General features: G+C 37.9%; 1 long non-coding RNA gene across 1 annotated transcript; it reads right to left on the bottom strand.

Moving 5' to 3' along the window:
• Positions 1-41,178: 41,178 nt before the first annotated feature.
• LOC125094332 (uncharacterized) lies at positions 41,179-52,218 on the bottom strand. Its single transcript, XR_007125465.1, has 3 exons — positions 52,146-52,218; positions 43,484-44,597; positions 41,179-41,391 (listed from the first exon to the last, which is right to left on the bottom strand). It is a non-coding gene; the product is annotated as an uncharacterized LOC125094332 (long non-coding RNA).
• Positions 52,219-72,089: the final 19,871 nt, after the last annotated feature.

Below are 72,089 nucleotides of genomic sequence, written 5' to 3'. Positions count from 1 at the left end.
AAGGCAATGAGAAGATTTTAATCATAGGATCAAAAGATTAAGAAAAATTCTCTTTCCCTCAGAGATATCTTAAGCATATCTAGTCTTGGCACTTGGATCCAAAGGAAACCAAAGATTTCAGTTCTGTCTAGTAACTCTGCTTTGTCCACTAAGGACATTTGAGGGCAAAGCTTATTAGGCTCATTTTTTTCCTTTTCTTTCTTCCTTCCTCCCTCCCTCCCTCCCTCTCTCCCTTCCTCCTTCCCTTCCTTCCTTCCTTTCTTTCTTTCAAGATTTTATTTATTTGAGAGAGAGAGAGAGAGAACATCAGTGGTGGGGAGGGTAGAGAACAGAGGTAGAGGAAGAAGCAGAGTCCCCCTTAGCAGGGAGCCTGGCATGGAGCTCGATATCAGAACCTAGGGCTCATGACCTAAGTAAGCCAAAGGCAGATGCTCAAGCAACTGAGCCAGCCAGATGCCCCTCACATGAGCCAGGTTCATTCTCTACTTAGAGCTTTTATTATAAGCCCACACAGAATGCCTGAAATGCATTCCTTCCTTTCTATCCTGACCAATTCCTGCTCATTTATTAGGTCTCTCCTTGAATGTTATGTCTGAAGGGAAGCCCTTTGTGATCCTTAGACTAGCCTAATTTCTCTGTGTTCCTCATAACACAGTTGTGATTCTTATAGTGTGCAATTATCTGTTCAATGTCTACGTCTCCTGCTAAACTGTAAGCTCCCTATGACGGCTAAGTTTGCTAGATCAGCTTGGCTAGGCTATAGTTGTCAGTTATTGAATCAAATACTAATCTAGGTGTTGCCCTGAAGGTACTATGTGGATGTGGTTAACATCTACTGCCAACTGACTTTAAGTAAAGGAGATGACCCTCAGTATAAACAGTTGACAGGCTTTAACAGCAAAACTGAGATTTCCATGAAAAAGATGAAATTTTAACTCAAGACTAACATGAACTCCTACCCAGGAGTTTCTAAACTGCCAGCATGCCCTATGGATTTAGGTTCTGTCTGCCCCCTGAAATCATATGAGCTAACGAATCTCTAAGAGAAGGAGGGAGTGCTACATAGATTTAAGTCAGGGAAAGGAGATGCTCATGGGAACTCTGTATGATGCATACTCAAATTTTCCTATAGCAGTTTCAATCACACACAGAATCCTTGCCACTTGAAGGTCACTTGTGGATTGAATTCATGGAAAGTGGCTCCCTCTAGCAAGGCATGCTGATTCAAAGGAATGACAGGGCTGAGATGGAGGTCAGGTTGTGTCAAATTCTCTTTTAAAGTGTTTTTTCTATGTTCCTTTCTTTTCCCTTTTAGGTTCATTTAATTTTCTTGCTTCTGCTACAGAATTATGAAGCATTTTCATATTAGACAAGGAACATCTGCCTATAGTTACAGGCACTGTCAGAAAGGCCTTTGAGATTAACATATGCCCAAAGCAAATTTACTAGTTTTGCATAAGTCAAAAATCATCTATTAGAAAGAAAAATTAAGCTAAAAAGTGACATAGTATTGGGTCATATCAGTCATGAGAATTAATGCTATTATTCTCCAACTGCTACAGAAATGGAGGAAAAGTTATTTGAACACAAATGTCAAATTTGAATTATTTAACAGGTTTTCTTTTTGACTCTGAGAGGGCTACAGTTTTTTTGATAATGCCCCGGAAGGAAGAAGAGCTCCAACACTCTGATTCTGGGCCTTTTGTAATGATGAATACATGATTACTTGGGCTGTCACCATCTACCCATGCTGCTGAAATAAGCTATTTAGCCAAAATAAGAATTAGTATAATTTATGGCTTTGTTTTTACAACTGGGACAAGGAAAGAATTGATCAAGTAGCAATCTATCAGTCTTGCTCAAGGTCTGGCTGGTTTTTTTTCCCCTTAAATTAAAATGAAAACCATGAAGATTATTGATTGAAAATCTTCCAAATTCTATTTAATTCCCAACCTCATCTCAGAAGCTGTGATCACTTTTAAAGGTAAAATTGATGCTTATTAGCTGTTTTTATGGGGCTATTTCATTTTTTACTTCCCTTCATTATCTCTGCTTGAATATCCAGGTAGATTGTCTTTGTCCTACTGTTTGTACCAGTCCGGCTTGAACCATGTTAGAAATAAAAAAAGCACTTATTGAATACCCTTTGCATACCCACTACTGGAATACATCCTCTGTAGGGCACACAGAAGAGACAAACACAATCTCTGCCTTCATATACTTGTACTCTAGTGGTATAGACATTCCAAATTTAACAATTAAAATCATAAAAGGAAAAAATGACTGCAGAGTCTTAAGAATTGGGGACTAGCCTTGACCTTTTCTCTAAGCACCTGTGAAGCATTGATTAAGCACCTATCTAAACCTCTGTTAACTCAGATAATTTCTATGACTTCCAGGTGAGCACATGTTTTTAGGAGAAGTGTTGAAAGAGCCAGTATAGGAAGACTGCAATAGTAAACAAGATTGTCTTGCTTGGGAAAAGTTATCCAAACACAATTACCTAAATGTTTATTGAGCACCTACTGTGTGCAGATTGCTGTGTGTTTCACTGGAGCAATACCAAGAGATATGAAATACATACCATTCCTGTCCTCAAGGATAGTATAGAATAGTACTGCAGATGCATAATAGATTGGAATCAGGACTAAGGGTTTGACCACTGGAGTGTATTTGAATCCACTTTGCCATTAACTAGCTGTGAGTAGATAATGCAGTTGATTATCTTCTTAGAAGAGTGTAAGAAATTTCCTACCTCATAGGCTTATTGAAATAAATAATTTATTAATTTAATGAACTAATGTTTATTGAATGCCTACGCTACATCAAAAACTGTAATAGGTGTTTGGTATATGTTGGTGAACAAAATAGACAAAGATATCTGCCCTCAGATGGCTCAGTCCAATGCGAGGGAGGTGAGAACTATATGAGAGGAACAAGGAAATAGACTGTATAATATGTGATAAGTTGATAAGTGATATGGGGGAAAGAAAATCAGAATAGGGTAGAAGGATCTGGGAATAGGGACTGGGGAGGAGACTGCAGTTTTAAATACAGTAGGTTTCATAGACATTTAAGGAAATGAGGTGAGAAAGATGGCCAGCATGTAGCCTATAAACAATTCAGGGATAGAGCAGACCAGTACAGTACTCTTAGATAGGAGCAAGCCTGATGTAGAAGGAAGAGCAAGACTTTTCCATTGTAAGTGATGGAAATAGTTTTAGGAAATGAGATCAGATAGACAACAAGAGGGAAAGCTCAGGTTGCATAAGACCTTTTAGCCATTGTAGGAATTTTTGCTTTTTTATGAGGGTAAGTGGGTGGGGCATTATAGAACTGCACTAATGAGTGGCATAATCCGACTTAAGTTTAAAGTACAATTGTAGGGGCACCTGGGTGACTCAGTTAGTTAAGCATCTGCCTTTTTCAGGTCAGGCATGATTCCACAGTCCTGAGATGGATACTTGCTTCTGGCCTCCTGCTCAGTGGAGAGCCTGCTCCTCCCTCTGCTCCTCTCTCTGCTCATTATCTCTCTCTCAAATAAATAAAGAAAAAAAAAAATTTTTTTTAAAGTACGATTGTAAAAGTAGGGAAAAGCAGGAGTTTGGGCAATGGTGAGAAAGGGAGACAGAGTGGGAGGCGATTGTCATTCAGTCAAGGGAAGATGGTGCCTTTGAGCTGGGATTTTCTGATGACTTGTAGGTGGAGTATGAGAGAAGATGCAAGCCACAGATAACCCCATAGCTATATCCTAAGTAAATGAAATTTATAAAGCAGAGAAAACACATGAAAGCATTGAAAGTACTTGGTACAATGGGTTTGGTGTATAGTAGGTACTCAATTGAGAAATTAAGGTAATGATTTTTGGAAATAACTTGACAGTCTGCCTAACTCTTTTTGTCTTTGAGGTTTACCTTAGATACCACTTGCACTGTATACCTTCCCCAACTTCCTCTGGGTGATGTGCCCCTTCTGTCTTATTTCAGAAGTCTATCCAAGTCCTCCTCCACATTGACTCATTTTACATTACAATTTATGAAAATACCTTCAGTAAGAAAACAAATGGTAGGAATATTGAAAGAAGAGTCTTCCCATCTGCTCTGAGATCAGAAAATGTTCCTGTGAAGGAAGCAACATTTGAGATGGGATTTGAAAGAATGGTTTGGATATGAGGCCAAGGTCAAGGAAATAAAATAATAGGGTCAATTTTCATGCTCCCTGGATGGAGACATCAATTTAGGTGTCTACTTCACATTTTAGGTCACCATTCATGGCAAGCAAGGAGAAAAAAACAACTAGCTCCTAATTTGAAATTTCTGTTCTATATCCTTCTGTCTGGCTAAAGAAGGTCACCAGACAGTGATGAAAGAGCACTGACATGTTTCTATCCAATAAAAGCACACTCTGTGCCTGTTGCCTATGATAAGAACAAAGTAATGGCCCTATTTATAGGTATTTTTTCTGTGTGTGTGAGTGTGATGATGATGGTACTAAAATATGGAATATGTTGTGTTTTTCCATTATTTCCTCACTGAGTTTTCCAAATCTTTCATACTGCTTTTGATCAAATTATGGGAATAGAAGAAACTGGGATTAGTATGCACACATCACAAGAAGACAGTCAACCCCTAAGATAAGAATGTTGCATAGAGTAAGCTAATATTTATGTAGGTATATATGGTTTATCTTCTCCATGGACATTATATATTAGTGAGATATATATGTAGCTATATTCCACACAAAACTCTATTAATGGGCAGACCTTGTAAGGGCATGAATCTTCATTGATTTATGATGCAATATTATAAATGTTGTACCATTAAAGTAAGAAAATAAAATGTAAATATATGCATTTACTCACAAAATAGGTACAACCAAAGAAAATATAACCTCTTTTGAATCTGTTCCTATTAAAGGATTTTTTTTTTCTTATATGGAGTAGATAGTTTAGGTTTTTATAAAATGTGAATTCAAAAATGTCAACAAAAGAGGCTTTCTTTTTCTGGTAGCTCACCTGCATCAAGCAAAGATATTCTACATTGTAACGACAAAGAATTTCAAACTGTGTTCAGATTAAGGTTATTCTGTCTTACAAATTTTTTATTCTATGTTCAATATGCATGAATGTCTCTGAAGTGATTGAGGTTGTAAAAATGAATTTTGGATATTGCTTTGAAGATTTTTATGATACAAGAGTACTTTTTTTTTTTAGTGTGAATGTAATCAAGGTACATCAAGGTGGCCTGCTGGGAGTCTTCTTATAAGTAAATGGAGCACAGTGACATTCATTTCAAGGGAGGTGACCTTAAGTGCTGAGAAGCAACTGGCATCAGAAGGTTTTGTTCACAGGTTTCAGGTTGTTTCTAGACACAAGAAGTAATTCAAAGACAAGTCTTCATCTCCCAGGAGGAAAATTTAATAGTAAGTCAGGAGTCTCATTTTATAGGAAACTGGGATCCCAAGCAATTTATTACAGCAGGGTCTAAGAGTGAATATGGAGTCAGAGCTCAGATATATGTAGAGCATATGATGGAGTTGGCCTTGCAGGAAAGGTTATGTATCTAGGAGTTCTGGAATAATGCTCTGAAGGAGTCCTGGCAGTCTCTACCTAAGGTCTGGAAATTGGGAAAGATGGATCTGTAGGTTGCCTCCACAATGATAGAGAAGGAAGGATTAAGAGGAACAATTATGCTATAAGCTCCAGGAATATAAAGCCTATTACTTTCACAGGCTGCTGCTAGGAATTCAAATTGATATAATCATTCTAGGGAGAGTTTCACCCTTTAGTATATATTAACAGGTAAATATGTGTACCTACATATCACCTCAAATGTTTAATTCTAGGAGTTTTGTTGTGAATAAATCATACAATACACCCAGATGAAATGTTTAAAGATACTTATTGGCATTTATAATAGGAAATAACTAGTTAAAAGAAAAGCAAGGAGGAGGGGATAAAGGAACCAATCTAAATGCATGATAAGATTTTGGTTAGGTAAATATTTTTCCTTCACTTGAAAAGAATTCAACTGACTTCTCTGCTCCTCTCACTCATCAAACTGCCTCTTTTTTTTTTCATCTTTCAGATAGTTGAAATATTATTTATACTGATAACCTTTCTTGACTCTTTCAAGCGTGGGTGAAGTGCCTCTTCCATACATTCACAGATTTTTCTAACTCTGCCTCCATGTTGATTTTTATCTTACTATATATACTAAATTCCGGGTATATTTCCCTAAGACTATTCAGAAACTAGGGTGATGTTAGAACGTTTTCAAATGAACACAAGTGGAACAATTTTATCAACAAAGACTAGCACATAATGAATATCAAAGAAAGTTTTTTGCACTAAAGAGAAATGAGACCAGATAGAAACAAAAATAAACATATGAAACATACCAACAGCAATAACAAATATGTGAATAAATATATGAAACTTTTTTCTTCTCTTAATTTATTTAAGAGCCATCTTATTATTTAAAGCAAATTAATAATGTTGGGCTGTGGATATTATAGCATATGCAGAAGTAAAACTTATTGCAGTGGACCAAGGAAAGGAGATGAATAAAAGGTAATACACTTTGTAAGAATCATGTATTACACATAAAGTAACACAATAGTACTTTCAAGACATTACTTTATGACAGAGCTGATAAATCAAGGATATGTATTATAATCCCTAAAACAATAATAACCACTACCACTAAAAAAAATAAGAGACAAAAGTGAAAAACTAATAGTGGAAGTAAAAAAAGGAAACTTAAGGAAAAAGGACTGATTTACCCAAATGAAGACAGGAAAGGAAAATAAAATGAACAAAGAACAGATGGGAAAAATAAGAAACTAATAGTAAGATGGCAGGTTAAAATTCAAGCATATCAATAATTACATTAAGTGTAAATGGAGAAAAACTCCAATTAAATGACAGAGATTGATAATAGAGAATTAATAATAAAATCTAGGGAGTCTAGGTGTCTCAGTTTGCTAATCCTCCAACTCTTGATTTTGGCTGGGGCCATGATCACATGGTCCTGTGATCAAGGACTCTGAGCTGGGTGTGGAGCCTGCTTAAGATTCTCTCTCTCTCACTTTCCCTCAGCCCCTATTCCCCAACCCTGCATGTACTCTCTAAATAAATAAAAGCAAAATCTAGTTACATGCTATTACAAGAGATTCATTTTATTTTATTTTTTTAAAGATTTTTAAAAATTTATTTATGTGAGAGACAAAGAGTGTGAGAGTATGAGAGATAGAGCACAAGCAAGAGGGAGGGGTAAAGGGAGAAGCAGACTCCCTGCTGAGCAGGGAACCCAATGCAGGATTCAATCCCAGGACCCTGGAATCATGACCTGAGCTGAAGGCAGAGGCTTAACCAACTGAGCAACCCAGGTCTCCAAGAGATGCATTTTAAACATGAAGAACATATTAGCTAAAAGTAAAAGAACAAGAAAAGGCAATGCCATGAAAATACTACACAAAAGATACTCAGAATGACTATATTAATATCAGACAAAATAGATTCCAGGATCAATAGATATAGAGAGATATTTAAAATGGTTAAAGAGTCAATTCATCACAAAGATATAACAATTCTAAAAGTTTGTGTGCACCTTTTAATTTAAATAATGATTTGATCATTTGTGTGGAATAAAGGTTCCTAATAAATGCTATAAAGATCCTATAAATAAACATTTGTAAAGCTGCTATTGCTGTTATACCAGTATTAAAATGTGTTACATCTTGTTTCTTTTACTAATTTTTATGACAGGTTTTATATTGTACCCATTTGAGAATCCTGTAAATGCTACGGCTTCATTAAGCTGTTGTTAATCATATACTTTCAGTGCTTATTTTCAGACTGAATAACAACCAGAGAATATAAACATCAAGGTACATCTATCTGATTATGTTTTAAAATAAAGAACAGTTTAAAAAAAGTGTGTATGCACCTAAAAAGAGCTTAAAATAGACATATCTACAATTATAGTTTGCAATTTTTTATTTTTATTTTAAAAAAATTTTTTAATATAGTTTGTGATTTTTAACATTCCTTTTAGTAACTGATAAAACAATTAGACAAAAAATTTAGTAAGAATATGAAAGAATTGATGAGTTCCATCAACTATTTTAACCTCATTTATATATGTGGTACACTGCTCCCCCAAATTGCAGAAAATAATTTCTTTTCTAGTGAACAGGGAACATTCATAAAGATAGATCATATGCTGGGCTATAAAAAAAACTAAAAAATTTCAAAGACTATATTATCTGACAAATATTAGAAATCAATAAAGTAGGGGCACCTGGGTGGCTTAGTCAGTTAAGTGTCAGAGTCTTGATTTTGGCTCAGGTCATGATCTCAGGGTTGTGAGATCAAGCCCCACACTGGGCTCTGCATTGGGCATGGAGCCTGCTTAAAATTCTCTCTCTCTTTGTCCCTCTGCCCCTCCTCTCACCTCTCCTCTCTAAGAAAAAAATCAATAAAGCAGACAGCTAGAAAATTCACAACTACTTGGAAATTAAGCAACATACCTCTAAGTAAAACATGTGTCAGAAGAAATTACAGTGATGTTTAAAAAATATTTCAAACTGAATGATAAAGAAAAGACTATATCAAAATTTGTGAATATAGCAACAACACAGCTAAAATTTTAAATTCTTATATAAGAAAAGAAAAAATGTTTTGAAATTAATCCACTTTGAGATATTAGAAAAAAATGAGTAAATGAAACTAAAAGTAAGTAGAAAAAAGGAAAAGAATTAAAATGAGTAGAAATCAATGAAATAAGTAAAAATGGAGATAATTAATAACATTCAAAAGTCATTTCTTAGGACACCTGGGTGGCTCAGTTAATTAAGTGTCTGCCTCCGGTTCAGGTCATGATCCCAGGACCCTGGGAACGAGCCCCACATTGGGCTTTCTGCTCGGTGGGAAGTCTGTTTCTCCTTCTCCCACTCCCCCTGCTTGTGTTTCTTCTCTTGCTATGTCTCTCTCTATCAAATAAATAAAATCTTCAAAAACAAAAACAAAAACAAAACACAAGTCATTTCTTTGAAAGTGTAATACAATTAAAAAATATTTAGGTGAACTGATGAAGGAAAAAAAAGAGAAATAGTTATCAAATATCAATAATGATTGGCATCACTATAAATCCTTATAGGAGTTTAAAGGATAATTGAGGAATAATATGAATAACATGAATAGCACTCTGAAGCTAAATTTGGTTACTTAAGTTAAATGAACTAATCCCTTGAGAGAACATATTTTTAAAATATTTTATCTATTTTATTTGAGAGAGAGCACACTGAAGTACAAGCAGGGGAGGAACAGAGGGAGATGGACAAGCAAACACCACACAGAGAGCAAAGCCCACTATGGGGCTCAATCTTATGACCCTGAGATCACGACCTGAGCCAAAATCAAGAGTCAGACACTCTAACAACTCAGCCAGCCAGCCAGGTACCTGAAAGGATATTTTTGAAACAGACACAAGGGGGGGAAATATAGAAAATATGAATAGTCATGCATCTGCTAAATAACTTGAATTCATAATTAAAAACCTTCTTGGAAAAAAAAAAAAACACCATTTCCATGTAGCTATATTGGTGAATGTAATCAAACATTCAAGGAGGAAAAAATACCAATCTTCCGTACTTTCAGACAATAAGGCAATACCAACCTGATCAGATCTTATAAGAACGGTTATGTTCATCAAATACCAATATTCCTCATGAACATATATATGGATAGAATATTAGCAAATGGTATCAGCAATATGTAAAAATCATAATACATCATAACCTTGTGGAATCTATTCCAAAAATGTAAGGTTGTTTGAACATCCCAAAATCAATTAAAGTAATTTATCAAACTAATAAAGGCTAAAAATCATATCATCATTTTCGTAGATGTAGGAAAACTTTTGGAAAAGCTCAACATAAGTTCATGATAGCAAACTTTCAGTGAACTAGAAATTAGGGAGAAATCCCTCAATCTGATAAAGGATGTCTTTAAAAAAAAATCTTAGCTGACATGATACTTAATGGTGAAAACTTAAATTGCTTGCTTTTATCCATATTGTGGAATGAGTCAAGGACATCTACTCTTACCAGTTCTATTGAATATTATACTTCAAGTCTTAGCCAGTGAAACGAAGAAAATGACCACAAAGGCATACAGATTAGAAAGGGGAAAATTGTCTTTCTTTTTTTTTTTAAGATTTTATTTATTTATTTGACAGAGATCACAAGCAGGCAGAGAGGCAGGCAGAGAGAGAGAGGGCGAAGCAGGCTCCCCACTGAATCAGGGAACCTGATGTGGGAGATCCCAGGACCCTGAGACCATGACCTGAGCTGAAGACAGAGGTTTAACCCACTGAGCCGAAGACAGAGGTTTAACCCACTGAGCCACCCAGGAGCCCCTGTCTTTATTTTCAACTGACATGATTTCCTAAGTAGAAAATCCAAGGCATCTACAGATAAATTATAAAAAAAAACAGTGAATTTAGTAATGTGACAGTATACAAAAATCAACTGTATTTCCATTTATGACCAATGAATAATTGGAAAATAAAATTTAAAATACAATTTTCAATAATATGAAAACATGAAATCCTTACAAATAAATGTAATGATATATGTGAAAGACTTGTAAACTGAAAACTACAAGTTAATTCTGAGCAAAGAAGACTAAATAAGGGGAGAGATACATCATACTGTTAGTTTGGAAGACTCGGTGTTGAGATATAATTATCCCTAAAATGTTCTATAAATTCAATGCAACCTCAATCAAAAGCTTAGAAAGCTTTTTGATAGAAATTGGCAGAGTCATTCTAAGAAATTATATGGAAGTGCAAAAGACCTAGAATAACCAAGACAATTTTGAAACAGAATGAAATTTGATGACTTATACTACCTAATCTCCAGAGTTACTAAAAAGCTACAGTAATCTACAAAGTGTAGTTCTGGCATAAGTGTAGACAAAGAGATCAATGGAAAATAATAGAAGCCAGAAATAGACTCGTGCATACCCAGTCGCTTGATTTACTACAAAGGTGCCAAAGGAGTTCAATGGGAAAAGAAAGTCTGCTCGCCAAACGGTGCTGAAACAACTGGATATCCACATGAACGAAAATGAATACGGGCTCTTAGCTAACATCCTACACAAAACTGAATTTAATTCAAATCATATACATAAACATAAAAGCTAGAACTACTATGGTTCTAGGAAAAAAACAGTAGAATATATTTGTGACCTAGGAGTAGCCAAGTAATTTTTAGGCAGGAGCACAGAAATTAGGAAGCTCCTGCTAAATGACAAATTGAACTTTATGAAAATTTAGAACTTCCATTTATCAAAATGTATTCTTAAGAAAATGAATATATAAGTCACTGAGAGGAAAATGTTTGCAATACATATTTCTGACAAAAGACTTACATCCAGACTATAAAGCATTCTTATGAACAACCCAATTATAAAATACAGAACATACTTGAACAGACCATTCATAGAGGAAGAAATCCAAATGGCCAATAAATATATAAAAATGTGGTTAACATGGTAATTATCAGGGAAATGCAAATTAAAACTACAATGACATACCACCATATTCTCTCTAAAATGGCCCAAATTTAAAACCACTGAGAATACCCAATGTTGGTGAGGATATGGAACAACCAGAACTTTCATATGTTGTTAGTGAAATTGTAAAGTAAGGCAACCGTCTTGGAATATGGTTTGTGAGTTTCTTCCAAGATTGACCACTTGTCTTCCCTGTTGTTCCAGCCATTTGGCTGGAGAAACCAAAGCTTATGTCAATGGAAGGACTTGTACAAAAATATTTATGACAGTTTTAGTCATAATAGGAAACGGAAACAGTGCAAATATCCATCAACCAGAGAATGGGTCAGCAAGTTGTGGCATATTCATACAATTCAGCAATAAAACTGAATCATCTACTGATACACACAATACCATGAGTGAATTTCAGAAACATTATGCTAAGTGATGTGCACTTACTGCATAACGCTATTTATGAAAAGTTTTAGAACAGGCACAGCTGGTGTATTGTAGTAAGAATCAGAATCAGGGTATCCTCTAAAGGAGAAGGATTTACTCTGAAGGGGGCATGAAGGAACCTGCTGAAATGAAGGAAGTAGTCTATATGTGAACAGCAATATGGGTTGCAGGCTTGTCAAAACTCATGCAACCATTCAGCCAATTGTGCATTTTACTAGATGAAAACTGCATTTAAACTTAAAAAAAAAAAAAGAACCTAATTATATAATTCTGTGAGTGACATAGTATTAAACAAAAGTTGTAAAATTTATGAATTTAAAATAATTCCTTTACGTAGACAGGTATTTTATTGGTCAGGATTCATGATTACAAACAAACAGACTCCAGGAATTTATTTAAAAATACTTAGTTCCAGGGGTGCAAGTGGCTCAGTGGTTTAAGTGCTGGACTCCTGAGTTCACCTCAGGTCATGTTCTTAGGGTGGCGAGATAGATCCCCACGTCGGGTTCCTGCTTGAGTTTCTCCCTCTCCCTCAAACAACACCACCAACAACAGAACAAAACAAAACAAAACAAAACAAAACAAAAAAACCCCAAAACAAAAAAATTAGTCCCATGCTGACTCTTCAGGAACGTCAGGGACTTAGGCTTGCATGCCACCCAGTCAAGAACAAAACAGAAAGAGAATCTCTTAGCCACACGTGGGACTGTTCTAGGTAAAATCCCACTGCTGCCGCCATCTGCTGCTTGGCACTTAGGATGCCAGGGTAGAACCAGCATGCAAGCTACACCCTAGATATCCAGATGTCTCCACCACTATAGATTCAAGGAGGTTTGGTTTCCCTATGTGAAGCTGCCATCTCACATTGCTCACTTCCCTCTTGCAAGACGTTTGCAGCGCAATCTGCTGAGTGAAACCCTTGTTGCAAAAGACCTGGGAAAGATCTTTGGTTTCTGAACAGGAAGATATGGTGCACTCCCAAAGGGAATGGGAGTGGCTGACGACCGAACCAATCTGATTCATCTACCACAGTTCAAATACTTCATACACATTCCTCTTTATGTGCAAAAATGTAAACAACAGGAATAGCACAATGTGTTCACATTGAACATATGTAAAAACATTTGTTTTTACAAAACCAAAATTGGATTCACTCTATGTTATCCAAAGGGGAGATACAACATCTTGTCAGTTATGACAACCAGAATTCTGGGAAGTTTTTTTTTTTTTTTTTTTTTTTGTACCTTAGCTGAATTGCAGTCCTGCCTCGGTATTTTATAACCTGTGGACTAAGTAATAAATCCAACCGTCACTAATATCACTCCCAAAATACACAGCCAACATGAAACACAGTTCTGCTGTTGGTCATGAGGCCACTGGTATTTATAATTATCTTCCTCTACTATGTATTTTGTGTTTCATCTTTCTTCAAAAACATCTTAGTTGGTTGTTGGTTTTTGTTTGTTTGTTTTTACCTGGTAAAATAAACAAGTTTGCTGTTCCGGGGTAGTCAGGTCTTTGATGTACTTTCCTATAGTGTTGTTTTAGTCTTACATTAACACTTTATAGTGGACTTGGAAACACTAGAAGGTACTCAGAATGATCCCCAGTTATCTAGAATGCTCCTCTTTGTCCTCATTATAGAGTAGCAATTTTCCATTGGTGATTATGGTTAATAACCCTGCCCATCCAGTAACCCAAGGATCCCCAAATGACCATATGGCAGTTTTAACTTTAAGTGCAGTGGAGGAATTACTCTCTGAGGCACTCAGACCTATAATTAGCAGAGCCTGGAGTTCTAGACCATAATTTTTTTTTTTTTTTTTTTTTTTTTTTTTTTTTTTTTTTTGTAAGTAGGTTGGTAAGTGAAAGAGTGCAAGTTGTTTTGCCTACTGTCAGCCCCTGGTTTTGACTATGAGAGAAACAGCATGATGTATTGATTCTTGTCCAAAGCACACTCATTTCCTCAACTTCTCAAGGTCACATTTCAAAGCTGGTACTTACCTAAGTCTTCTGTAGATTGTTCTTTATGATTTACTCTTTCTTAGTGAATCTAAAGGTATTGCTCACAGAAGGGTGACTAAGGAAAAACCAGTCTACATTCCCCATGCTCTCAGTCCACTATCAGATAGCCGGGTCATCACCCAAGTCTAGAAATTGATGTTGCTGTTGACAACAGTGGAACTTTGCTCTTTTAATGGCCAGGCCAGATGTGGTGAGGGAAGTTCATGCTTTACACATGAACAGTTTATGTTCTTGCTATCTTGGCCATTTTTTCTTCATAATATTAGAGCAACTTGCTAAACTTGCTCTGGCTTGGGAAACAGGTTAAATAACACCCATGGGAGAGACTTAAAAAAAAAAGATTTATTTAATTATTTGAGAAAAAGAGAGAGAGAGATATAGCAGGGGGAGGGGCAGAAGGAAGGAGAGAATCCTGACACAGACTCCCTGCTGAGCAAGGAGCCCAACTCAGGTCTCAATCCCAGGACCCTAAGATCGTGACCTGAGCTGAAATTGAGAGTTGGCAGCTTACCTGACCAAGCCGTCTAGGCAACCCAGAAGAGATAATTTTTTAAAAAATAAACATATAATGTATTTTTATCCCCAGGGGTACAGGTTTGTGAATCTCCAGGTTTACACATTTCACAGCACTCATCATAGCACATACCCTCCCCAATGTCCATATCCCCACCACCCTCTCCCATCCCCCTTCCCCCCAGCAACCCTCAGTCTGTTTTTTGAGATTGAGTCTTTTATAGTTTGTCTCCCTCCAGATCCCATCTTCTTTCATTTTTTCTTTTCCTACCCCCCAAACCCCCCCACATTGCATCTCCACTTCCTCATATCAGGAAGATCATATGATCTCTTTCTCTGATTGACTTATTTCGCTAAGCATTATAACCTCTAGTTCCATCCGTGTTGTCACAAATGGCAAGATTTCTTTTGATGGCTGCACAGTATTCCATTGTGTATATATACCACATCTTCTTGTTCCATTCATCTGTTGATGGACATCTAGCTTCTTTCCATAGTTTGGCTATTGTGGACATTGCTGCTATAAACATTCGGGTGCACGTGCCCCTTTGGAACACGTTTGTATCTTTAGGATATATACCCAGTAGTGTAGTCGCTGGGTCATAGGGTAGCTCTATTTTTAATTTTTTGAGGAACCTCCAGACTGTTTTCCAGAGTGGTTGCACCAGCTTGCATTCCCACCAACAGTGTAGGAGGGTTCCCCTTTCTCCGCATCCTCACCACCATCTGTCATTTCTTGACTTGTTAATTTTAGCCATTCTGACTGGTGTGAGGTGGTATCTCATTGTGGTTTTGATTTGTATTTCCCTGATGCCGAGTGATGTGGAGCATTTTTTCATGTGTCTTTTGGCCATCTGGGTGTCTTCTTTGCAGAAATGTCTGTTCATGTCCTCTGCCCATTTCTTGATTGGATCATTTGTTCTTTGGGTGTTGAGTTTGCTAAGTTCTTTATAGATTTTGGATACTAGCCCTTTATCTGATATGTCGTTTGCAAATATCTTCTCCCATTCTGTCAGTTGTCTTTTGGTTTTGTTAACTGTTTCCTTTGCTGTGCAAAAGCTTTTGATCTTGATGAAATTCCACTAGTTTATTTTTGCCCTTGCTTCTGTTGCCTTTGACGATGTTCCTAAGAAGAAGTTGCTGTGGTTGAGGTCAAAGAGGTTGCTGCCTGTGTTCTCCTCAAGGATTTTGATGGATTCCTTGCTCACATTGAGGTCCTTCATCCATTTTGAGTCTATTTTCATGTGTGGTGTAAGGAAATAGTCCAATTTCATTTTTCTGCATGTGGCTGTCCAGTTTTCCCAACACCATTTGTTGAAGAGGCTGTCTTTTTTCCATTGGACATTCCTTTCTGCTTTGTTGAAGATTAGTTGGCCATAGAGTTGAGGGTCTATTTCTGGGCTCTCTATTCTGTTCCATTGATCTATGTGTCTGTTTTTGTGCCAGTACCATACTATCTTGATGATGACAGCTTTGTAATAGAGCTTGAAGTCCGGAATTGTGATGCCACCAACTTTGGCTTTCTTTTTCAATATTCCTTTGGCTATTCGAGGTCTTGTCTGGTTCCATATAAATTTTAGGGTTATTTGTTCTATTTCTTTGAAAAAAAAAATGGACGGGATTTTGATAGGGATTGCATTAAATGTGTACATTGCTTTAGGTAGAATAGACGTTTTCACAATATTTGTTCTTCCAATCCGAGCATGGAACATTTTTCCATTTCTTTGTGTCTTCCTCAATTTCCTTCATGAGTACTTTATAGTTTTCTGAGTTCAGATTCTTTGCCTCTTCGGTTAGGTTTACTCCTAGGTATCTTATGGTTTTGGGTGCAATTATAAATGGGATTGACTCCGTAATTTCTCTTTCTTCTGTCTTGTTGTTAGTGTAAAGAAATGCAACTGATTTCTGTGCATTGATTTTATATCCTGACACTTTACTGAATTCCTGTACAAGTTCTAGCAGTTTTGGAGTGGGGCCTTTTGGGTCTTCCACATATAGTATCATATCATCTGCAAAGAGTGATAGTTTGACTTCTTCTTTGCCGATTTGGATGCCTTTAATTTCTTTTTGTTGTCTGATTGCTGAGGCTAGGACTTCTAGTACTATGTTGAATAGCAGTGGTGATAACAGACATCCCTGCCGTGTTCCTGACCTTAGTGGAAAAGCTTTCAGTTTTTCTCCATTGAGAATGATATTTGCAGTGGGTTTTTCATAAATGACTTTGATAATATTGAGGGATGTGCCCTCTATCCCTACACTTTGAAGAGTTTTAATCAGGAAGGGATGCTGCATTTTATCAAATGCTTTTTCAGCATCTATTGAGAGTATTATATGGTTCTTGTTCTTTCTTTTATTAATGTATTGTATCACATTGATTGATTTGTGGATGTTGAACCAACCTTGCTGCCCTGGAATAAATCCCACTTGGTCGTGGTGAATAATCCTTTTAATGTACTGTTGGATCCTATTGGCCAGTATTTTGGTGAGAATTTTCACATCTGTGTTCATCAAGGTAATTGGTCTGTAATTCTCTTTTTTGATGGGATCCTTGTCTGGTTTTGGGATCAAGATGATGCTGGCCTCATAAAATGAGTTTGGAAGTTTTTCTTCCATTTCTATTTTTTGGAACAGTTTCAGGAGAATAGGAATTAATTCTTCTTTAAATGTTTGGTAGAGTTTATTTTTGTGTACGGTGTAAGAGAATGGTCGAGTTTCATTCTTCTACATATAGCTGTCCAGTTTTCCCAGCACCATTTATTGAAGAGACTGTCTTTTTTCCACTGTATATTTTTTCCTGTTTTGTTGAAGATTATTTGACCATAGAGTTGAGGGTCCATATCTGGACTTTCTATTCTGTTCCACTGGTCTATGTGTCTGTTTTTATGCCCCTACCATGCTGTCTTGGTGATCACAGCTTTGTAGTAAAGCTTGAAATCAGGTAATGTGATGCCCCCAGTTTTATTTTTGTGTTTCAACATTTCCTTAGCGATTCGGGGTCTCCTCTGGTTCCATACAAATTTCTGAATTATTTGCTCCAGCTCTTTGAAAAATACCAGTGGAATTTTGATCAGAATGGCATTAAAAGTATAGATTGCTCTAGGCAGTTTAGACATTTTAACAATGTTTATTCTTCTGATCCAATAGCATGGAATGGTCTTCCATCTTTTTGTGTCTTCTTCAATTTCTTTCATGAGTATTCTGTAGTTCCTTGAGTACAGATCCTTTACCTCTTTGGTTAGGTTTATTCCCAGGTATCTTATGGTTCTTGGTGCTATAGTAAATGGAATAGATTCTCTAATTTCCCTTTCTGTATTTTCATTGTTAATGTATAAGAAAGCCACTGATTTCTGTACATTGACTTTGTATCCTGCCATGTTACTAAATTGCTGTATGAGTTCTAGTAGTTTGGGGTGGAGTCTTTTGGGTTTTCCATATAAAGAATCATGTCATCTGCGAAGAGAGAGAGTTTGACTTCTTCATTGCCAATTTGGATACCTTTTATTTCTCTTTGTTGTCTGATTGCTGTTGCTAGGACTTATAATACTATGTTGAACAAGAGTGGTGAGAGTGGGCATCCTTGTCGTGTTCCTGATCTCAGCGGGAAGGCTGCGAGCTTTTTCCCATTGAGGATGATATTTGCTGTGGGTCTTTCATAGATAGATTTTATGAGGTTCAGGAATGTTCCCTCTTTCCCTATACTTTGAAGTGTTTTAATCAGGAACAGATGCTGGATTTTGTCAAATGCTTTTTCCGCATCAATTGAGAGGACCATGTGGTTCTTCTCTCTTCTCTTATTAATTTGTTCTATCACATTGATTGATTTGCAAATGTTGAACCATCCTTGTAGCCCAGGAATGAATCCCACCTGGTCATGGTGGATAATCTTTTTAATGTGCTGTTGGATCCTGTTTGCGAGGATCTTGTTGAGAATCTTAGCATCCATATTCATCAGTGATATTGGTCTGAAATTATCCTTTTTGGTAGGGTCTTTGCCTGGTTTGGGGATCAGGGTAATGCTGGCTTCATAGAAAGAGTCTGGAAGTTTTCCTTCTGCTTCGATTTTTTGAAACAGCTTCAGGAGAATAGGTGTTATTTTTTCTTTGAAAGTTTGGTAGAATTCCTCAGGGAATCCATCAGGTCCTGGGCTCTTGTTTTTTGGGAGGTTTTTGATCACAGCTTCAATCTTGTTACTAGATATCGGTCTATTCAGGTTGTCAATTTATTCCTGGTTCATAAACTCAAAATGAATAAAAGACCTCAACGTGAGACAAGAATCCATCAGAATCCTAGAGGAGAACATAGGCAGTAATCTCTTTGATATCAGCCACAGCAACTTCTTTCAAGATATGTCTCCAAAGGCAAAGGAAACAAAAGCCAAAATAAACTTTTGGGACTTCATCAAAATCAAAAGCTTCTGCACAGCAAAGGAAACAGTCAACAAAACGAAGAGGCAACCCACGGAATGGGAGAAGATATTTGCAAATGACAGTTCAGACAAAAGGTTGATATCCAGAATCTATAAAGAACTCCTCAAACTCAACACACACAAAACAGACAATCATATCAAAAAATGAGCAGAAGATATGAACAGACACTTCTCCAATGAAGACATACAAATGGCTATCAGACACATGAAAAAATGTTCATCATCATTAGCCATCAGGGAGATTCAAATTAAAACCACATTGAGATACCACTTTACACCAGTTAGTATGGCCAAAATGAGCAAGACAGGAAACAACATGTGTTGGAGGGGATGTGGAGAAAGGGGAACCCTCTTACACTGTTGGTGGGAATGCAAGTTGGTGTAGCCACTTTGGGGAACAGTGTGGAGATTCCTCAAGAAATTAAAAATAGAGCTTCGCTATGACCCTGCAATTGCACTACTGGGTATTTACCCCAAAGATACAGATGTAGTGGAAAGAAGGGCCATCTGTACCCCAATGTTTATAGCAGCAATGGCCATGGTCGCCAAACTGTGGAAAGAACCAAGATGCCCTTCAACGGACGAATGGATAAGGAAGATGTGGTCCATATACACTATGGAGTATTATGCCTCCATCAGAAAGGATGAATACCCAACTTTTGTAGCAACATGGACGGGACTGGAAGAGATTATGCTGAGTGAAATAAGTCAAGCAGAGAGAGTCAATTATCAAATGGTTTCACTTATTTGTGGTGCATAACAAATAGCATGGAGGACAAAGGGAGTTAGAGAGGAGAAGGGAGTTGGGGGAAATTGGAAGGGGCGGTGAACCATGAGAGACTATGGACTCTGAAAAACAATCTGAGGGGTTTGAAGCGGTGGGGGGTTGGGAGGTTGTGGGATCCAGGTGGTGGGTATTGGAGAGGGCACGGATTGCATGGAGCACTGGATGTGGTGCAAAAACAAGGAATACTGTTATGCTGAAAAAAAAAATTAAATTAAAAAAAAATGTTTGGTAGAATTCCCCTGGGAAGCCGTCTAGCCCTGGACTTTTGTTTGTTTGGAGATTTTTGATGACTGTTTCAATCTCCTTACTGGTTATGGGTCTGTTCAGGTTTTCTATTTCTTCCTGGTTCAGTTGTGGTAGTTTTTATGTCTCTAGAAATGTATCCATTTCTTCCAGATTGTCGAATTTGTTGGCGTAGAGTTGCTCATAGTATGTTATTATAATTGTTTGTATTTCTTTGGTGTTGGTTGTGATCTCTCCTCTTTCATTCATGATTTTATGTATTTGGGTCCTTTCTCTTTTCTTTTTGATAAGTCTGGCCAGTGGTTTGTCAATCTTATTAATTCTTTCAGAGAACCAGCTCCTAGTTTCGTTGATTTGTTCTATTGTTTTTTTAGTTTCTATTTCATTGATTTCTGCTCTGATCTTTATGATTTCTCTTCTCCTGCTGGGTTTAGGTTTTCTTTGTTGTTCTTTCTCCAGCTCCTTTAGGTGTAGGGTTAGGTTGTGTATTTGAGACCTTTCTCGTTTCTTGAGAAAGGCTTGTACTGCTATATATTTTCCTCTCAGGACAGCCTTTGTTGTGTCCCACAGATTTTGAACCATTGTGTTTTCATTATCATTTGTTTCCATGAATTTTTTCAATTCTTTAATTTCCTGGTTGACCCATTCATTTTTTAGAAGGATGCTGTTTAGTTTCTATGTATTTGGGTTCTTTCCAAATTTCCTCTTGTAATTGAGTTCTAGCTTCAGACCATTGTGGTCTGAAAATATGCAGGGAATGATCCCAATCTTTTGATACCAGTTGAGACCTGATTTATGACTCAGGATGTGGTCTATTGTGGAGAATGTTCCATGTGTACTAGAAAAGAATGTGTATTCTGTTGCTTTGGGATGGAATGTTCTGAATATATCTGTGATGTCCCTCTGGTCCAGTGTGTCATTTAAGGCCTTTATTTCCTTGTTGATCTTTTGCTTAGATGATCTGTCCATTTCAGTGAAGGGAGTGTTAAAGTCCCCTACGATTATTGTATTGTCAATGTATTTCTTTGATTTTGTTATTAATTGGTTTATATAGTTGGCTGCTCCCATGTTAGGGGCATAGATATTTAAAATTGTTAGGTCTTCTTGTCGGACAGACCCTTTAAGTATGATATAGTATCCTTCTTCATCTCTTATTATAGTCTTTGGCTTAAAATCTAATTGATCTATTATAAGGATTGCCATCCCAGCTTTCTTCTGATGTCCATTAGCATGGTACATTGTTTTCCACCCCCTCACTTTCAATCTGGAGGTGTCTTCAGGTCTAAAATGAGTTTCTTGTAGGCAGCATATTGATGGGTTTTGTTTTTTTATCCATTCTGATACCCGTGTCTTTTGATTGGGGCATTTAGCCCATTAACCTTCAGGGTAACTCCTGAGAGATATGAATTTAGTGCCATTGTATTGTCTGTAAGGTGACTGTTACTGTATATTGTCTCTGTTTCTTTCTGATCTACTACTTTTAGGCTCTCTCTTTGCTTAAAGGACCCCTTTCAATATTTCCTGTAGAGCTGGTTTTGTGTTTGCAAAATCTTTCAGTTTTTGTTTGTCCTGGAAGCTTTTTATCTCTCCTTTTATTTTCAATGATAGCCTAGCTGGATATAGTATTCTTGGCTGCATGTTTTTCTTTTTTAGTGCTCTGAATATATCATGCCAGTTCTTTCTGGTCTGCCTGGTCTCTGTGGATAAGCCCACTGCCAATCTCATGTTTTTACCCTTGTATGTTACAGACTTCTTTTCCTGGGCTGCTTTCAGGATTTTCTCTTTGTTGCTAAGACTTATAAATTTTACTATCAGGTGACGGGGTGTGGACCTATTTTTATTGATTTTGAGGGGCGTTCTTTGCATCTCCTGGATTTTGATGTTTGTTCCCTATGCCATATTAGGGAAATTATCTACAATAATTCTTCCCAATATACCTTCTGCTTCCCTCTCTCTTTCTTCTTCTTCTGGAATCCCAATTATTCTAATGTTGTGTCACCTTATGGTGTCACTTATCTCTCGAATTCTCTCCTCATGGTCCAGTATTTCTTTGTCTCTCTTTTGCTCTGCTTCTTTATTCTCTGTCATTTGGTCTTCTATGTCACTAATTCTTTCTTCTGCCTCATTTATCCTAGCAGTAAGAGCTTCCATTTTTGATTGCACCTTATTAATAGCTTTTTTTGATTTCAACTTGGTTAGAGTTTAGTTATTTCTCCAGAAAGGGCTTTTATCTCTCTGGAGAGGGTTTCTCTAATATCTTCTATGCCTTTTTTGAGCCCTGCTAGAACCTTGAGAATCGTCATTCTGAACTCTAGGTCTGTCATATTACCAATGTCCATATTGATTAGGTCCCCAGCCTTCGGTACTGCCTCTTGTTCTTTTTTTTGTGGTGAGTTTTTCTGCCTTTTCATTTTGTCCAGATAAGATTTGCTTTCTCCTCCTCTGGAATTCAGCTGTTCTCCTTGGTGAGTGAAGTTGATCTTGGCTGGGTTTCTTGTTGATCTTCTGGGGAGGGGCCTCTTGTAGTGATTCTCAAGTGTCTTTGCCCCAGGCAGAATTGCCCCACCCTTATCAGGGGCCAGGCTAAGTAATCCGCTCAGGTTTGTTTTCAGGAGCTTTTGTACCCTGAATGCTTTCCGTAGAGTTCCGGAGGATAGGAAAGGTAATGGCGGTCTCCCAATCTCTGGCCCAGAGGAGCCGAGAGCTCAGGGCTCCACTCCTCAGTGCACCTTCAGAGAAAAGCACCCAATTGCTCCAGTATCCCGGCCTCTGGTCGCGCTTGGAAAAAAACGCTCAACCAATCACGCTTGGAGAAAAGTGCTCGGTTGCTTCCATCTCCCTGGCCTCCAGCCATGCGCTTGAAGAAAAGTGCTCAGTCACTCCATCTCCCTGGCCTCTGGCTGTGTTCCGAGCTCACCCAACCTGTGCCTGGTTCAAGGTAACCCCGAGCTGAGAGCTCACTCCTCGGCTTTGTCGCTGTAGCCTGCTTCCCTGTTTTAATACCTGTGAGCTCTGCAACACTCAGACACCCCCAGTCCTTCTGTGACCCTGCGGGACCTGGGGTTATGCTGACCCCGCGTGGGCTTCCCCCTGGTTTAGCCTCTGGAGCGATGTCCCTCAGTGGAGCAGACTTTTAAAAGTCCTGATTTTGTGCTCCATTGCTCTGGCCGCTTGCTGGAGCCAGCCCCTCCCCTCACGGTCTATCTTCCCGTCACTTTGGATTCACTTCTCCGCAGGTCCTACCTTTCAGAAAGTGATCGATTTTCTGTTTCTAGACTTGTTGCTCTTCTTCTCTTCGATTTCCCATTGGATTTGTAGGTGTTTGCAATGGTTAGATAAGCTATCTAGCTGATCTCCTGCTACCTGATGTCGTCTCAGCCTGCTATTTCTCTACCATCTTGACTCCTCACCCCAAGAGATCATTTTTTTAACCTTATCAGTAAGTCTCCTCTGTTCTCTTTCTCTTCTCCCACCATGGGGGCTCTGTGGTAAACATTTATATGGCCATGTATACTCTTACACTCTGAACTCATTAAGAGTGGTTTATCCATATATTTCTTTCAAAAGTCTTATTACCAAATGTAAAATCTTGTTGTTGTTTTTTTTTTTTTGTACTCTGCTGTTAGCCAATTCATTTAGCCATTATCCATGAACTGATGGAGCAACTCATCTCAAGTCTTAATACCTTCCATGCACAAGGGACCATGCAACTAGAAGCATTTCTTATATAACTGTCCTTTAGGGCCTCAATCAAAATAGGCTACAGTGTCATAGTATTCTGCTCCCACCTCAGCATATTATGCAGAATCCCCTGCAAATCATTTTTTCCCCTTAGTCAGTCAGTCATTGAGAATTTATGAGTACAAAGATGTAGATGACCAATACATGATAGTGTGTTAGGGGGAAGCACATTGGTAGTGAGAGCCAATTCTACAAAGTACTTGTGCCTCCAAAGATCTGCTTGCATTTGATCTTGTATGTATAGCCTCACTAGATCATGGACACTGCTGGGAACATCTGACAGTAGTTTCTTTCATGATACACAGGTAAGTACTCTTCCATGGTTACATGTTTGGTCTCTACAGAGGTCCAGTAAAAAGCCAAGAACTACTTTTCAAAAGAATAGTTACCTGCTTAAATGGGGGATGGATCAGCTCCCAAACCTGCTGTGATTCTCTTTCTGAGGCTGGTTTTAGGCTCTGTAGAGCATCCTCATCAGCCACAGACATTTTGGGTAACATTGGGTCTACTTTGTAATAGGCATGAGAGGGCAGAACAGCTTGAATTGGAGTTCTCAAATCCCTCTTGAACCTGGTGGCTATATTGGTAATTCAGTAAGTGGGAGCAGTAGATCCAGCTGATATGTGTGATGTTTCCAAAATTGAAAGACTACTAGATATTGGATTTTTTTTAGTGGTTAGTAAGTGTGAAATATAGCAGTTTTTCTTTCAATTTTGGAGAGGAAATGCTGTCATAATTTGGACCACTGTATAAGAACTAAGGTATGGGAATTAGATGAGAAGCCTTAATTATCTGTTTAGCATACTAGAGTTTTGGGTATTTTTTATTTGTTTGTGTTTGTTTCTTTGGGTCATATAAGTGAACTAGAATTACTGTGTTACTGCTAATGATGAGACCATCTGTGCACAACTCAAGGGGATACTCTTCCCCTGATAAAACATACTGTATCAGTCAAAGATCTCTTTGGGCCAAGCTATCATCTTCTTCATCCTAGTCCTCTACAAATTATTGCACACTGTGCCATCTTGTCTCTGGTGGCTAGGTGCCACCATGAGATCTCATCAATTTCACCAGAATAAGGCTTTCCATTCATTGACAGTGCCTCTTACATTTATCTTCCTGGATATGCTGGAAGCTGCCTCTAGTTTTAGTCTAAGAGGCAATGAGAGTTGGTAGACTTGGGACAAGAATTAATTACAAGAATCAGCTCCATTAGGGGATGCTTCTGCTAGCTAAGGAGGTTCAGATGTTCCTCTTCCTTTTTAGAGTCTCATTCTCTCCCAGTCAGTACCCGGGTTCTCATGTAACAGACCTAGACAAGGTTAAGAGGTTAACTTACGTTGCATTTTAGTAATCTGCTTGATCAAATTTTTGGTCTGATTATAGGCTCTATCAGCTAGCAGTGGTAAGAAGTGATGTAGATTAGCATAGTTATAAAAACTCCTTGGTTCCCTGCCTGTGTCTTAAGAGTGAAAGACTATGAGTTTGTGATTTAGTTGTTAAAGTTATCCCATGCAGTTAGAAGTAACTAGCCTATTCCTTAGACTTCATGATGATGTTTCTTGGTATCCCTTCTGCCAAAACCTTATCCCCAGTAGACACTGCTGTCCAGGAAACCACAGATAATTCCAAGTCACTGTTTTGTCACTGTGTGCAGCAAGTGACTAGTGTTGCATTCTCTAAAGACAGTGGTTGGTCACTGCCAACAACCTCAGGTCAGTACCAACTGAGATCTCTATTTCATTGAGTGTCTTGCCTGCAAACACCTCTGTCCATAGTTTTCTTACTTGTCAGGATATTTACTTAAAAATCTTATATTTCACTCTCAGTAGTTGAAACAAATAGGATTTTTTAAAACAAGTTATTCTATTACAAATATGTAGCTTCAGAATTATTTTTTCTGTGTAGGTGACACTGGAGAATGTAGGGAACAAAATACAGAGAGATGACTCATTACCAGAAAAAAATACATTGTGGAAACCTCCATAATCCAGCAGATTGTTCTAGTGGGAATCTCAGTACTGCCTCTGACTTGAGTCTATACCTGTATTGTCATGGGCTAGACACAAGAACCTCTGCCATTATCTGGCAGAGATATCTGCCAGATATCTGGAAAAATTCCAGATTATTTGGAAGAGATTATGCTGAGTGAAATAAGTCAAGCAGAGAAAGTCAATTATCATGTGGTTTCACTTACTTGTGGAGCATAAGGAAGAACACAGAGGACACTGGTAGATGGAGAGAAGTGAGTTGTGGGAAATTGGAGGAGTAGACAAACCATGAGAGGCTGTGGACTCTGAGAAACAAACTGAGGGCTTTGGAGGGGAGGGGGGTGGAGTGTTGGGTGAGCCTGGTGGTGGGTATTAAGGAGGGCAAGTATTGCATAGAGCACTGGGTGTGGTGCATAAACAATGAATTTTGGAACACTGAAAAAATAAAATAAAATTTATTTATTTTTATTTTTTTAAAGATTTTATTTATTTTCTGACAGAGATCACAAGTCGGCAAAGAAACTGGCAGAGAGAGGTGGGGGGAAGCAGGTTCCCCAATGAGCAGAAAGCCCGATGTGGGGCTCGATCCCAGCACCCTGGGATCACTACCCAAGCCAAAGGCAGAGGCTTTAACCCACTGAGCCACCCAGGTGCCCCAATAAAATTAAATTAAAAAAAAAAAGAACTTCTGCCATTATTGACCAAAAAATCAAGCACTTCTTGCCATTATATTTGAAGGAAAACTTAGTCTGTCCAGGTGCCACTAGTACATCACTTTATTTTCTTTCACCTTCCAAATCTCATATCAAACCCAACTCACATGCAAAATCCAGGTTTCTAGATTTGGGGAAATTACACCTATTGAATAAGGCAGAAATATGTTTGCACAAAAAAGCTCTATAAGGCACACACAAAAATGTTCCTGACAATTCTCTCTGGCTGGAATGGAACCTAACATATCATCTTTCTTGCCTATTTATATCTCTAAATTCTCAATAATAAACATACTTTCTTTATGAAGTAAGAAAAAGTTGATTTTAAAAATTCAATAAAAAACCAAGAAGTGTGATCTTTTGCTTTTCACACACCACGATTGTCAGATTAGCAGGTATTTGCAACACACTGAATTCAGTCCTTCAGAGCCAGAGGAACCGCATGTCATTATTGTAGTTTGTTCTCTCTCAGAAGTTTATTGATAGATTGATTCACTGAAGAGTAAGAAGTTGCTAATGTATGGTTGTTATTGTTCTAGGTTCTGGAGATGTATAGAAGAATGAGACATGTAACTCCTCTGCGAATATGCTGTCTGGACCGTGGGGTAGATAAGAACATGAGGAAGTGTAATAAAGCAAAATAAGTCAATCAGAGAAAGGCAATTATCGTATGATCTAACTCATGTGTGGGATTTAAGAAATAAAACAGGATCATGGGGAAGGAAGGGAGGAAAAAATAAAATAAGACATAATCAGAGAAGGAGACAAATGATAAAAGACTCTTAACAATAGGAAACAAACTGAGGGTTGCTGGAGGGGAGGTTGGTGGGGGGAATGGGGTAACTGGGTGATGGGCATTGAGGAGTGTGCACGATGTAATGAGAACTGGGTGTTGTATGCAACTGATGAGTCACTGAACTCTACCTCTGAAACTAATAATACACTACATGTTAGTTGAATTTAAATTAAAAAAAAAAGAAGTGTAAGAGTTATTGGTGCCAAAATTGGCCTGTATAGATGGTGTTCATAATAAAAGCACACATGGATTTACAATAGAAATTGGACCATTTCTACTAAAAGGAAAAAAAGAGGGTTTAAGACAAACATCAGAGAGGTTGTTGATTATTTTGAACTTAATCTTAAAAGTTAAATACATATTTAACATGTGGACAGGAGGGTGAGGGAAGAGCAGGAGTGATACGTGTGAAACACCATGTTGCCCTCCCTTGGCGGCACTCACTTCAGTATCACACGTTACTTTGATTCTGCTCCTTGGCTTCTTGCAGAAAGTAACAGATTTATAATTATCATAATTGATTCTCAATCAGAGAATTACACTGAGTCATCTTGAGGCAGAATATGGGTTATGGAATATCCCCCATGATCATGCTGCAAATAATTAAAAAGATTGCAAAAAGTAAATCTAAGAGCTTCTAGTCTGAAGCAAAGCACAACTGCTTTAGGTTCTGGTCCCACCAGGTATCTCATCTTGGGAAAGTAATTTAATTCCTCTGAGCCTGGGTTTCCCACACCTATCAAGCAAATATCTAAATAGTAGCTGCTTCTTAGAGTTGAGGAGATAAATTTAACAATTTAACAGGTGCTTACCTGTTCAGTTCCTGACCAGAATAAATACTTAATAAACATTAACTAATATTATTAGTTTTATTTGACTTGGCTTTCATTGTGTGACTCCATATATCTAATCAATCATATACTATCTATTCTTCTATGAAAATTTAATTAATACCAGATAGCACTTAAGATTTATTAAGAAAAGACATTACTTGAGAAACACTAAACCCTCCAGGTAGACATGCATGTTTTTTTTCCTACTGCTATTGCTTGAACTGACAGATTTGTTGTAATGTCACTTTCAGTGACATACATGGAGTAGGTTATTTAGGGATGGAGTAACCACAAACTCCGGTTGACTGACTCAAAGAGACTATTGTCTACAGGCAACAGCTGTGTTCATGGCCTCAAGTAAAGCTGAGATAAGTCAGCACCAACACAGTCATTTGAAAAATTATGTTGAACAATTACTCACCTCAGGAAAAAAAAAATGAAACTGATAATTCGTAATCAGGCAAAGGTACTCAAACTGTTGAGTTCTCCTTCCGTATTTTTAAAATTGACATATAATGTATTATTTGCCCCATGGGTACAGGTCTGATTCATCAGTCTTACACAGTTCACAGCACTCTTCATAGCACATACCTTTCCCAATGTCCATCACCCAGCCCCTTTCCATGTTTTTAACCAAATGTGTTGGAATCCCATGCAAACTGCTCTTGGTCAACGCTATGCTGTAGAAGAGGCTGTTGACTGAACGAATGTTCTTATACAAGAATAGAATCTAAAAATAAACCATAGGAAAATGAGGAAGTATGTTTCAAGTGGGAGAAAATGGATTGTGACTTGCTTTAGTATGTGTTACCAAAGTGACGGTGTAACATGGTGGTGAAAGGTGATGGCATTGGGGCCAGAATGCCTGGTTTGTACTTCCTTCTCATCCATTTACTCTCTATGGGAACTCAAGCAAGCTTAATTTCTCTTTGCCTTAATTTTCTTTATCTTAAACTAGGAATGACAGTACCTTATAGGACTAAAAGAATTAGTACATGTAAAGTGTTTAGAAGAGTGTCTGGACCTAGTAAGCTTTTAATCAATACTAGTTATTTTTATTAACTTTGTGATCTTAGCTTAATTATTTCTAAATCTTTATTTCCCCCCATGTAAGATGGGGATAAAAGTAAAACTTACCTTAGGTTCTCCCTGAAAATAAGATGAAAAAGGTATATATAAGAAAACACACACACACACACACACAGACACAAACAGGGGCATGCATGTGTACACATGCACACATACATAGACATATTCATTCTTAACAAAAGTAGCTATTTGTCTATTCTGCTCTCTGCTGAAATGCTGCAAATAGCTCAGATGTCCTCTCCAAGGAGGATGAGGGACACAGGTGGATTGGCTTCCTAAAGAAAGAGCAAGAGCTGGTGGCGGAGGCATTCCCCAATTTCATTTTAAATATGGTGAGTTTAAGGATTAACCATTATTCTGAAACAACATGATTCTTAATTCCCTACGACTCCATCCAAAACAGCTACCCTAAAACTTCATTATCTAAATGTTAGGATGACATTATCATTCGGAAAACCTTGCTTTATTTCATTAGTTTATGCTTATCCTTTGAGAATTTTTTAATTCTTTTCATCTCATTTTATTTTTGGTTATCATCTCTTGCAAGACGTTTCATAGAAGATTGTAAATTAATGTTACAGATGAAATGTATTAGATAATTTTTAAATAAACAGAATTTAAATCTTTCTAATGTAACCCAAGTTCTTTTAGATGTGGGATTGACATGACAGATCAGGCAAACTGGAGAAAAGTGTGAATTTCAGTTTCTGGGGGCACCTGGGTGGCTCAGTTGGTTAAGCATCTGCTTTCAGCTCAGGTCATGAACCCAGGTTCCTGAGATAGAGTCCCACATCAAATTCCCTGCTCTGTGGGGAGTCTGCTTCTCCCTCTACCCCTTCTCCCAATCATTCTCTCAAATAAACAAATGAAATCTTTTTAAAAAAGAATTTTATTTGTGTCTCCCATTCCAAAAATATTTGAGACGTCCCAGTTGCCCATGATAGAGCACGGGTTCCTCTACTACCTTGTTATATTCAGCCTAAACAAATCCATGTTTCTGTTTCTTTTTATTATCTCCTCAAAATTCACCTGTCCAAAGGTCTTAGCTCAATTCCCAGACTTTTCAAGCAGTTGAAAGTCTATTGATGGAATTAACATATAAGAAGTTGATAATGTCTAAGCATAGTGTAAGAATAATATGATAATGTAATCTCTCTAGACAATGATTATTTTTTTGTAATGGGAGAGAGCCAGTACCTTCAAACAAACTCATTATTAATAAGAGTTTGTTTTAGATTTAGATTTAAGGAAATGGTTTTGGAGGAAAAGTTTATAGATTTCTTCAAATCATGTAAACTCCTAAGAAACCTTTGCCCAGGGAAGTGTGATTAACCAGGAATGGAAGAAGGAGTCCAAGATCCCAGTGGCAGGCATGCTATGTAACAGATAATGGTTATGAAGTCCTCCTTAAGTGCCCTGCACTTAACGTGCATGTTAGCTAATTTAATTCTCATGACAGCTCCATAGAGTAGGTAGTGTAAAGAGTCTTATTTATGAACGAGAAAACAAAGGAACACAGGAAGTGAGGTTACACTGCTAGTTGTTCTACAAACAAAATTCAAACCCAGGCTCTCTAGCTCTGAAACCTTGCCACTTACCTCCTCTGCTACTCTGCCTCCCAGGAAGTAACTCATTCGATCCCCAAGGAAGCCGTGAACTATGTCAGTGCTATTAGTTCCACTTAATGGAAAGAGTATTTGCTCAGGGTCTCTCAGCAAAGAAACAAAATGGGATTTAAATTCAGCCTTGCCTGTTTCCAAAGGCTGTTATTTCCACGTTACAAACTGCTCCTACCTAGGTCTCTGTGTCCCTTTCGCATTGGCAGTTTCTCTTGCGATGATTTCCTTGTGGTGAGGTTGATACAGACCATGTACTTCGGGCAAAGGGGCACTTGTCTTTAGTCATTCATTTGTCTGATGACATCTGGCTGTGGGTGGGGTCTCACACCTCAGGAATATCTTTCAGAATGCTTCTGACACAGCAAATAATTGTGGCCTCTTCTAGCATTTATGCTGCTTAATGGCCAACTTCACAAACTAAAGGTGACTTTACTTAGATAAAGTAATTCCGCTGGCACTGCTCTAAAGTGATTTAATGTCTTGTAATTCCATGTGCCATTAAGGGACAATTAAAAACAAGCACGGTAGGTTTCAATTCTCTAAATGCTGCAGCGCCAAGTCACAGATCTTGATTCCCATTTCATTTGTTTTTAGTGGCAAGGCAATCAGGACACGGATCTTTCTTATTTCTTTTTCTGTTCTTCATTATGCTTCATATCCCCCTTGCCATTTAAGGGACATACACTCCTGTGACAGTTCTGTAGGGAAAAAAAAAGGATTAGGATGATACAAAGGTATGAGGGTTGGAGGTGGTACAGAAAATAATGAGTTCAGAATAATCCAGACAGGCTCTGATTTCCAGAATGGTGTTCTCTTCCTAAACCCCTCTTTTTGGCTCTGCAACCACAATTGACTGAATTAGTCTCTTATTACACTAAGGGAAAAGGCTTCAACAGAAAAATGGCCCCAGGAGAGGAAAACTCATGCTGGGAACGTAAATGATGCCTGTACCAGATTTTTTCCCCCTTTGAGAGCAGGTATGATTAGAGGGAAAGAAAAGGAAGGTAGTTTGGAGATTTGGACGCCTCTCTGCCCCTGCCAGCATTAGGATAAGCTACTGGATAGTTCACCTTCCAGAGACTCCTGCGAACTATTTACCATCTGGATTTTACAGTTGATGAAATCACAAAGAGGTTCAATTACTTGCCTGCGGGTGTACAGAGAGGTTCAGGAGGCAAGTCTGACTCTAAAAACTGGTCTCTCTCTTTGGATGTCATCACCCTTTAAATTGATCAACATGTACTTGTTAATTAGGGCACTGCTTTTCATACTGGATATGAAATAGTTGAGACGTGAATGCTGCCCTCTGTTGGAAAAGGGTAGAACTTTCTCCATGAGTCATGTTCCCATTTGAAGGGACCCCTAATTTTTTTTTTTTTTAAGATTTTTATTTATTTATTTGACAGACAGAGAACACAAGTAGGCAGAGAGGCACGCAGAGAGAGAAGGGGAAGCAGGCTCCCTGCTGAGCAGAGAGCCCGATGCGGGACTCGATCCCAGGACCCTGGGATCATGACCTGAGCCGAAGGCAGAGGCTTTAATCCACTGAGCCACCCAGGCGCCCCTAATTAAAGTAACACTCCTGACAACCTGCCCTGATTCTTAGACCCTCACTGGCCTTCTCCAAGTCAGAGGAAGGGCCCCTATGACTGGTAAGTTAGAGAGGAAAATATTGAGCACAAGTTAGCCCTCTTCTGTTTTGGGAACTGCCTGTTGGCAGAAGGGATGTAGCCTTCCTCATCTAATCTTACCCATCTGGCAATTTTAGGTTTAGAAACCTGCCCTTGTGAGTGGGGTTGAGTTTTCAGTTCTGCTCTTGAAGGGCAAGTTTGTGAGTACGTTTACATCTAGGGTGTATTCCTTTTAGCAAGCCAATAAAACCTCTCTATGCCCTGTTAGTTTTCAATAGCAACTTCAGCTCTGATAAAGGTAATAATTCCTACTTCCAATCTCTGTCTGCCTGACTGTTGCTTTGTCTATCTCTCAATTAGTTGCAAAACAAGTTGCAACCCCAAAAACCCTCAATAGATTCTATCTTACAGGAAGAGCCAAAGTAGCCCATGATAAGATAACATTGCATCTGTCATTACTATGTGCTTATTTCTGTAGAAAGAACCACACACGCATGGGGCTGACTTTCTGGACTTTGATAAAAGAGTCTTAGTTGAATAGCTGTGGTTTTCAAAATTCAAAAAGGTTAACACCTTAGTCCTTACCAACACAAAGAATTTCAATGAAGGAAAACATCAAGTCAGTCAACCTTACTTCTCAGGGTCTAGGGAAACATCCTCCTTTCAACTAAAAGCTTCAACATCCAGAAGACATTGTCCTCTTTGGTATCTCACCCTATAATGACCCTTGTCTACAAGATGCCAAGTAACAGCAACAGAATCAGCCAGATTTATTGTAAATCAAGCATCCGATGATTAATTGACATTTTCTAATGATCATCCTGATGTTTTGGTGACTGGCTAATGAGGCCATCTTTCAAAGAAATACCTTCTTAAGTAGTCACTCTGAATATCAAATATACATAGAATGGCAAATGTTAGCCATTATCTAAACATTTCAGTAGATGGTGCAGGTGAGTGCAGACTTCTTTTTTTTTTTTTAAATTTAATTATCTAGGTCATTCAGAAAATCTTAAAATCCTTTCTTCGTCTAAAACAGTCAAATGACTGCAGTTGTATGGCTCTCACCTGAGTTCTTAGTTCTGTGAACTCATTTGGCCATTGTTGGAAGGTGATTCTACAAATAACCAAAGACTCAGAAGAAAGGTGACTGAAATTATAGGTAGATGTTTAGATATATCAGCATCAAGTTATCTGCTCTTTTTTATCTGTTTGTTAAATGGAAGCTTTGAAGCTGTGTCTATTGCTTCTTTTCAAAAAGCAGGCAGTAAAGGAAGTACTTTTAATCAGAACTCAATTCTCATGTATTTTACTTAATGGGTTACCTAGGTAACTCACCAGTTTTCAGTGATCCTTAATACTCCCATTTTTATCTTGGAAGAGAAATGTTTTATATACACTTAGAGGCTTTTTAAAGGATGCTTTAATATCTCTGGCTGAAGAAAGTCTGCAATAATCTTTTGGTTTAGACATTAATATACCTTTACATTGTGAATGAATTATTCATACATTTATTGAGTATCAACTATGGTCCAGGCATTATATTGGGCATTGAATAGGAAAATCTTTTACATATTTTATTGCTCATTTCCTTGTGACTTAGAATTATGTATATATTACATAAAATTTACAATATATGTGCATGTATATATATATTCAGTATGTGTATATATATATATATGCTGAACCACATATTGCCTATAATTTTTGTTCAATATGTTGTTTAATCTTCTATGTTCTATTTCCTGTTCTCAATTCACAGACACCAGGTTCATCTTCCTAAACACGAATTTTGCCAAGTCATTTCCATGATTAAAAATCAACACTGGCTCTTTATTACCTGAAGGATAAAGTTAAAATTATTCATTCTGTCATTTAAAGCTCTTCTGGTTCTAACCTCTATTTTATGGCACATTTTTTTAATGCTGGATTTTCCATAAGAACTCTAACAAAACCTTCCACTGTACTCAAACCATTTAATTTGAATTTTTCCTAAGATGTTTCTTGGTCCTTCACACCAAACCTTTTGCCAAAAACATTTCTATTTTCTAGGAATGTCCTCCCATTGTCTTCTGCTTCTTTTAACTATATCTTTCCTGCAAGGAAGAGAAAACATCATTCCCTGATACAATGCATCTCTGATTTTTCCTACCTGAAGTGATTTTTCCGTAACATGGATGTGAACACTCTGTCACTTACCATGTATGATACTGGCTTATACAGTTGTCTGACTTTTTCTGTCTAAAGATCATGGGCCATAATGTTTTGGGACTGACTCCACTAACTCTATTTTAAAGCAACTCTTGCTATTTCTTAGTTCAATGAAGTCTTACCTTTTCATCTAGACTGCATTCATCTTGTAGGAAAGGAATATGGTCTTATACATTCTTGCCTCTATATATCACCAAGCACAGTACCTGGCTAGAAATAGGCTATCAGTGAGTAATTTTCTTTTCTTTTCTTTTTTTTTTTTAGATTTTATTTATGAGAGAGAGCATGAGTGGGGAGGGGAAGTGTAGAGGGAGAGGGACCAGCAGACTCTCACTTGATCAGGGATCCTGACATGGGGCTTGATCTCAGAACACTGGGATCATGACCTAAGCCAAAGATAGATGCTTAACCAACTGAGCCACCCAGAAACCCCTGTTATTTTCTTTACTGTGGCAGCAGGGACAGTAGACATGGTACTGGATTGAAAACCAAGAGGCTTGGGTTCTAGTTTTGACTCTGTTAGTTGTGTCTTCTTGGAAAAGTCTCATATTTTTCTGGACCTGTTTCATCAGCTGTATAATGAAATACTTGACCTGATTTTTAAGTCCTGTTTCAGCAATAATAATACATGATTGGTTTGGTAATAAAATCCTTATTTCTCCCTCAACAAATGCTGGAGTTAGTAGAATTTTATATAACTGCATGAAACTTGTAAAGGATTGATTTTTCTCATGCAGCAAGCAAAATAGGTAAGGTGTTGCTAGGGCTTGTTCAGATACCTTTTCTCTTTTTGGTCTCTCATGTTTAGCATTTGATTTTCTCCCTCTCAGTCACAAGATGGCTGCTGTACTACCAAGTCACTCTTTTCATGCTCTTTAATCAAAAAGAAAGGGGAAAGGGTGAAGAGCAAAATTTGTGTCACCTGAACATATCCCCTTTTACCAGCAAAAAATAGTTTTCCTAGAAGCCTCAACCATAAGATTTCCACTCTCATCTTCCAACCAATTTTATGGCATGTGGTTAACCCTGAAGAAGATCAAGGAAATGAAGTTTTTAGCTAGGAATGGCCATCTCAGTAAAATTAATCTCAACCTCACCATCTCTCTCTTGTTTCGTCTTGCTTTCTCTCTGTCTTTCCCTCTTCCTCTCTCTCTCTCTTGCTATGGGAGAAATAGAGGATAAATTAATAAGGTCTTCATATTGTCACATAAATATCTGTATCTTTGCATCTTTACATTTTGTTGATTAATTACTGTAATGAGACAGTCTACAAGCAAGTAAGAGCCAACAAAACATTTTGAGGAGAGGAGTTGAAGGACTTCAGACAATTTGGTTTTGGGCATGTGCTACAGTGAGTGTCTCTTAATCTTTGGGTTTTCTTGTCCAGAAGGTTCTATTGTATTTTTAAGTATAACTTCATTGATGCATGATTTCTGTACAATAACCCATATTTGTTTAAAATTTTTAGGTTGAGTTTTGACAGGTGTATTATACTCACAAAAGTACTCAAAAACAAATACTGCCATCATCCCTCCTATAATTGCTCTTGCCTGTTTGTAAGCCATCCCATTCCTGACTCTTGCCTCAGATAGCCACTAATCTGCTTTCTTTCACCATAGATTCATTTGCATATCTAGATTTTTGTATAAATGGAATCATTCAGGATCTACTCTTTTCTGTCTGGCTCCTTTTCCTCATCATAATGGTTTTGATATTCATCTATGATGTTGCATTTATTAAGAATCCATTCCTCTTTATGACTGAATAATGTTCTGTATGGGTGTCCCACCTGTTTTTCATTCACTTGTTGATAGGCCTTTTGTTTCTCATTTTTTACTATTATGAATAATGCTGCTATGAACACTCTTGTGGAAGGACTTGATGAACATATACTCATGTTTTCTTGATTAAATATATAGGAAGAGGAGACATGAATTATTTGGTAGTGTAAGTCTGACTTTTAAGAATTTGCCAGATTACTTCCCAAGTATTTGTGCCATTTTACATTCCTATTAGCAATTCATAAAAATTTGAGTTGCTTCACAGTTTTGGTGACACTTGGCATAGTCCGTCTTTAATTTTTGCCATTTTGATGGGAATGGAGCCATCAGATTTTGTATATTCATTATGATCTGACCATGTCACTGAAAATAAATTTCCATATTTCTAGGACACTTAAGTTGATTATTTTTTAAAAAGTAATATCTGAAAATAATGATAATTTTGTTCTCTCCTTTTCAATTATATAATTTAAAATTTTTACACCTCAATGCAGTGTTAAAACTTCTAAACTTACATTAAGTAATATTAGAGATTATGAATGTGTACTGCTTATATGATATAATATTTAACTTATTCCCAATTGAATGGCAATTTATTTAGTGATTCAGCATTTAGGATAGGTACTTTTCATCACAGTAAAAAATAAGCCTTTGAAAATTGTTGACAAAGAGATTTTTTTTTAAATCGTAGCTACATGATGAATTTTTTTAAAAAGTCTTTTTGGCATCTAGCGATGTGATTTTATCCCAGTTTGATTCAAATTCCTTAGATGAACTCTTTTTGAGTACATATTATTATAAATTTTCATTTGTTAGTATTTCATTTATAATTTTGTCAGAAATATTCATAAGCAATATTGATCTTTAATTGTCAGGTTTTCATATCAGCATTATACTATCTTTACAAAAATCAATATGGAATTTCCCACTGTATTCATGATCTGAAATAATTTATACATTATTGATATGCCATTCCATGAATATTTGGAAACTCATATTAACTTATATATGCTTTTGGAAGAAAATCTCTAACTTCTGTAAATGTGTTCCATAATTATTAATCTATTAAGGTTTCTTGCTTCATGAGTTTTATTGGGTTTTGCCATTTCCTGTTCCTTCTGACAAACACATAAAGTCATTCATTTTATTGCATAGTTAATTTCATTAGCACAGGGCAATATTTCTGTGCTTAACAATTTACAAAAATATTTCTGCATCAAGTTTGGCTTATTTCTCTTCCCTAGTTTCCTGCTTTGGGCTTTTCTTTTAGTATATTAGATTTTTTATTTACTATTTATTAGATTTTCTTAGTTTTGTCAAAAATATTATTTGATGTGTTTATTCATTTAATGCTTTTGCTCTTTTTAAAAAATGAATTGGTTTTCACTGCCTTTCCTATACCTAACTGCAAGTAGTATGTATCTGTTCTAGTTTCAAGTATCCCTTTCTTGTCCCCACTTGTGGGGGTTAGCAAATGGGAGATGGAGCCATTAGGAGGATGGAGGCTCAGAAAAGATATCAAGCCAGTCTTTCTAGTCTTGTCCTGACTCATATCTGAAGCTTGATTCATCTGTTTTTGTTGTTTTGTTTTGTGCTAAAACCTGTTTCCTTCCACCTACCATTCATTCTTTCATTCAAAATATATTTTTTAAAGATTTTATTTATTTATTTGACAGACAGAGATCACAAGTAGGCAGAGAGTCAGGCAGAGAGAGAGAGAGAGAGAGGAGGAAGCAGGCTCCCCGCTGAGCAGAGAGCCTGATGTGGGGCTTGATCCCAGGACCCTGAGATCATGACCTGAGCTGAAGGCCGAGGCTTTAACTCACTGAGCCACCCAGGGGCCCTCAACAGATATTTTTTAAGCCACTTTTAAAACGGCAGGTACTATAGCAGTGGGAAACAGGGCTTAAGCAAAACAGACAAATTCCCTGCCTTCATAAAATTTATGGTCCAGTAAAGAAGAAGGTAATCAACAAGGATGATAATGAAGTGTAATGAAGGGTCACACTGAGAAAATACAGGGTGCTATGGGAACAAACCAAGAGAACATAACCTAGATCAGAGCACACATGCTTTGTTTCTGATTTTTGTTCTAAGCATTTGTTTCCCACAACATCTGGGAAGAAGATACCCATTGGCTTCTATGAGGCAGTCTGAGACCATGAAAGATTAAGTCATGTTTCTCATTCTCAGATTGTTTTAGTTTAAGCCACATTGTTTGGGAGGAAGAGCTGAATCAATAAAATCAATAAATCAGTAAATGTTTGTGCTTCAGGTCTAAATTGCAAACACATCCTTAAGCAGAAGTAAAACTAAATGTAACAGTAGTGAGATTATAATTGCAGGGAGATTAACTAAAAATCGGAATAAAAACACTTAAAGTCATTACATAGCCACCAGGGACGTGTTCAAACATAATTTATAAGAGACTGTTAGTCTTCATATGGATAAAGTTGTAAGAAGCCATATATGTTGGTGGACTGAGGAGGAAGCAAAGAAGGACACATCCTCTTTCTGCCCAGTATTACTGCAGCTACTGAACTATCAAGATGGCATTTCTCAGAAAGCAGGAGTCTCACACCTGCTGCTAAGTGTGGGAGCAAATTTTCACGGATGGAGTGACCAACCTGTCATAAGTGAAACATCTCAAATATGGTGGCTGCATCCAAAAAATAATGAAAGAAGTTTCACTAGGAAAATCAGGTTACAGAACTGAATATTTAGCATTGGTAGGTTTTGCAGAGTGCAAAACTCACCATTCTTTCTTCTACATTCTGGACCTATAGAGAAATAGACACAGTAACCAGGTGAGATGTAAATTTCAGTATTTCCTTATTCTTGATGAAGTTCTGGGGGGCCCCCTATAACCTCCTTCAACTCTAGACTTTGAGATTTAGTTGGGGATAAATGAGTGTGTAGAACAGCTCCTAACTTAGACCACAGTGTTTGACCATGCTGTCTGGGGCACTGTTCAGCCTAAGAACCAAGGGTGAGGCCTTGTTTCTCAGTCACAGCTTGTAAGTACATGAATCCTGTCCCATAGAGAAACATGGAACAATGAATATCAGGCTCTCATTATCACAGCAATCAGATGAATCCTTCTCCTCTCATGAGAGGCATAAATATGTGCAGAGAAATGGCAAGAACTATATCCCTTCAGTGCTTTTTTGAGAAAATGGAGGTTTGGGAAATTTTCTTGTTGCATGAGTTGCTGCAGGAGAAGGGAGACTAGGTTCTCTTCAAGTGTATGTAAAAAAATATAAACATGTAGTATAAATGTGCAATTCTTGAAAAAAAAAAAAAAAAGTCCTGGAATGGAAAGTCACTGACATTTGAAATCAGTATCTCAGTTGAATGGGTTTCTTAAGTTTTCTAATTGTTCTCCAATGGTCATGTGTTCAATAATTTAGAGCAAGGCAATTCCATTTATTTTTAAATATATTCATAGTGATGGATTGTATTTTGAATTTTCCCTTAATAAAGTGATTCCTGAAAATCCTTTGCTTGGCAGACAGACGAATATGGATTCCAAAAGGACAGGGATTTATAGTCAACAACAAATCAGTGGATAGACAGTTATTTGACACCTACCATATACCTGACATTATTTTATGTGCTGCAAGTACCCTGGTGAACAAGACACAGTTCCATCCTTCTAACAGTAGAGGGACAAATAACAAAATATATGGAAACAAATAAAATGCATTTCTGGGTACTGATAATTGTGAATATGAAAATAAAGTAGGATTAGGTAAATATCTGGAGGTGTGTTATTCTATGTGGAAGGAACTGAAAGTATAAAGGCGTTATAGTTTGGGGCTATAAAACCAAATGACAGAAGAGGAAAGACCCATAACCCAAGTCATGAAGCAATATGGAGCGTGAGAACTCCAATGACCTGGAAAGCGTGGGTCCCATCTGAAGGAGCTGAGCATCAGAAACAGGAGTCTAGTGCTGGATATTTGGGATCTTTTTTTATCCACAAGAAATTGGAAGCCCATATTATTGACAGAAATCTTCCAATTTTTAAATATTTGCAGCCATTTTACAGTGTTTGGGCCCAACAACAAATAAAAGCACACAAATATATGTCTGAATTGAATAAATGGCTTCCAACTTCTACCTTCTTTCATAAACCATAAAGTATAAGAGAATTTACAGATCATAAAGTTCAACCTAAGCAGTAAATATATGAGAAAATTGAGGCCCAAACAGATTAAGTGATTCAACTATGGATGCACAGCTGAGATAGTTGTTTAGGCAGGAAGAAAATGTACTTTTCAGAATTCTTTCTCTTACACAGCAGTGTCTGATACATGTTTTATTTTCTTTGATTTGCACCATGGATTTTATTCCAACGTATTATAATAAATCTTACTTATTTTGTCTCCTTTTCATATACGGATGTCTGAAAGGGGAAAACTGAGCACATCTCAATTATGTTTAATAATCATAGCAGTTACTGGCATAATGGGTTGGATACTTGATGTTAGGATAGCATTCGAAAGAGCCATGAAACAAACTGCTAAGTTATGGGAGTATTACATCATCTAAAATGTCATTGAGTCCATTTAAAAAGGAGTCAAGAAAATCTACCACTTTGGTGTCACACACTTTAATGCATGGTTTTGCTAAGGGGAAGTCTACCAGATAATGTCTTTAGGGTCAGAGTAGCTGGAAGGGAGATTCTGAAATAGAAGCAATCTCACTTTTCATCTTTGTTGGCTTCGTGTATGATCTCATTCACATTCTGCGAGATGACTTTTTATTATTGTACCTGGTGGCAGAGGAAGGTGACATAATAGCTGGTAAAAGAGCATAGAGTATCAAGAAAGAGAGAGAGCTTACCTTAGGCAAAAAGCACTCTGAACTTCTTTTTTCTAATCATTTTTGCAATTGAGTTTCATTCATCATTGGGGAAAATATTGGTTTCCTAGTAAAATTCCATGTCTGTCTTGCTTTTGGTTGTGTCCCTATTTATGAAATGAGGAAAGAAAGAAAGCACAAACAGAATAGTACTTAACCTGAGTGAAAATAAAAATAATTTAGTGTTTAAGGTGCCTGGGTGTGTCAGTTGGTTGAGGGTCCGACTCTTGATTTTTGGCTCAGGTATTGATCTCAGGGTCATAAGAGCAAGCCCCCCACTGAGCATGGAGCTGGCTTAAGATTCTTCCTCTCACTCTCCTTCTGGCCCCTACTCCCCCTACACTCTACCTGCTCATGAATTCATGAACTCTTTCTGTCTCAAAAAAAAAAAAAAAGAGTTTAGCATTTGAATATTCTAGTGAGAGGCAACTACTTTTTGGTGAGCAGGACAGAGGTATCAATAGAAGTGGAATGGAAAGTTTCTTTGGGACATCAGCTGGCCCCATTTTGGATTCTGGAGATTGGTCCCTTTAGGAAAAGTTGAAAGACAGTGAGGCATATAATTCAGGAGACATGGATGGTAGTACTGGCTCTGTGGATGTCTAATGTTGGTGTAGTTATTGAATATTCTGTGTCTGTTTTCTCATCTATCAAATAGAGCCAATAACAGTGTAAAATGTGATGCCAGACCAAAAACTTTAAAGATAGAAAGTGCTAAACAAGATGTCTAGTTACTGAAGAATCTCAATTAATGTGAAGCCCCTTAAATGGGATGATTCTTAGGAGTTGGTTCTTTTCTTCCTTTCTTTTCTTTTCTTTATTTAATTTTTTAAAAGACTTTGTTTATTTGTCAGAGACAGAGAGAGAGCACAAACAGGAGGAGCAACAGGCAGAGAAAGAAGCAGGCTCCCCACTGAGTAAGGATGCTGAGGCAGGACTCAATTCAGGACACAAGGATCATGACCTGAGCTGAAGGCAGATGCTTAAATGACTGAGCCATCCAGGCATCTCTGGAGTTGGTTCTTTTTAATGTAATTTAATTTAATTTTATTTTATTTTTAAAAAATATTTTATTCATTTATTTGACAGAGAGCAAGATCACAAGCAGGCAGAGAAGCAGGCAGAGAGAGAGGAGGAAGCAGGCTCCCTGCTGAGCAGAGAGCCCAATGCAGGGCTCGATCCCAGCACCCTGGGATCATGACCTGAGCTGAAGAAAGAGGCTTTAGCCCACTGAGCCAGCCAGGCATCCTGGAGTTGGTTCTTTTAATCAGTGAATGAAATGTATTTATTTTCATGGGATTTGCTCCTGATACAGCTAAGAACTGTTACCTATATTAAATGAGGCATTTATGTGAAAGAACTCACACACACACATAGTATACATATATACAGATATATGTATTGATTTAGTCTTATAAGTATATAAGACTAAATCAATGTTGGTTTAGTGAATTGAAAAGGAAGTCTAACTGGTTGTTACAGGTGTAGCCTCCCAGTTGAATATTATCTTGATGGAATTACCTTAGGTCAGTGTGATCTTGCTTGCTTGCTAGTTGGCTATCATACATCTAAAATGGAGTGGGATCTAGGAGACCAGTTTACACTAATTAAGCTCTTAAGAGATTGGTGTAAAACTGGTTTGGCATTCATTGTTGGTTAGCTGACTCAACAGTCACCCTTCTCCTTAGCCTCTCTTCCAGGAAGGGTGGCCATTGTCACACTTCTGACTAATAGATTTGAGAAGAAACATCTAGCACGGGTTTTCCAGGAAGTTTTTGCTTTCTTGACTAACAGGAAAAAATTCAACAGGCACCCCTATTGCCTTTCATTCCTTATCTTTCTTTCCTATTGCTTGTTTGGAATGAGGACATGATGCTTAGAAGTATAGGAGCTATCATGTGACCATGAGGTTGCTCATCTAAAAACAAAAGCCAAAAGAAATAGAGAGCCTAGGTTCTTTAAGGTGGTGTCTCTCAACCTATGTGTGGTTAAGATCACTTAAAAAAAAAAACAAAACCTACTTCTAGTCTATTATAGACTGATTAAAATACAACAAAATAAAAAATACAGAAAAAGTGAAAAAGACATAAGATGTAAGTTCAAATATTTTATCATTTGATTCAGTAGGTATAAAATAGTTCTGTAAAATTGTTAACCAAGACTCCAAGTGCTTATTCTGATTTTCTATGCTTATCTCACCTGTATTTGTTTGCTAGAGGTGTCATGACAAAATACCACAGACAGGGTGGCTTAAATAACAGAAATTTATTTTCTCACAGTCTTGGAGGGCAGAAGTCCCAGGTAAAGGTTCCAGTGAATTGGGTTTCTCCTGAGACCTCTCTGTTTGGATTGCAGATGGCCACCTTCTCTCTGTGTCCTCATGTGAGCTTTTCTCTGTGTGTATCTCTGGTGTCTCTTCCTCTTGTAAAGAACATAGTCCTATTAAATTAAAGCCCCACTTTTAAGACTTCATTTAACTTTAATTACCTCTTCAAAGGCTCTATCTTCAAATATAGTTACATTAGTACATTGGTACTCTTGGTATAAATGGCATTAACTCATGGTGGACACATGATGATATGCTTGGCCAGGTGATAATGTCATTTTTCCAGTTGAATTCAATTCATATCATTATGAAGCTCTATTCTCATTTGGGTGAAGACTTGGAGAGGCTTAAAGAACCACACAGTGGAAAGACCCTTCTGGTGTTTCCCTTTGAATGAGGACTTGGGAATCCTTGGGGAGCATCCGATTTGCAGCTGATGGTTTTCCAGGTAATTGTGAGTTCTTTCTCATCCATGCCATCCATGCCATGGGCAAGAGAATTCAGGTTAGCTGAGTGTCCTGGACAACTTGGGTCTTCTAACTGATAATTTATTCTGTGTTGGTTATTGAATATTAGGTTGTGGAATTTCAATGTTATATACAGAAAAGCATTAATTGGGGCTTGGGATACTGCTCTGAAATGATCTGAGATAGTGTGAAAATAAAAACACAACAGAGGCACAACTTTTTCCTTGGAAAACATCATGTGAGAGCATTTGACTTGATGCAAACATATACTAAAAAATGAAACCCTCAATTGTTGTTAGTCCTTGATTTACAATTCACAAATATCACACAAAAAGAACTTCAGGCCTTGAGAGGCGATTAGGTAATATCGCAATAGAAAGTCATCAAAAAATTGTGAAAATAGCCACAGAAAGAAAAACTGTACTTCCTTCCTCTGTAAAATCAGCTTATTTTGTCACTTGTTAAGAGTCCTGCCATCAAGTGGAATTGACCTAATTCTGTCTTCTTTCTCTTGTCATCCCTGCTAGAGAGAGGTTGGAGAGAAGAACATTTACTGTGTTAATTAAACTTATTCTTTATGCATTGAGAACCAAGGGAATACTTTTCTCTATTAGTTTTGATTATGTAATTGTTCATTATGGCTATTACTAAAATCCCTTGTTCCCAGTGGTGTATGATTTTTGATATCAGTAATAAAAATATGCTCAAACTTATATCTAAATTTTAAAAAAACATGATTTTTCTTTTTTTTTCTTTTTTCTTTTTTATTTTATTTTTTTTATTAATTTTATTTTTTATAAACATATAATATATTTTTATCCCCAGGGGTACAGGTCTGTGAATCACCAGGTTTACACACTTCACAGCACTCACCATAGCACATACCCTCCCCAGTGTCCATAATCCCACCCCCCCTCCCAACCCCCCTCCCCCCATCAACCCTCAGTTTGTTTTGTGAGATTAAGAGTCACTTATGGTTTGTCTCCCTCCCAATTCCATCTTAATCCCTAACATCTTTCTGCTTGGCTACAATAATTTAGGATAGGAAATACTGCAATATGAGGCACTTTTTCTTCCGTGATATAATAGACTGTCAAACACTGTAAAAGTTGACCTTGTTTCTCTAATGCAGGATAACCACTCTCCAGGGTCCTTATCATCCTTTTATACAAAAGGAATAGAATTGGTGTTTTCCCCAGAAGCGTTCTGTTTACTTAAAAGTAGTGCTCTCAAGGCAGATGTCAGAACTAGTTAACCAACTAAATCAATTAAAGCAGGTATTTACTGGGATGTTATCTTCTTGCTTCGAAGGCACGAAATTTTGACATCTTCTTAAAAGATGTTTTTTTCTTTCCACAGTTAGGATGAAGGGATCATATGATCCACAGATAGGTTTAAGTTGATAAGGTCTTGATAGATGGAGAAATGGGAGCTCAGAGCAGTTGAGGAAATACTCAAGCTTACCCAGCTGGTAAAAGGAAAAGACAGATATGCCTGTCTTTTTTGGTTCCCAGTCCAGCAATCTTTTTGCTGTACCATGACTGACCTAGTTATTTATGGAGCATGTTACCTCTACTATCTCCCTACTGCCGAGACTGCCAAAGAAGAGTCAGCTCTACCCTTAGAATCACATTGTATGAAGATAAAAAGCAATGACTGTTTTTTTTTTCCCCCTGAGGATCTTCCAAAGAATGTTTGTGATGACAGGATTATGTGTCTGTCACTGCTGTCTGGAGACCTAATCCTCTGTGATCTTGTAGCAGTGACTGCCCATTGAGAACCCCTCCATGATGTACAGCTCACCCCCCTCCCCCACCTGAGCCAAGCTCCCTGGGGGAGGCAGCAGTGTGAGCTGGAGGTGACTTCTTGGTTCTTGTTTACAATATTACACCTGCTTCTATGCGATAAGTTAGAGGGGTTTTGTTTAAAGGCTTGCTTTATGATACAATTCCTGCTAATCAATTTCTGTTTGGTTTTCTTCTTTTGTCAACCTAATTTCCCTTGTATATGAATCAGGAAATCAGATTACAAATATTTATTAAACATCTACCAAGGACATGGTCACTGTCAATGGATTTCATTAAAAGAAATATGACATGCAACCCCTACGTTCAATCAAATCACAATTCAGCAATTCAGAAAGTGTGTTCAGAAAGATACAAACTAAGAGATATACATGGGCAAATTTATCTTGCTGTATTCTTTCTTTACTGTAGGACTTTTCAGGCCTAGTGTATGTTAATATGGATTATAATCCTTCCCAAGGGAACATATAGTGCAATGTTTTCCAAATGTGATACACCATTTAAAGTTACCCTGTATGAAAAAATTCAGAAGACTGTGTTTCCTTTGAATATACTTTGGGATCTATTCCACAGTTTGAGGAGGAGTATTATCAAAATCCTCTTCTATGTGGCTTAAATTCTGTGTAATTTCTTGATGGAAATTCCTTGTGTTTGGAATAATGTGTGTGCTTGGAATAATCTAAGATGACCCAGGGGTATGCATATTCCTGGGATATACATTTTCTTCAAAGAAGTACCTGAGATAATGGATAGTTTTAAGAGAATCAAATTATAGGTTCTCAATTTCCACATGTAATTTCTATTTTCCCAAAAATTGATCTCGGAGAGAATGAGCCTGGTTTTGAGGAATCTGTGGAATCCTACTTCCTTCTTGTGATATGCCTTCTCTTACCTTACAAAAAAAAAAAATCTTATTCTCAACCCTTTAGACTCTCCCCATAGTGCATTGTCATTGGAAACCTGACTCCACACCAAAAGAAAAAGACAAATGGAAAATTAGTGACATTGATGAGAAGGGAATGACTTTAAAGCCTGGGTAAAAAAAAAAAAAAAAAAATTTGCAAGTCAGATGTTTTCAACTCAACAGTATTACGGGAGTACCTAATTGACAAATTGTCTGATAGATCATCAAAAATAATTTTTGATATGATTCCTACATAAACTTTTTAGCAAATACATGGACAGAGTTGAAGAAATCAAACTTATTACATTTCTATCCATTTGTTTAGATGAATAAATTTTTTTCCTGTACTTAAATCTATAGGAGATATAACCTAGAGATGGAATTAGTGCTGAACCTTATCTTATTAATATAATGATATTTACAGTAATGGTAATGTGTAGTATTCATTGTTGGATATAAAAACCGTATAGGGAAAAAGCCTCAGACCCATCCATTTAATTAAGAAATTATTACCAATAATATTTTCTTTCTCGTGTTAATAATTATTTATGCTTTTTAAATAAGAACAAAATATTTATAATCATAACTCAATACAAAAAGGATTTTTAATAAAGCTTAATGGTCACTGGATATTTAAAAATAATTTACCCTTCAATTTGCATACAGACTTTTGTTGTACTGAAGTATGACTCAGTGATCATTAAAGACTTCCAATCACAAAATGTCTTTTTTCAGGATGAAATTCTGTGGGGGAGTTGGAATGGAATTGTGAGTTTAAAGGGAATAAAGAATGATGTGAAATTTTTTAATGCAAAAGAAGAGTGTGCTTTTATTTATCAAATGAATGACTGTCTTTCTCAACTTGCTGTTGTGTTTAGATGACTTTGAATAGATTTTACAGAGTAATCTGACAGGTTAATTAAAAAGTGACATTATATGGGGCTTTATATTCAGTTAAGCATCTGATTCTTGGTTTTGGCTCAGGCCCTGATCTTGTGGTTATGAGATTGAACCCCACATCAGGCTCCCTACTCAGTGTGGAGTCTGCTTGAGATTCTCTCTCCCTCTCCTTCTGTCCATCCTGCTCATGTTCTCACTCTCTCTCTAAAATAAATAAATAAATCTTGAAAAAACATTATTTGTAATATGCCAGAAATTATGCCTTTTGCAATTAGTTATAAATTAAAGGTGAAATTTTAGATGTCAGTTTATAGATGTACAAATTTTTCATGAATCTTTTTCATGGAAAAAAAAAAAAAGGCCCAAACAAGTATGTTTAAAGACCACTGATTAAAGCCAGAGCCCAGGATTACTATTTTACCCTTATAATTGCCTCATTTACTCTGTGTATTTGCAATTTATGAATTTTAATTGTTCTTGGATTTTTTTTTTCTTTTTGAACTGTGTTTTGTGTTCTCTGATCAATAAGTCATCACACATAACCACTACTTAGGGTCTTCTTCCTAAGTAGATCCTAATTGTAAACTGGTATTAGTATTTGCTTTCCAGGTGTCAATCTTGAAAATTAAAAAGGCAGTTATTTTGCCAGCAAAATGGGTTTATTTGGAAATGAAAGAGGAAGTGCAATGGATATGCAAGCTGTGACAAAACCACAGGCAAGTTCAGAGAACAAAGGAAAATAACATTACTTTATAGAGAAGATTGGGAGATGCTTCTTTGGGTGAAAGTCCATTGGAGGAAAGTGAGAGGCGAAGATGGTGAGGGTTTCTCATTGGCTGAGTTGTGGCAATTTCTCGTTGGCTGGGCTGTTGCTAGATGAGGGGAAAACCTTCTTCCTGCTGAGACAGTAGTAGGCTTATTCCTGTTGGAAAATGTTAGGTACATTTCTTCCTATTAGGGTCTGAATGAGAGCTCCCTCTTCAGAACTCCCAACTCAATTTTAATTCAAGTTTCCTTTATTCCGTTTCATACAGGGCAAGGTGTTGATCTCTCATCTACAAGGTTAATGTAAGTTAACCCCATCCTCCCTTGTTTCTGAAAAAGACATGAAGTATGAAGAACTGGCTTATGTACCTAGTGTCAGGTATTTAGAAAATCGAGGTGAGGTAGGATGCAATATGAAAGAGAGAATGCCAGTGTTTGGAGATTAACATTCAAGGTTTGTACAACCTTGGACAAGTCATACTACTTTTTACAGCTTTAACATGTAATTGATTTATCAGACCCATTTAACACTAAGATGATTTATCTTTAAAATAAAAAAAAATAATTTGGTAAGAACACTTATAGGAGATCTACCTTAACAAATTTTTAAATTTTAATTTTTTTAGCTTTTCATTTTGAGATAACTTCAGATGCTGCAAAATGAATTTTTATATATCTTTCATCTAGCTTCACCAAATGTTAACATCTTTTTTTTTAAAGATTTTATTTATTCATTTAACAGACAGAGATCACAAGTAGGCAGAGAGGCAGGCAGAGACAGAGAGAGGAGGAAGCAGGCTCCCTGCTGAGCAGAGAGCCCAATGCAGGGCTCAATCCCAGGACCCTGGGATCATGACCTGAGCCGAAGTCAGAGGCTTTAACCCACTGAGCCACCCAGGCGCCCCCCAAATGTTAACATCTTACATAATAGAGGGTATTTGTAAAAATCAGGAAATTAACATGGATACAACACTACCATCTAATCTAGAGACTTTATTAAATTCAAATTGTCCTATTAATGTCTTTTTTTCCTGGTCCTTGAACCAATCCAATCTCTTATTGGATTTAGCTGTCATGTTTCCTTAACCTAGAACAATTCCTAACTCTTTGAAAAATTGAGAACAATTCCTAAATCTTCCTTTTTTTTTTTCTTTCATTACATTGACCCATTAGAAGAGTACTGACAAAAATTTTTTGCTTGACCAAACTTGAGTCAGGCTCCTGAACCTTCTCTCAGTACCATCTGTGTACTTCCTTATGAAATCCAGTTTGAGTGAGAACCTTACTAAGTCAGTTTAACCAGAACCCCTCACCTTCAATATCTGGTCATCCTCTATATATGATCATGTTCTTCCACCCTTGACCATTCTCCAGGTGATATCTAATATCTCTGCCTTGTCTTCAGCAAGAACCCTTTGAAGTCATTATACCCAAAATACTCTTCTGATGTTTCTTCTTAGTAGTGTTCCATCTACAGACTCCTGCCCTGCTCCTTGGCATTAAAGTCCCACTTGTCCCTGTAGTACTGAGAATTGAATCCCTCTACAGCTCTGAAAATGTCAAATAAAGGGACCCAATAGAGTCTGCCTTACTTCTATAAAAGTGTCATGAACCATTTTTTTTCTTTCTTTCTTTCTCTTTTTTTTTTTTTTTTTTTTTGCTACAACAGTATCTACCAGTTATTTGTAGTGTGGGTTGGGTGATCTTTCCTCATGTTCAAATTCAAGTTTCATATTTTTGGACAGAATGTCACAGAAGAAGTTGTGTTCTTAGAATAGCCCATAATGAGGTATCTAATATCAATTTGTCTCATTACTAGTGGCATTAACTATGATCATTTGGTTAAGTTGCTCTCCATCAAGTTTCTCCAATGAAAAGATGAGCTGAGTTCTTTATTAGCATAATTTTCCTTTACAAATAAAGACTTGCATGGAAACTTCCAATATTTTTCTTTTTTTTGTTTAACTCATCAAAATGTATGAATGAACTTGTGGTACTTGGCATTCATCTCTGACTTCACAGTTCTTTCTTTACAAAGGCTTGTAAAATGGGATGTTATTTAGACTTTTCATGATGCTCTGCCAAACTACAGGTATAAAATTAAAGCATGATACATTAAAGAATTTATTTGTAAGAAATACAGAATTCTCCATTAAAATAGGTAATCTTATTCTATTATCCAATTTTGCATTTTTTTAAAAAGCCATTTTTGAATCAGAAGACCAAAATTGAGGCTCTGCTCTAGGCTTAATTAGCTTTAAGAACTTTCTGTATTTTTGTATCTCAGTTGCCTCTTTTATAAAATGAAAATACTTGAGTCTATGTCAGTTAGCCTCACAGAGAGATCCTGTGACATTCAGAAAAGATAACTCTGTAAGTGATGTCATGCCCTGTTAGGTGTCTTCATGTCTGTGGCAGAAAGGTGGGGAGAGATGTTCAAATGCTCTTTACAATCTGGGCACCAAACTCCCCAGTTTGGCCATAGATTCAGCTTCAACAAGACTGGAAATAAGTTGTTAAAATGACCAGAAATGGATTAGCCAACTTGTATTGTAGACTATCTTTCATACACACTACATCCACTCACCCTGAACAATACTAAATGCAGATATAATCAGAAGAGATTACTGGTGTCAAAAACAAATTACTCTCCATTAAAGCATCAGTGAAGTTTCTTAGACATGAGAGGTCAAAGGAAGTATTCCTACCTTCTTTAATGTCTTAGATTGTGTCATATCAGCTAACCTTGGACTTCCTTCCTTCCTTCTAGCAGCTTCTTGGCAATTGAATTTCTACAACCCTAGGTAGTTCATTTCCTATTTATTACTGAACAATTCCATGCAAACACACCAATGCCAGTAGCTGTGGCTCTCCACTTTAAAAAGTGGTCATCATGAAATCAGAGAGGGAGGCAAATCATAAGATACTCTTAATCATAGTAAACAAAGTTAGGGTTGCTGGAGGGGAATGGGGTGGGGAGATAGGGTAACTGGGTGATAAGAATGAAGGAGGGCACATGATGTAATGAGAACTGGGTGTTATATAAGACTGATGAATCACTGACCTCTACCTCTGAAACTATTAATATGCTATGTGTTAATTAATTGTATTTCATTGAATTTAAATAAAATTTTAAAAAGTGGTCATCAGACTCTCTTAAAGATGCCCAGGAATTTCCCTGAATGCCTCCCTGTCTCCACCATCTCCACTGTTGTCTATACTGCATTCTATTCAGGTGCTTGACTTTGGTAGAGGAAGGAACACATCCTATCAGATATTATCCAAGAAAATATCTTCCCGTCATTCCCTCCAATTCCCTTTTATTTCCTCTTTAATTATCCCTTGTACTGTTTATTCATTTATTAATCATTCAACAAACATTTAATGAGAGCTTCATATAAACCAAACACTGCTGTAGGAGGTGGAGACCTCAAGAACTCATGGGGCTTATAGTCAGTTTCAGCAGAAGAAGGCAAAACCATCTCCCCCTGACTTTTTTTATGACTTTTCTCTTTAACTATTCCATGCCCATTTCCATGTGCATTATAAAACAAGCATTGCAAACAGTAAAGAGTTCTAAAAATAAATTCTAATTATTGGTATTGCTTTCACTGTATGGGTACCATTGCTAAGAGAGCTGATCTGGGTGATACCCATTTAAGTTGTCAACAAGTAGAAGGGCAATGAATTATACCTACTGAGCAGTTGTTTCTATCTTCTGACTCTGTACACCTCTTTGGTTATTGTCTTTAATCCCTATGTTCACCCCATTTCATAAAGCCACAATGGCTGCATGTCACTGCTCAGCTTAGAGAATGTCCAGATTGCCTTCCTTAATGAGTTCACATTAACTCCTAGTACTTGGTGGGTCCTCCACACTTCCCATCTGGAATCACTCTTTTGGTGTTTTTCCGAAAGGACAATTTTTTTTCATAAGCAGTATAATACCTTAGATTCGGATTCAATGGAACTAGAGCAGGACCCAGGAAACTGTTTTTTGTTTGTTTGTTTTGTTTATTTGTTTGTTTTTAAGATTTTTGTTTATTTATTTGACAGAGAGACAGAGCTAGAGAGAGGGAGCACACAAGCAGGGAGGAGAAGGAGAAGCAGGCTCCCCAGTGAGCAGGGAGCCCAACGTGGGTCTCGATCCCAGGACCCTGGGATCATGACCTGAGCTGAAGGCAGACGATAAACTGACTGAGCCACTCAGGTGCCCCAGAAACAGCGTTTTCAACATCAGAGGATAATCTTATTATAATCACTCAGGACTGTAAAAGTTGCCAAAATGCTACCACAAACCATTGTGTCTTTTTATTTCTTTTTTTTCCTTCCTTCCTTATTTATTTATTTAGTTTAGTTTAGGTTAGTTGTTTTTTGTTGTTGTTGTTGTTACTGTTGTTTGTTTGTTTTGTCTTCTTCTTTTTTTTTTTTTTTTTTTGGCATCCTTTGTCCCTATCATAGTAGTGTCTAAGACTCTTCACTCTATTTAAATGACTGACATTACTTAGAGATAAGTATCCTCATCCATGTCTCTCAGGTGCTCAAGAAAGAAAACTGAGATTACACTGGGAACATGACTCTTGAACAATTACTCAAATCAAGACATTTGTCTCTTGAAATTGGTTTTCAAAACTATATTATTTTAAATGGAGGAAAAGATTGAAAGTTTGATGCAGTCATTTACCTTTTTGGTAGAAAACCACTGACCCCATGTTCTGCCAATTCTGTTTTATTGCCAATAAAGTCCTCCTTTGAGCAGCACAGGACTGAGGTGAGATTCACTTATAATAAGAACCTAAAAGAATCAGTTGATGGTGGATGGCTCCAGATTTGTATTGTACTGCTTATTCCTCCCTTTGGGGTTTTGCTTTTGTACTCTCTGCTATCATATTGTTAACATCACCTAAACCATTAATAAGAGGGCCGGCCTATAGTTGTCAAAAAAACATGACTGTTGCTATTTTTATATCTGGAAGCCAAATCTACTGGACTCAGGTGGGTGTGAGTTACAGTTATTTAGGCATGTTGATTTCGTGTGTGTGTCTGTGCAGAATGCGGCGGTTGCCATGGCATCTCCGTGCATGATTTCTGTGAAGGTAGTGCTGATTGAATCTATAAAAAGATGAGCACAGAAAAATATGTTTATAAAAACCATTTTCTGATGCAATTGTCAAAGCGATGCCAATCTGTGTTTGTTTTGTTTCAGTCCACATTCCATTATTTAATGTTTCTTAAAATCATAGATTAAACTGCTGTAAGGTTGATGGAAGCTCTTACTCATGATTTATTAGCTCATAATGCTCACTGGTGTGAGCTAAGAATAAAAGGTAATTTTTCATACAGCCCAGTGTACACGTACTCTTAGCTTTTATGCTTATGCTATGTCTCTGAAAAAGAAGTATGTAATCAAATTTTTGGAAATCAAATGAGACATCTGGCTATCTAAAACAATTCTATTGTAACTTCACATGTTAAGTTAATAATCACTCTTCCTGTCCCCCACTGTGAACCTGAATGACAGACTGAATAATTTTAAATTTGGTTTTGGAAGTCTGAGATCTGACTGAGTTCTAGGATTATTTGTGGGACTTTAGGCAAATCATTCTTTCACTCTGGTCCTCCATTTCTTCTGCTCTAAAACTGAGAGGGTAGGCCAGGGCAATTCTAGGCTCCCTTCAGCTGTTAAATGTAATTGTGTGTGTGTGTGTGTGTGTGTGTGCTGGTATATTTCAACAAAATGCCATTTGTTGACATCAAGAGAATGGCATTTGGTTTCCCTCTCTAGTTATAAATTTGTTACTAATTTTAGGGTAAAACACAGCAAAAAAAGGCTTGACATTGAAGTTAGACAAATGGGCCTGAAATTGAGCTCTGCTACTGGTGACTTCAGCAGGTAAAAGGCTTGATTTTGACTTTAGATGAAAGTTCAATGCCATGTTAGAAATGATGGCACCTGGTGTACATGGTTATCTCTTGAGTCAATTGTATAGACTAAAAAATTTAGGAAGGACTTTTAGAAAAAGAGGTATCCACAATGAGGCAGTTCTTGTATACTTGGAACCTCAATCAAGACTCAGCAATCTATGAATCAAAAGTTCTAGTTCTACTGAAGAGGAACATCGTTTCGGTGACACCAGAATGAGTGGGTCAAAAATTTACATGAGCATATATGTATCTGTTGAAATGATCCTTATTGTCTTAGACTGGGTTCCTAAGAAGCAGACTCCATGATAGAGAATTGTATAAAGAAATTTCACTGGGGCATGCTTTGGGAGAGGGATACCTGGACGGAAGTAGGAAGTGAGGAAGTTGGAATGAGATAGAGAGACAAGCTGGCCTGCTTGTAGATGCAGCTGAGTTCCTAGATGATCCTATAGAGAGTAGGTCCAATGGTTCTTAAGATTTGTCTCACATTGAAACAAGAGTGATGAGCCTTTATATTGGGTCACCAGCCAGTAATGGGTCATAGGTCAACATCTTGTGGGCAGTTCCCTGATGCTGAGGACAATGCCTGGTGAGCAGCACAACAGTGAGAATTCAGCAACTGATATTGTCAGCAGCTAAGGATGAATGCATTGGCTCTGAAGGGGGATCCAGGAAGAGCATACAGTATGCATTATACTTACTCAATCCATATTAAACAAAGCATACTTTATACAGTGTCCTCAAACATGAACTTCTTTCTTTTTTTAAAAAATGATTTTATTTATGTATTTGAGGGAAAGAGAGAGAGTGAGAGAGGAAGAGAGACAGCATGAGCAAGGTGGAGGGGCAGAGGGAGAGGGAGAAGCAGGCTCACTGAGCAGAGAGCCTGATGCAGAGTCCTGGGATCACGACCTGAGCCGGAGGCAGATGCCCAACTGACTGAGCCATCCAGGTGCTCCTACATGAATTTCTTCTAAAGTAAACTTGCAAACATGTTCTCTTAGAGAACCATACACCATGTTGTCATGCTAGACATTCTGTTAAGACCTACCAAAAAAGAAATTCATATAACTAGATGTTCTCCATCCTATCTCACCATAGGAACCTATTTAGTCATAACACCAAATAACAATATGCAGAATTAGATTCTGTATAGCATTCCTTTGAAAATGTTGATTTATAAATAAATCACTAGGGTGACTACTATTTAATAGTGTCAAAGCTAGAAAATATTTTATCATTTCAGCCACTCTTCTGAATGAAATGTAACACACATGCATGTGTGCACACACACCCCTACATGCACACACGAGCATTCATCATTATTCTTCTCCGATCGATGAGTTGCTTGACTTGGACTGGTAGAAAAAAGACCAAAGTTAACTCCATATTTAAGCTTAATTAGTTTTACCCCATAAAAACATATCTATCCATTCATACATTTTTCTGTTTACTCAACAACCCATTTATTCAAGTCATTTACCGTGTATCTGAGTATCTGCTTTAGAAGCTAGAATGTAAACTCCATGAAAGTGGGAGCTTTTTCTACCTTGTTAACCACCTCTAGTGTCAAGCACAGAATTTAGCGGCACAAAAATATTGGCTCAATAAATGAATGCCTAGTGGATGTAGGTAAGCACCGCGCAAGGCCTACGAGGGATATAAGGAAGATCCGGGTTGTGTTTCCAGTACTGCAGAGGCTCCTCTCTAATGAGAACTTCATAACAATTAAAGATTTAGGATGGAACCTCCTAAGTAAATGATTTCAAAAATATTATTGTGGTAATTTCTGAAGATCTCACAGAGCTAAAATATGCAGTAGGTATTTCCCTTCTCATGCATATATACTTGAGAGCTTGCAGTAATAATCCTCAGTTATTGTCTTGATATCATTCCTTAGGGCTACCAGGATGGGGGGTTGTAGGATGGGCAGGAGACACAGATGGGTGGTTAGAATTGGCATCAGCTGTAGGAATGGGATGAAGTCATTATGTCTGATGCTGATCTACATTCTTTCTAATTCTTTGAACATGTAGTTTAATGGACTGAGAGAATTTAGGGAGAGTTAATGATAAGATTTGGAATTGGGCCTAAACCTTAGGTTGATAATGTCCTTTGGGCTGTATTTCTATAGACTTCTGGCTGGTTCTGGGGCCCAACTACGCTAGCACATCTGCCAGCACTGTGTCTTCTCCTCCACTCTTTGGCTCTTCTTGAAGAGCTCTGTCCCTGCTCAATTCTGCTAAACTCCTCAAAGCCAACAGGATCCTGGTTTTGGGTTGTCAGCAGCCGATATGTTCAAAGACAGATGGCCTAGGATTTGAAGCAATGAAACACCTGTAGTATGGTCAATGCCAGGAAATATTCAAAGATGAAAAAATGAGAGGGTCTGGCAGTATAGCCTGTGTGTGAAGAAAGGAAATGAATGATGGCAATTATGTTTGGTCTGACCTAGTACTGTCTATATTTCTTCAGGTGAAAATTCACACCCTCTATTAGAAACCTAAAATCTGATTTGAAGGGTATCTTTGTTATTCTTGCTTTTTACTAGGTCATCGCTTTGATCTTTTGCATACCCTTTGATATTATCTCTCCTTTTGTCTGATTCATATGAATATGCACAATAAATTTGAAATAGGAAGTGAAAGATCAGCAAGTTCTCTGTCTTTCAATTTCATTTTTTGCTTTTCATACTGCTTCAATATATTGAACTCTTTTTTCTTGTTAATAAAATTTCTGATTTTTTTGTGCTCTTTATTTTTTACTTATTTGTACCTTATTCAAACAGAAAGCTATATCCATAGCCCTATGGTAGCTTCTTACCCTAAAACAGACTTTGAGTCAGACAGCACAGTTGACTACTAATTCACCTTAAATCTCCAACTTCCTGATAGAACTTTTGAATCAGTGAAGATTGCTCTGATTCTCCAGTTTCCACATATGTGAATACAAGCAAATTTCTGACTCTGAATGAAGTAGTTAAATATTCTTCATAATGGAAGTAAGATGATAGCTAAAATATAGATTAGAATTCAAAGGAATACTGTTGCCCAGGTACAAGTAAAAACATTTTCAAATGTAACTGACCTGAATTCAACACAATCTGTTTTAGTCTTGGGATGAAAATTTATGCCGACTTATATTTGTCAAAGGCTTTGCCACTGTGTGCTTTCTCAGTTCCTCTAGTTGGTGGATAACTAAATCCAAAAAGCTAACACCCTAATCTGCTCTCCTTGGGTCTCCTCTGGCTCATCCTATAATCTTCTATCTTTAAACAAGCTCTAACTTCAAAAATTCTTCAGCAAATAGGACTGCTCTAGCCATCCAAAAAATCTAGACACTCGATTTTCCTTCTCAATGCTAGAGATACTTTTGCCCCAGTAAGTCTGTGGAAATGACAAGTGTCAGCAGGCATCCTTTCTCCTTTGGCCCTTGATCATTTCCCACTAGGAAAGGAGTTCCAGATTCTAATCTGCTCTTTCCCTCCAAGACTCTCCCCTCCCTATATTTTTTTCTGGGTCATGAAAGAAGGAAAAATGAACAAAAATCATTCAATTTCCTCTTTTCTCTCCTCCACTTATGACTTAAGGAAGAAATACCTCCTGCTCTGAAAAGAGTTGCTTAACTGGCAATGTGGGATTTCTAAATACTCTTCTCAGTGCCTCTTACTTGATCATATTACCTTCTTTCCTAATCAATAGCTCATTAAAACTGTGAGTCTTGTTACTGAAAATTGAAATGATAGATGCCCTGAAGCTTTAGGATGTCTCAAAAACTGATTATTAGTTATATTTTTCCCTAAAACAAACACCATTATTCTCGAAGTATGTTCGACCAAAAGAATGATGTTAACAGTATTTGAAGATTTTCTCACAGATCCTCAGTCATGTATCTTTAAATACATTTGTAAGAGAGTGGAGTGGGGAGCAGAGTGAAATCGTTATCTGTGATTTAAAAATATCTCGAGGATTTTGTCTAATAATGTAATATTGAAGAAGTGAAACAAGATGAATAAAAGACTAAAATCTGTGCTACTCAGTCTGAAGATGGTCCACAGAGAAGTCTCAGAGCTGCAGTCCTGCCCTGGAGGTCCCTCTTCGAGGGAGACAAACAGTATAGATAAAGGATGCAGAGTCTGTAATCCCTTGGCCTTGGATCAGACACTGACCCTGCAGCTCTTTAGTTGTGTGATCTTCTGCACATTACTCAATCTCTCCCTGCCTTTTCTGGAAAAAAAAAAAATGAGAATACTGACATCACTACCCTCACAGGATCATGGTGAGCCTTATATTTTGCTAATATAACCGAATGCATTAAGAACCATGTGTGGCATGTATGGAGTGCTCTGTAATGCCACTTTAACTATTATCAGACTTCATTTAAATTAAATTTTAAAAAATGTAATGATAGTTTGTTAAGAGATGGGAACATTCTGTCATTAAAATCTAGTAAGTCAGCTTTAAATTTTACCGAATATTAATTATTGTTCTTCTGTTAACACTGATGTGTCTTGGCTTGCTTTTTTGTTTTTTCCCTTGAAATTTAGAGAGGAAGCCCATCATACCTTACAGTGATAAACAAGGGAGAAGTAGGCCTTCCCAGGGTCCATTTCCCCTTGATCTACATTTGAGATGAGGCCTTGTTTGAGCTGAAGCCTTGGAAGGGAGTCCTGGCCTGTAGCTAAGCTCCTGATGGCTGTTTACAGGAGGACCTTGAGGTTCTGAGTCTGTGTGGATTCTAAGAGCACAGGAAGAGAAGCATAAGAGAAGCAGGGAAAGCAAAATCAGAATCACTGTGAGGGTATGCGTTCCTATTTTTTCTTTCATTGGTTTCCTTCAAATGCCCAATCTTTAAAAGAGGGGTCACATGGTTTGTATTTGGCAATTTGGAAGAGATTTTAAAAAAGAATCATGGGTCCTAAGAACCACTGAAAACATCTTGTCTATGGCATAAATTTAGACAAGCTAATACAAGAAGACTTTGGGACAGTTGTTTCTGATCTCTTGCATATGGAGATGATGAGGAAGAGGAGGAGGAGGAGAAGAAGAGGATACCAGAAGCTACTATCAAATGAATCCCTACCATTTGTGAGACACCATACTAGGTACTCAAACATGTTGAATGATTTAGTCTTCCCAAAAAACCTGTGAGGCATTCTCCCATTTTCCTGGGCAAGAAAAATGAAATCAAAGAAGCCAGTGGCTTTCAGAGGCTGGACAAGCAGTGGATGTCTACCAGTCTCTAGAGCCCAGGCTTCCTCACCTGCCAGCATCACTTTATTATCTATTGACACATACACATTTCAGTTTCCTCAGAGTGCCTTCACCTCTCTCAAAGTCAAGATGCCTCACTGTCTCTTCTATGTGTTTTTCTTTACTGTCTGACAGTAAATTTGTGTTAATATACATAGCCTTGATTGACTCCAAGACATTAGGTTCTTTGAAATTGTCATTTTATTGCATGCCTCCTCAGGATATAGCTACAGGGGGAAAACGGACCTTGCAAAGCTCATGCATTTCCAGATGAGTTTATAAATAGTCTCTTGAAATAAAGAGACATCAGGAGTGAAGGCATTCTTAGGCCTTTCTTGCCTTGAACAGGTCACTTCTTATTGTGTCCTTATTGATGAGGGAAGGCAACTGATACCTCTGTCTTTTGAACATTTCCTGGATGCACTTTGATATAGAAAGAAGCTATGGAATGCTGTTAGCCTCTGTCCATTTATCTCCTTTTAGTAGCAAGATAAAGTCATACTGGCAGGTTGGAAGAAAACAGTGGAATGAATTTAGCCCAGTTTTGTTTTTTTTTTTTGACTCAACAAACATTAAGTGAATAATTGTCAGTCTTTAGGTATAGAAGACTATAGAGCACATTTACAGTTTTGGGTCATATTTAACTCAATAGCAGTGATAATAGAAATTTACTGCAGTCTTACACTGAGTCAACTAGGCATCATTAAGTTCCAAATACTTTTTTTATCACAAGTCAAAATAAGACATTTTTCTAATAGCATTTCCTGGCTTATTCCCCATCTGTAGTTTGTATAATATGTCTGCTTTCACTTCCTTCCACTCTGGGGTCATTTCTTGAGGATTCATGTGAGACAGATAATGTAATATTTAGTTTTTTGACTGGCTACCTTCTTGACCTCATGCACTGGAATTAATGGAACCATAGTAGAAGGAAAAGCAAGGGCTTTGGAGGTAGAGGCTATAGGCTGAAACCTTTTCCTTAGTTTACTATCTCCTCATGTTTAAAAAATAGATGCAAGGATCCCAACCTTTTGTGATTATTAGAAAAGTTAAGTGGGATGGGCTATGGAATAGCCCAGACTGGTGTCTGATCTTTATGTTTATTTGGTGCTTGATATAGGTGTGCTTTCTCTCCTTTCCCCCTCACTGCCCACCTTTCCTGGTACTAAAGAACATCTGAAATTCAGAGTCCTATGAAAATACAGGTTCCAAAGCTGGAGTCCAGGCTTGAAGTTCCATGTCCACTGCATACAAAGTCTTTTAAGCCAGAGCAAGCTTTTTTTTTGTTAATCTCTTTTGAATCCCTAATTTCTTATTTATAAACTACTGATTAGAATAGCATCTCTATTTTAGGGTTGTTCCACATGAGATAATGCATATAAAATGTCTAGAATGTAAGAAGAATTTATACATCTTTGATATTAACATTATTAATGGAAAAGATGTCCACTCAAAAGGATCCTATCTGGGGGAGCCTGGGTGGCTCAGTGAGTTAAGCCTCTGCCTTTGGCTCAGGTCATGGTCTCAGGACCCTGGAATCGAGCCCTGCACTGGCACTCAGCAGGGAGCCTGCTTCCCCTCTCTCTCTGCCTACTTATGATCTCTCTCTGTCAAATAAATAAATAAAATCTTAAAAGGGGGGGGCTATCTTATCATAAGAGCAAATAATGTCCTCTCATGTGGCAAGTATAGTTCTAAAGTCTTCTATTTGATTTAAGTCATTTAGTTCCCTTAACAACAAGATGAGGTAGGTATGATTGTTTAGAAACATGCACATTTTTGAGATGAAAATATTGAGGTCAAAAGAGAGTCAATTATCACATGGTTTCACTTACCTGTGGAGGATAAGGAATAACACGGAGGGCATTGGGAGATGGAGAGGAGAAGTGAGATGGGGGAAATCAGAGGGGGAAACAAACCATGAGAGATTGTGGACTCTGAGAAACAAACTGAGGGTTTTGGAGAGTAGGGGAGTGGGAGTTTGGGTGAGCCTGGTGGTGGGTATTATGGAGGGTACGTATTGCATGGAGCACTGAGTGTGTGCATAAACAATGAATTTTGGAACACTGAAAAAAATAAATAAAATTTAAAATAGAGAGAATCACTTTTCCAAAAGTCCACAGCTAGGAAAGGACAGAGTTGGCACTTGAATCCTGGCTATTGGATTGAAGCTACATTCTTAGTCATTTGCTGTACCTTATCTGTCACACATGCTATTTTAAAACAGCTTGGGGAGGTATGTAGGTAGGAAATATACCAATGTTTCTCATTTTATAATGAATAGACTGAGGGTCCAAAAGGTCAGGCTTCTTGGTAAAAGTGCTTCTCTTAATCCTTGAAACAAAAGAGCCAAACCTTCTTTCAGAGTTCCCAAAAGAACTTTAAGAATTCCTGACCACCTGTTTTCTGCGCAGACAGGGAAGAAAGGGAAGGAAATTGACTTGAAATCTCATGTCTTATTTTAAAAATTCACTTTGATTAGCATTCTACTCTATGATGTAACTGTTTGTTTAAATATAAAAATTACATTTAAAATGTCTTAGTGTTGAGTATAGTGGATGATCCAGGAAGATGTGCCATGTTTTTCCTACAGATTTTGTGTCTACATGTTTAGAACTTAGTCTTAAATATGATGTTAGCGGGGCGCCTGGGTGGCTCAGTGGGTTAAGCCTCTGCCTTCGGCTCAGGTCATGATCCCAAGTTCCTGGGATCGAGCCCCACATCGGGCTCTCTGCTCACCGGGGAGCCTGCTTCCCCCTTTCTCTCTCTGCCTGCCTCTCTGCCTACTTGTGATATCTGTGTCGAATAAATAAATAAAATATTTAAAAAAAAATATGATGTTAGCAATGCTAAATTATCAAGACTCTTGGGCATCAGTGGACTCTATCTAACTTATTATCAGCTTTTGGGTCCTTTTTTCATAGAATAAAGATGTCATCTAATGGTCTACATTAGAGAAGAGCCAAGATAAATAAGCAAATTATCCTGGCAGCCACCCTGGTGAAGAAATAGCTCTTGCACTGAACTCTTGAACCCATACATCGATCATGGGAAGAACAATTATTAGCACAATTGGAGTCATTGCTCATCATATTGCTTATGGTGGATAAAAGCAACCCAGGGCTGGTGAGCAAATCCCAAGTCACATACACTCCTTTCCTTACCTTAGGCACACTAACTGTGCCAGATAAGTGGGCTCTTTAGATGCTATGGTCTTTCTCACACCTCCCACCTTTGCCCATGCTACTCCCTTGCCTTGGAATATCTTTGACAAGTTCGGAATCCAGCTTACATGAATATGGACTTTTCAGCCTCCACATGTGGAATGAATCCAAATGATTCTCACTGAAAAGAATGATGGGGGTGATTTAAGAATTTGATATAACAAGTGTTTATTGAGTATTTGTTGAGTGTCAAACACTGTAGAAAGTACAACAATAAATAAGAGAGCCTCTACACTTTAAATTCAAAGTAATAAAGAACTATTGGTTATGTATTATAAACCAATGACTTTATTAGGTGTCGAGAATGCACACATGAATAAGTTGTTTTCCATTACTTGGAAAATCTTACAGGTTGTCAAGGGAACCAACCAAACAAAAAAAGCCGACATTAAAATGTAATAAGAGATAGTAGGTCGGTGGAGGAGAGGTCTAAAAACTATCATAGAGAGATATAAGGGCTGGATCACAAAGAGAAAAATAATGTTTGCCATGGAAAAGTGTTGTGGAAGACATCCCAGGGAGAAAAAACAGTATAAGCACCTTGTCATTTAGTGGGCAACCCAGGAAAAGATTTCATACCAAGAATTAGATAAATTAGATAAACCATTAGAAAGATGGAAGAGCAAAAGTTATGACTTCTGGTTTCTGATTCTGCCTCCCTATAGGCAGGCAATTGCAGATGCATTCTCAAGGTTAGACCCTGGACCACAGCGAATGGAATCCGGCTACTATAAATATTCACATCTGTACAGATTCCTTCTCCACTGCCACCATGCAAGAAGCAAGGTTTCTTATTCCCTTTCCACCTTCCAAGTCTTGCATTTTTATCTTATTGACAGAACCGCCAATATTCTGTATCCACAACCATAATCACAGAAGAGGCTGTAATATATTGTTTTTAGCATTCCACCCTATCCAATATAGTGTGGGAAGAACATTAGAAGGGGTGGAAATGATGTAAAAGCTCAATACATGATATTTCACTCACAGAACATACCAAATCCCTTTAGACAACAGCAAGTGTCTTTTATGCACCAGGCACATGGTCCTGCAGATACTAAGATGAGTGATGTGGGCTCTGCCTTCAGCTGTTCCCTTTGTCAACACTAGAAAAGATGGTTTGAAAGAACATTGTGCTACCTTAGGGTAGACATTTAAAAAAGCTTTCTCTATGGGGAATAAAAAGCAAAGAAAAAAAGAAACTGGCATGGGGGCCATTTGTAGAATTTACCATTCTGTCTCGACAGCACCAAGGAAAACCCTTCATCTTCACAAATCAGAGATTTAAACACATCCGTAGCCATTGAAGCTCTGGGTCTTTAAAAGCAAAAGTATTCGAAAGTGTAATCAATAAGTACTTTATACAATTTGAACTGAATCCTGTCACTACTTATAGAGAAATGTTCCGTTTCATGCCAGGAAGGCTGTTTGGCAGATTGTAATGTTGCAAGTAGTGAGAAAACATAAGTCACCTTGAGAGCTGATTGAATTTAATCAATGATTAATGGCAAATTTGTGGTTCTTTTAATGACCATAGCTAAGTTGAATAAAATTGAACCGTAAATTTGGGTGCTCCCTGGAATTGGGTCACATGAAAGTAAGCTTTATGAAGAAGAAAAATCAATTTTGTAATATTACTGTGATCAGATTCATAATTCACAATTTGGATTCTTCCTTTTGCATATTTGCATATGTTTAATTGGAGTGGCAAAGTTGTGTAGATGTAGTTGCAAAGGGTTCAGTTAACAGCCATACGATTTCTTTTGGTTGATTTTATTTCTACTACATGCACTTTTAAAATCAGCATGGGTTCAATCACTTAAGAGTGGGGATGCTTTAATTATCACTTCAGTGAAAGAAAAGGAAGTAGACTAGTTAAGCTCTCAGTACCAAGGCCTATTTGAAATTAGTTGGTTATAGGTCCTCTCTGGTTCCATCAGAGTGAGCTTAGCAAAATCGTCATAAAGGATGCTATTGTACTAATCTCAGGATTTATTATAATTGCATGGGTACTATCTCTGAGGCTATGCTGTCAATTTCTATTTGAAGTTTTGAAGTAAACAAAAATAGTCCTTTATGGAACCATTAGCCAGTTCACAAAAAATAAATGTGGGGAGGATAGGTTAGGGGTGAGAAAAATTTGCAATACATGCACCCCCTACTACATGGTTAGATGCCATGAAGAGCAGTTACAGTAGTCCTGGTCTCACAACTCCCACCTGTACCCTAAAATATTTTTCTAGAGGCTTCCCTGAGCTTAGGCACCAGAGAAAAAGGCTAGATGATCTGTTGTTTCTCTTCTGGGTTAAAAACAAGAATCATGGGGCACCTGGGTGGCTCAGTGGGTTAAAGCCTCTGCTTTCAGCTCGGGTCATGATCCCAGGGTCCTGGGATCGAGCCCCACATCAGGCTCTCTGCTCAAAGGGGAGCCTGCTTCCCCCACTCTCTCTCTCTGCCTGCCTCTCTGCCTACTTGTGATCTCCGTCAAATAAATAAAGTCTTTAAAAAAAAAAAAAACAGAATCAGAGGCTAAGAGTAGAATCAAAAGGATTAGAGTGTTGAGAGTAGATAGACTTGAGAGAAGGAGGTGGGAGACTGGGAACGTAAGGGTGTCTACACCCCATGACAGTCATTCTTCATCTGTCAATGTAGTGAATGATATAGAGAAAAACATGCTCCTTTTTAGTATGTCAGATGTGATACCAATGACTGATATTTGACTGAAATTTTTATTAAATATATGGTGGTCTCACAACCCACCATAATGAAGCTCAGTAAGTAGAGACAGAAGAACTGGGTTTTATAATATCTTTGAGACAGCAAAGAAAATTATTAAGATACAGAGAAAATAGCCTTCAGCTTTGTAAACCAAGTAACAGTACCCTCGTCAAAGAAGTTGCACATTGTGGTTTGCAAGGTTCCATGCTCATGATGTCTGAAAGACACCAGCACAAATCTTGTTGCTCAAACCCAAGATCTGAAGTCTCCCTGGCACTTTTCTTCTTCTCACACTCTTCATCCATTAGTCCAGCAATTCCTTTTTTTTTTTTAAGATTTTACTTATTTATTAGAGAGAGAGAGAGAAAGAGAGAGAGAGAACGTGCATGAGTAGGGGGAGGAGAAACAGACCCCCAACGCTGAGCAGGGAGCTCTACTTGGAATTCAATCCCAGGACCTTGGGATCATGAACTGAACAGAAGGTAGATGCTTAACCGACTGAGCCATGCAGATGCCCCCAGCAGTTCTTTAGAGTCTATCTTTTTATTTTTTAAAGATTTTATTTATTTATTTGACAGAGAGAGAGAGAGAACACAAGTAGACAGAGAGAGGGGGAAGCAGGCTCCCTGCTGAGCAGAGAGCCCGATGCGGGGTTCGATCCCAGGACCCTGAGATCATAACCTGAGCTGAAAACAGAGGATTAACCCACTGAGCCACTCAGGTGCCCCTTTAGAGTCTATCTTGAACATATATCACAAACCCTGTCCTTTTGATCCACCATTACCCACCTCATCCTAGCCAGTAGACTGCATCAGCAGGCTCTGCCCCAATCTCTTTTCTTGCACTGAAATCAAAATTGAAAATGTAAATCTGATCCTGTCCTGCCCTGACTGAAAACCCTTGAAAAGTTTTCAGCTTAAAATAAAATCAAAACCTTTAACACACCTCCAAGCTCACTTACCGCTTCCAAACCAACTCCCACTATTGGTTACCTCACCCTGTCCCCTCCCTGTTTCTGAGCATGTCCATGATGTGTATCCTTCAGCATCCCTGCATTTGCTTGTCTCTCCTCTTAAATGTTGTTTTCCCAGAAATTTACAAACCTTCCTCTGTTCAAAGGTCACCTCCTCAGTGAAGCCTTCCTTTGTCTCCTATGTAATATCCCCCACAATGGTCACAATTCTTTCTTTACCCTTTACCCATTAAACCTTTAAGGCACATATGTAACTGACTTAACAGAATACCTTTACTTATTTAGTGCTTTTTCATATCATCTGTGAACTCTGTGGGGGTGAGGACTTTACCTTCATTACCTGGAATGGTGCATGGTACACACTAAGTACTAAGTATTTACTGAAGAAGCAAGTATATGAACTGTCACTTAAAATGGAACCTGTTTCACGATTGTGTTAACTATCGAGATTCATGTAGGCAATCAGGTTTCAGAACCATGTCTTAGATAATACACAAAGAAAGGCAGTGTGTTACATAATTTCCCAGCATAATTTAATTATTCTGGTTGTTCCAGTGGTATTAGAAAGGCTCCTCTGTGTTTTGAGTTCACCAGGGAGATCTGTAACTAGTTTATGTTTATGAAGACACAGAATATTATCCACAGTCATGCTTAGATCGAGTTTGATTTATTTCAGAAATTAAGTATTATCATCATGTTTGCCAGATTGTCTCTACTTTTCCCATTTTCAAATATTAGGGATTCTCTAATTCCAGACCCATTACTGACTATGGTGTTAAATCTTTCCCTTCTTTTCTGTTGGAGTAGTACCTTAGGAGTTCATTCTGGTGTAGACAGCTTAAAATAGAGTTGCACACAAGATGACAGCAGCAATAAACTTGAAAAGGCTTCTAACCATAGCATAAAGGGAAAAGCATAGTTCAGAGGAAAACTGGTGGAACATACAAGAGAATTTACCCTCTACAGACATATATTTTTAGAAACTTTTCTATAGTGGGCTTGGGGTATGCAATAGCATGACAAAATCCATTGCCCCATAGCAAATTTGTTGTTCCCAGAGGCACAGGAGACACTTGCATATGGTGATTTTAAGGCTCCTAAATATCTTTTCACCATTGGCTTTTTATAATTTTTCATAATTGTATTCACTTTGCGTTTAGGGATAAAGACCAGAACTAACATTTCAGTGAAATGTTGGTGGGAGGAAAGGAACAGTGGAAATTCAGCTAAAAGCTGTAGATTTGAGTAATTTGCTCTGCTAGTTACTAAAGCTGCATGACCTAAATTATCCAGCGTGGTGAGTGGAAGGTTGTGTTTGCCGCCTTGTCTGGTTGCCCCCTCCTTCTGGACCCACAGCCCATAGTAGCTCCCTGTGAATGTCACATACCCAATGTGCTCGCTGTATTAGTTTGCTAGGGCTCCTGTGGCTCCAAAATACCAAAGACTAGGAGGGTTAAACAACAGACATTTATTTCCTCATAATTCTGCAGTCCAAGATCAAGGTGTTGGCAGGGTTGGTTTCTTAATGAGGTCTCTCTCCTTGGCCTGAAGTTGGCCGTGTTTTCCCTGTGTCCTCACATCATCTTCTGTATCGGATACCAGTTGTATTCAATTAGCGCCCCCCAATGCCTTAATTTTAATGTAAAGTCACATTCTGAGGTACTGGAGGTTAGAAGTTCAAATAGGAATTTTGGGGAAGACACCACTCAGCCCATAATGCTCACCAGTGGTGAGTAGAAGTGATTGTGTACAACTTCCATGTCATCCACCTATAAGATTCTTGTATATAGATATACCTGTATACCTGCATGTATGTATTTAAAGATTTTTATTTATTTATTTGACAGAGAGAGATCACAAGCCAGCAGAGAGGCAGGCAGAGAGAGAGGGGGAAGCAGGTTCTCCACTGAGCAGAAGCCAGATGCGGGGCTCGATCCCAGGACCCCGGAATCATGACCTGAGCCAAAGGCAGAGGCTTAACCCACTGAGCCACCCAGGTGCCCCCTGCATGTATGTATTTAATTTGATAACTTCTTTCCTCCTCCCTTCTTCTGTCTTTATAGAACTCATATTATTCAGATAGTGGAGCACTGAAACTGACCTCTACTTTTATAATTTTTTTTTCTTTTTGGGTATAGTTTTCTGGAAGAGTCTCTCAACTTTATATTGCAAATATTTAAAAATGCTATTTATTGGGGTGCTTAGGTGGCTCAGTTGGTTATGTCTCTGACTCTTGATTTTGGCTCAGGTCATGATCTCAGGGTTGTGAGATTTGAGTCCTGAGTCAAGCCCCATTGAGCTTTGTGCTGGGTGTGGAGCCTGCTTGGGATTCTCTCTCCCTCTCCTTCTGTCCCTCCCCTCCACTCACACATGCTCTTTCTTGAAAAAAAAAAAATTAAACAAATAAATGATTTATTGAAATGATCATAATTTGAGATTTTAAGTGATCATTGGTGTCTGTTGCTTTTTGTTTTATTTCTGTACTTGGTTCCTAGTTACAATGTTGTTATTCTTTCCTCATCAGCTAATTGGATTCCACAGAGCCACATTTATCAAAATCCCCCTTGGTGGGGGAGACCTTGACTGTCTACATTGCAAGAGCTGTATGAGAGAAACAGACAAAAGGGTTCCAGTGTCCACTGTGCACAAGTACGCACAATTCTCTTTTCATTGTGGTGGCTCCAACTTCTTTTTTCAAAAAAGTTTTATTTATTTGGGAGAGAGAGAGAGAGTGAGCGAGCACAGAGGGAAGGGCAGAGGGAGAAGCAGACTCCCTGCTGCATAGAAAGCCTACGACTCAGGGCTCCATCCCAGGATTCTGAGATCATGACCTGAGCCAAAGGCAGACACTTAATTGACTGAACCACCCAGGCACCCCTTCAACTTCCATTTTTACTTGGTTTCTTCCAGAGATACTTTGTTTTATCACCTACAAAAACTGAAAACTCCAGTTTCAGAGGTAGGGGAGGGAAGACACCTAGGAGCCTGTAGTGGGGAAAAAAGGTCTGTACTGGGAAAAAGGATGATAGGCTCATAAACACACTTTCACTCAGTTCTTTTTTTTTTTTTAAGATTTTATTTGTTTATTTGACAGAGAGAGATCACACGTAGACAGAGAGGCAGGCAGAGAGAGAGAGAGAGGGAAGCAGGCTCCCTGCTGAGCAGAGAGCCCGACGCGGGACTCGATCCCAGGACCCTGAGATCATGACCTGAGCTGAAGGCAGCAGCTTAACCCACTGAGCCACCCAGGCGCCCTCACTCAGTTCTTTTTTGCATCCCATGATTCACCCCTGCATTTAGAGGAATTGTTATTGCCAGTTCCTGGGCCTTTGGGAGATGTTTTGTGATAGCTGTGTTTTCCTCCCCTGCTCATCTCATTTCTACAGACTTAGGTGTGAAACAGTTTTTTTTTCTTTCCTGTGGTGGGGTTTTAGGAAGGCATAAAGGTGAGCATGAAGTTGATTTCCCTGGCATGGAAAACTCTGGTCCTTCTTTTTGGGTAACTTTACCTGTATAAAGGGGTCAGAATCATTTCTAGCTTTCCCCAGAGGCCAGAGAATCACTATTCATGTGACCCACTGTAAAAATCATCCTACATAGGTTCCTTATATATTATAGGGGATGATCAATATGTATAAATTAGGGAATCTGAGAAGACCAAGTGAGGTAAGCTATGTAAAGCTCATAACACAGTATCTGGTATGTATTAGGCATTCAACGAATATCATCTCCTTCAAATCCTTTGGAATGAGGTCATAAAACAATTTTTGAAAGACATTCCACTCATAACCCTGAGGAACTACCTCAAAGCTGATAAAATTCTCTCCCTAGGATTATCCTGTCCTCCCATATCCAATTCACTATCAGAAAGGCTTTTTTAGGGACGCCTGGGTGGCTCAGTTGGTTAAGCAGCTGCCTTTGGCTCAGGTCATGATCCCAGCGTCCTGGGATCGAGTCCTACATCGGGCTCCTTGCTCATCAGGGAGCCTGCTTCTCCCTCTGCCTCTGCCTGCCATTCTGTCTGCCTGTGCTTGCTCTCTCTCTCTCTCTCTCTCTCTCTGACAAATAAATAAATAATATCTTTAAAAAAAAAAAAAGAAAGGCTTTTTTAAAATTTATACCTGTTTTATACAATTAAGCTTCTCAGTACTGGTAGTGAGATAAGATTGGTAAAACACAGATGGCCACACCTCAGAAACCTCAAAGCTAAAAGCCTAGAAGCAGGAGACTATTGTCTGGAACAGGTTCTTCCAATTCCAGGTGGGCTGCTGAAGACTATTAGGAAAACCCAGACCCCTCCCGGAGGACCAGAGTTGGTGAAACTGTCTGTATTGACGCACTGCTGGAGAATTTATGCATTAGTTTTGACTTCCTCTAATTAAATCGGAAAGTTTTTCTTCAGGTGAGGCAGGATCCTATTTCTTTCCCCTACTGCACATTCGGGTTGGAGGGAATTTGGCTAGATGGTGACAGAGGATCTTGAATGTCTTTGCTTCCTGCTTTGATACGTCCAACAGGAAGCCAGTCTTCAAGGGTCAGATCTGTTCTCTGTGAACTTCCCAGAGCACCATTTTCCCATCTGAAGTGGTAGCTCTGTGTAGCTCCTTATTTCTGCTTTTCTGCAACCCCTTCTTTCTTCCTACCTTGATAAAAAGTGGCTGGCTTCCTTCTTCCCCCAGCTGCATGCCTTGGAACTCCTCCCTGAGGATGAACACATATTCATGCAAATCTGACAGCAGAGAATATCTTCGTGAATCCTGAGGCCCCAGCTTAGGGAAGAGGGGGGTCCTCCCTGACTCTGCCCTTACGTATATTTTATCTCTCTGACACACTTGAATTCCTTGGAACCAAAAATCAAGTGCAAACATATTTACTCCTCAGCATGTTAATGGCTGTTTAATCGTGAGTAGTGCAGTAAGTAAATTGTACTATCAGGATTTTGCAAACTGAATGCAGTAGATTGACTGATTGGGCTGGATGCCCCTCTCCCCATGAGTCATAGCAGTATTGGGCATCCATGATGTTCCTGGACCCTTAGGGTGGGTGGAATATGTTTCCCAAACTTTGACTTCAGACATAGCCACAGGGATGCTAGTGCAATCAGGGTCTGGACGTCTGTTATGCAGTTGGCTTTTCTTCCCAGGCTTCTGATGCCATGAGAAGAATGTTCCAGGAAGCTCTCCCCGAACTCCCAGTTTCATGGCTCTCGCTGATGTGCAGAATCCCAGACTGTGCTGGAACCAACTCAGCTGACTGCAGATGTACGAGGGAGAACTACATGTTGTTGTTGTAAGCTTTAGCATTTGGCAGTAGTTTGATATGTACCATCATAGAAAACTTTGCAGACTAAGGCTAGGGGACCTCAATGGTGATGTATATTTTCAGCTGCTAGCATGGCTGATAATATGGATTTATTTTTTGAAAAGTCTGCGTGTTACATGTGATCAGAGTACTATAGAGGTTCCCATAATCATTATTGAATAATGGCCTTATCGACTGCCTTTCCTATTTAATGGCTCTCTTATTTAAGGTCTTCTTTTTCTGCT

Source organism: Lutra lutra, chromosome 2 (assembly GCF_902655055.1).
Source record: "Lutra lutra chromosome 2, mLutLut1.2, whole genome shotgun sequence".
Lineage (NCBI taxonomy): Eukaryota > Metazoa > Chordata > Mammalia > Carnivora > Mustelidae > Lutra > Lutra lutra.
The sequence above is the reverse complement of the archived record's forward strand: the minus strand, read 5'-3'. Positions and strand labels throughout refer to the sequence as shown.